At 37.3% G+C, this 60,948-nt stretch overlaps 1 long non-coding RNA gene across 4 annotated transcripts; it reads right to left on the bottom strand.

The window, feature by feature from the left end:
• Window positions 1–2,263: 2,263 nt before the first annotated feature.
• Window positions 2,264–50,563, bottom strand: LOC120753566 (uncharacterized). Of its 4 annotated transcripts, XR_005701153.2 has the most exons (8): window positions 50,456–50,554; window positions 28,518–28,621; window positions 11,473–11,559; window positions 9,077–9,196; window positions 8,281–8,628; window positions 5,032–5,386; window positions 3,434–3,503; window positions 2,264–2,797 (listed from the first exon to the last, which is right to left on the bottom strand). It is a non-coding gene; the product is annotated as an uncharacterized LOC120753566 (long non-coding RNA). The 4 variants fall into 4 exon arrangements; XR_005701151.2 differs by having other exon boundaries at window positions 8,281–9,196; XR_009207860.1 differs by having other exon boundaries at window positions 5,032–5,174; window positions 8,281–9,196.
• Window positions 50,564–60,948: the final 10,385 nt, after the last annotated feature.

Raw genomic sequence — 60,948 nt, 5'->3', positions numbered from 1 at the left:
ACTCATATTTTTACACTTCTCAGCTAGTCCACGACTGAAAAAAACGATGCCGGTGAAGAGTAGCAGCAAAGGTAAGACAGAAGGGAGGTTAAATCTGAGGGGGGAAAAAATGGGAAAAAAAAAAAAAAAGTAAAAGAAGCTTTAACTGAAAAACTTTGAGAAGGGTTGGCAGTCTGTATCTCACCTCTTAATAAAGCTAATAAAATTTAGAAGGCTGGATTCTAAGTACAGCATCTAGACCCTTCTTTGCTGCCCTGCCCCCACCCAAACTCCTCCTAGGCTATATGCCACTGTTCACATTCAGATAATTTCTGCAAACTATAGATTATCCCTTGTTCTTCTGGTCAGAGATTGAAGTTGAAAAAAGCCGCCTTAAAATATACTGCTCAAGCACAAGCAAATCTGAGGAACTGTTGCCTCTAAATTAATGCTTTGTTCCTACAAAAGGGCCAGGCTAGCTTCTGCTCTACAGAAATAACTGGGATTATTATTCTTCTATTCAATACTGACTCAACATATGATAAGAAAGCCAAGATAAATTTCCCAAGCACAGGACAGGATGGATGTAGGGTTTTCTTTCTCAGTATCTTAGAGCATAGAGCACTCTGAACTGTAGACTCCAGTACCCTTAGGCCCTGACATGATAGTGCACAGAGAGTGGGTCCCCCCCTCTCTAAAAGAGATTCTCTGGGAATGTAAAAAATGGAGAAATTTCCCAAATACAAAAAGGAACAGACAGACCCTTTATCCTGCTGCTCTTGTGACACAGCGTTTGAACCTGTCAGTCTGGAGTTCAGAGGCATAACTTGTTGAGAGCATGAGGAAGGAAGAGAGCAGTCCATGTCTCCAGCCCCCTGGAAGGGATTGCCAATTTCAGCTGACTGAAACCATGATCAGGCAACAAGGTGTTGCAGGAGAAAGCCACGAGTACCTTTGTACAAAGCACTAATCTTTGCAAGTTTTAAAGTAATCAACCTGTTAATGCTCTATTATTATTATAAAGTACTTTTTCTAATCAGCATAAGAGTATCCTGTTCTTCACCCCATAATGTGCATTACTGCTACCAATGGAATTCCATACTTCTCTTCATCCTTCTTTCAATCAGGTGAATTGACTAGTTCACATTTTACAGCTGAATTGCCTTTTTTTCTTTCATAAATTGTTCACAGCTTGTCAGTTCACCAAAGAGAAAGGAAACAAATTTTGATTGATCCATGCAATTTATATTTAGATTCCTTTGGGATTCATAGTCAAAAAAACCCCAAAACAACCCACAAGCAAAACAACCCACAAGCAAAACAACCACCACCAAACTATGATCTGTGAATAGTTGCTGCAATGACTGCTCTTTATATTTACATAGAAATAAATTTATTTACTGCAAAACCATTGCCTCTAAATAATTAATTTCACTTGAACAAATGAAAAACAGAGGTACTTTTTTTCTATTGGCTAAAAATAACCTTCTATATTACTCATCAAACAGTTACCTGCCATTGGAAATCAAGACTGATCTTTAGTGCCCTATTTCCCCTATGGAGACTTCATGTTTTAGAAGACTAATTTTCTTACTTCTTAGTCAAATTTATATTTCTAGACAGTAATGTTAAGTGGTTCAGACAAAGTACTTTAAATTTCCTTTTTTGACAGCATGACATCTAAAATATAAGTGAGATCAAGTACAGATTGTTTAGATACTGTCCAGTTTTTCATTGAATGTTTTCAATGAAAAAATAATTAAATAGCTGTACACATTTTAAACATTCCATTTAAAATCTTTCCTTACATCTGCTGTTTTCCTTTCTTTTCTCTCCCAAGTTCCTGAAGTGAGATAAGTACAGGTAGTTCTGACCCTGATACACTGGCTTGAACAGTCTTCCATTACTTAAATCATATCTTAATAGTGCAGTGCAGAGCAGAATTACTTCATTATTTGTGTCTCTTCTTCCAATACCATCTTTTCTAATTGACCAGGAGATTGCAGCACACTGCCTCAGTGTTCCGTTTAGTACCGAATGCACAACTGTACTCACAAATTTCTGAGAACTCCTCTTTGATCATTCAGTCTCCTCTGTTATGGGTTTCAGCCAAATCCTTCCACTGTCATCCTGTAATTTATCACACCTCTGCTTCTTGCCACAGCTCATATTCAGAAAGTTAGAAGTTAGCTAATACTTTCCCTGAAGGGAATAAGTGCTAGTCTGTAGCAGCCAAGCTCCATCCTCTGTTCTGGATTCAGGTATCCACATTTTCTTAGGGGAGAGAAATGTCTTTCATATAGCAGTTGAGCTACATGAACACCATTTTAGTACAAGTCATTATCTGTATTTTTATTAGAACACTACAGCTTTCTGAAAGTCTAAATGAACCAGTAGTTAAGTAGGTCCAGTTCTTCATGCACCAGAAATTATAGATATCAAGATTTTGGGGGGAGTCTAAATTTTGTTTTGGCATTTTGATGCTTTCCTAAAAAGGGATTTTACCTTTCTTAATAATTTCTTTATGTCTGTGTTCAATTTTACAGAGAATTACAATACTAGGAACATGAGTATATCAATAAAGAATACTTGCTAAAAAACCCTTATTATTTATTTAGAAAAAGCAAGACTCAGGTGACTAATGTGGGCGTGAAATGGAATTTAAGTGTTTGAATTCAAAACTGCAATTTTTACAACCTCTGTATTACTTGCTTTATCCAGGAAACTGAAATGCCTTAGTACTTAGCCCTCCTCTTCAAAGTTTGTGTCTGAGTTTTGATTTTTGAATGTTTCCAGATGCATTTAATTTTCCTCAAGGCTGAGTTTTCCAACGATGTGGGGGAAAAAAAAAAAAAAAAAAAAAAAGCAAATCAGATGGCAGCATATAAGCACTATAGTACAGGGCAGTAAAAACAGCAGAGAGGTAAGAACAGTAGCTCATATGTTTAAGTAACTATGAGTAAACACCCACTGTATTTATTTACTAGCAAAGCTAAAATGAAGACTAAAAATATTCTATAATTGAGCATAGCCAAAAGCATTGATACATAGACTGAGCTGAAAACTCTCTTGATTATAACATATATGAAGGGGCTAGGGATTCACAAAAAAGTTTTCACTGAATCTAAAATCCTGAAAGTTTGACTTTGGTCAGACTGTGGATATTGCTGTACGAAAATGAGGATGAGGGAGGACATTCTGCTTCTGCTGTTGAGACAGTGTGTCTGCAGCAGTGAGTGCTAGATGCATACAGCCTGAGGAACAGTCAGCAAAGGAAACGGTGATGAACTGCGGTCCAAGAAAGGAAGTGACAGAAGCACTGCTTCTCAGTTCCCACTCCCAATGCTAAATATATTATTTCTTTAATTACTATTTAATATTAAATATTAGTGTACTTGGGCTACTCTCAGTCTCATACAGATGACGAACAATAGGCTAAGAAGTTGTCACATACCTTCTGATGATCACCATCTGATTTTCCGGATGATCCATTTTTATCCCAACACTTCAGACTGGTGCCTCTTCTGGGAAAAAAAAAAAAAAAAAAAAAAAAAAAAAAAAAAAAAAAAAAAAAAAAAAAAAAAAGAGAGAAACTAAAAAGAAGGAAAAAAAACCCTAACAGGCTACAACAGTGTAGGTGAACAGTACTGAAGGTAAAGAAACATGGGATGCTGAGGTATACCTGACCAATCACTGAGGGGTAGATAGGGCACACAGGTGGAATGCATGTAAGATAAAGGGCATAAAAGATTGTTCTGGAAAGCAATAAAAGCTGATGTTTGAAGCCTTCTTCAGGGTTGGTCATACCTCCTCCGTCATATAAAGTCTTTAAGCCTCTCCCCATAAAAATATTTTTTAAAAAATCCAGAGTTCAGATCCTTGAAATTTCTAGAGCCAAACCTACCTTAAAATTTTTCTAAACAAACTCTATGATAAAGAAAGGGAGAAACACAGAAATCTATAATACACTATGAAATTAATACCTCATTTTTTCTAGTGCTACAAGATCTTTTTTGCAGTATGAACTTTCGATTTAATCACACAGCCATGTTATTATTCTAGAAAAGAGAAGCAGGTTTAATAAGAGCATTTCTAAAATAGCCAATTTAAATAAAAATAAATGAGCTTAGTTGTTATGACCAAAGGGAGAAGAGCACACATGCCATCATTACTGAAAATCCTGGCACAGAGTACCACAAGCACATCTTGGCAAAAGTACAAATAAAATATTTGCTATCTCACAGTTTTTTGCTTATTTTTTTTTGTTTGTTTACTGTCAGTAAATAAACCCAAATGAGCGCAAATGAGATGCCAGAACTGCATCGACTTGTCTGCCAACATGGAGTAGAAACCCTTGTACAATGCAAGTTCTTCCATGGGCACACATTACTCTTGTCTCACTCTCAAACGGGGAAAAAAATTAAAGGAAGAAATGAACACAGAGTTAAAGGCAGAGACCATGTCTAAAATAAGAGGAAAACCTACTCAAATACCATCATTCTTTCTGGCTCAAATAGTCAAGTTTTGCAATAGCAATCAGTTTCTTTAATCACAAATCAAAGTCTCTTTATAGCTAACACTCTGGACTTAACAAATTCCTCTCTTGACTCCTTCTGAGTGGGAAATTAAAACTTCTCTATCTCTATGCTGCATTTCTTGTGTGCTCAGCTGCAGGATCCCAGCCCCTCTTTCTCCATTGTCTGTATTCAATTGACGCTGCATTTTTGGGAAAAAGACAACCAGAAAGTGTGTGTATCAGCTTGATAATACATTGTAATTAACCTAACTTAACAAACATAAGAGAACTATTAAAAACATTAGGTATCTATCTAATGACAGGTAAATGGTTAAAAGCGCCTAGTTTATAAGTCATAATTACATTATCCTCTTTTTATAAATTATGTGCTAGTACTATAACTGGGTGTGTTTTTTCACCAGTATTTCCATTCTGTTGTGCTCGGACAGGGCAACCTGTGCACAGACTGCTCCGGTTTTGCTTGGTGATCAACAGCCACCTGCAACTGCATCCCATCAAATAAGATCATGACTTACTTGCAGGAATGGAGGTTCATAATTTCCACCAGAACTTTATAATCCAAACTCTTTGACTGGAGATAGAGTCCGTGCTGAAAGGCAGCAGCCAAAGTCTGTCAGTTATGGCTGTTGGCAGCCAAGTACATTGCACTGTACTGAAGCTTGGAAAACAAAGACAGACAACATGCCTAAGATGCTATTGCAGTGATAGCTGGCAGCCCTGTTATCTTCTAATGGAACGTGGTACGGTGTCCTTCACTATGGTGCACTTTGCCAGCTGCTCCCAGCACATGTGAAGACCCAGGCTCTGGTCTAGTGCAGTATTGCTCTGGACACCCACCAGCGTACACAGCGTAAGACACAGGCCGCAGAACTGAAGCAAACAAAACAAATCAAAACAACAACAACAAACAAACAAATAAAACTTAGACATAGTATTTTCCTCTGTATAATTTACTTTGGAATGGGGACCAGAGATTAAGATGCAAGGCTGGAAGCAAAAGCAAGTGCTTTTTGAGACCCAAAGGTTAATCTAAATCTGGATAAAGGAGTCACCCATTGGCAAGCCACTCATGAATGTTGCCAGGATGAGGATCAGAATAAATTTCCTGGAGTTTCTTGAAAGGAAAAAAACTCTTCAATGGTGCCACAAAACACTGCCATGGGACTCGTTTAGCCCTAGTCAGCAATCAGGCACCACCCAGCCATTCACTCACCCCTCAACCATCAGGACTGGGGACGGAATTTAAAGGGTAAAAGCCAGAGAACTAGTGGGTAAGATAAAGAGAGTAGGGAAAGAAAAAGCAGCACAGACAAGCAAAGCAAAACAAGGGAAAACAAGCCTGTGCTTCCCACAGGCTGGCAGGTGTTCAGCCATCTCCAGGAGAGCAGGGCCTCATCACATGTATTGGTTACTTGGGAAGACCAATGACATCGCTCCAAATGTCCTCTCTTCCTCCTTCTTCCCTTCACTTTACATACTGAGCATGATGTCATATGGTGTGTTTGGGGTCACCTGTCCTGACTGTATCCCATCCAAACCTCTTATGCTCCCCCCAATGTCTTTGCAGTCGTGGCAGTACAAAAAGCAGGAAAGTCCTTGACTTTGTATAAGCCCTGCTCAGCAATAAAAAAAACCTCTATGTTATCAACCCTGTGTTCAGCACAAATCCAAAACATAACACTGTACCAGACACTGTGAAGAAATTTAACTCTACCCCAGCCAAAACCAGCACGGTGGAAGGTTTGAGCTCAGAAAGTTGGAAAGCTTGCCATTTTCAGCTGAAAGGGTTTTTACCCTCTTCCATAGATACTTCTGCAAGACAGAATTCATCCTAAACTAGCACAGCCTTTTTCCTCCCGCCCTAAAGCATCATGCCAGTTGTGTAAGCTCAAAAATCCTTATTTCATGGAAAATAAAGTTGTTTCCATTTCCCTAAGTATGGTTATCACTAAAAGTTTTAATGTAATTTTCCATGTATTTAAATGACATGATTCAGCATACTTGTTAAGACAAAAAGGGACAGGGGGTGGGTAAGTGGCACAAGCAGGCACACACAATTGTCCCCTCACAGTTGCACAATTTGCATCTCGTATGTGTCTCTGCTGTTTTAACACAGAGATTAACTTCAGTGACCAAAACGTACAACTGTTTGCACAGCAACAATATACACAGATTATTTTTAGTTCAAACATGTGGCACTACTCATTGTGCAGCTGCTTTCATGCATTAATGCATTGGGATACAAAACCCTAATTGCAAGAGCCCAAATTAATTGCAAGCAATGAGACATTTTGGACTGAAAACCCCTTTTGGCTACACTGGAATAGAGTTGTTGACTTTTTAAGCTAAAAGAGATATGAATCATGGAAAATATTTCATTCTTAACCCCTCAAAGTACCCAATATTCCTAAACTAATGCAAAATACAGTTATGTGTTGGCTTAGAAATTACAATTTCTCTGCCAGAGGTTAATTCAGACTATTCATCCAAGATTAGTTGCAAGTTTTTAAAACTGTAAATAAATTCTTGTTCCTAAACAGCACAGGTTTTCAAAGCAGGGAGTCTAACCCACAGTCTATAAAAGGAAAAGATTTAAAGCAGAAATGGGACATTTGACTTCTGCATATTTGGAACATTTAATCACCCTTTCAGTTATATGGAATAAGTTAGACTTGTGGCTTTTTCCTCAGCTCCTTAGAAAAAGTGCATTTATTTAATAGAGCCTTAATGTTTTTGGGGATGATTTAGAATTGAGTCCTGCACCTTTTACAGGCAACTGCAGAACCCTGCTTCAGGAGGGAAAAGATCCAAAGGTTGTAAGCACTTGAAGGTAGAGAGTCTAATTTTTTGTCTTGTTTGAACAATGGTGGGCATCTTTCATATTTAGAATACAATATATTAACGAACACATAATTGGAATATTTTAGTCATTTTCTTAGATAGAGAGAGATCTGCAAAACCTGTTTTTAGCTGTAAACTCAGGGTAAAAAAAAATCTAAGATATAAAAGTACTATCTCAGGACTTAGAGAAAGTAGTATTTATGGGACCCAGATCTCAGACAGAAGTAGTTTTGGCAGATTTTGCTATAACGCTTCAAAACACTGGTGCTATTGAATCAATTCATACCATTCCTTTGCTGCAGATAACTACCCACATAAAAACAAGCTTCTGTCTTGCATAGTTCAGTCTTAGCACACATTTACATTCACTGCCAGTTTAAGTCTGTTATTTATATTGCCAATTACCATATTAAAATAAACATATGCAGTGTTGTCCTGAAGCGGAAAAAAAAAGATAATTCAAGTCACTAAATTCTCACAAAAAGCCGCACACACATCTAGCAGAGAACCTTGTGTAATTTCACATCTAATTTTCACATTTCCCTCCCAACTCTGAAATTTCTGTGGAGATCTCATGAGGGAGAATAAAATTTTAGTCCTTCTTATATTGCAAGCAAATGTGGTTTTGATAGGTTCACCTGTGACTCAAATAGTCAGAAGCCTATAATTTACAATTTGATGCAAGTTTAAAATTAGGGACCATATAATAGTTAATATACTTCTTGATGTCACTAGAGGAAAACTCTCAAAGCTGAGGAAGAGAGCATTGTGATGCACAGGTGAATCAAGTGCTGGTGAGTACACAGGCATTAAATAACCTATGCTGCCATTCAGTCTGTGAGCCAAGGCACTCCTGCTGCCAGGCACAGCCTTTGACTTCAATGATTTTCCAGTCAAAGAGTTTGGATAAACCCGTGTGTTACCTCAAAAAGCCAGGCTGCTTGCACTGTTACGCGTGGTTGGGATCTTGAAGAGTCTGGTGCTGCGCTGCAAGCCATCAGGAGCACATTTGCAGCTTCAGAAACCTCTCTGGCAGTAACTGTGCTTCCTGGTGACTCACTCGACCTCACTGCACAGGAACCGAGCACCTGCATTCAGTTCAAACAGACCACTTCTCTGGTCTCTCACTGCTGGACTTTAGTCAGTAACGCCTTGGTGAACGCAAGGTCTGAACACTGCCACTGATCATTTCATTGTATATGTACAGAGAGGACATAGCAGACCTCCAGCTTCTTCTGTCTTATCTTCTGTCCAGCTTCTAAAGAGTTCTCCTGCATGACAAATGAAATTCAAAACCTTAACAGACCTGGTGGAGAGCCTGATGCCAGACTACAGTTCTCTTGAAAGTGCCTGTCAGTAATGCCTTTATTTTTTTTTTTTCCTGGGTCCGTTTCTCAGTAGGCGTTCAGGATTACCCAAAGGAACAAGCAGCTTTCAGAAAAGGCATTCAGTTTATAGAGTCAACAGACACTCTTTTGTTGTTCCCTTTAGCAGCCTTAAGTTTTCATCTGACAGTCAAATTAAAAGCTGTCTGGAGAAGAATAATTTTCTGATCCAGTGCTTGTAAATCAGAAATTGGAGTGGATAGCATATGTATGTCTATAATCAAGAATTCTTAACTTGTCCATTTAGCTTTTTTAGACTATTTGGAGAGAATGAGTGACACTTGTGAATTTCAAAAATCCAGATGCTTCTTTGAGGGTCACAGCAATCATGTACCTCACTGTACTGGACAGCATGAACCAAGACTAGTTACAAGATGGACACTGAGTTATCCTATGGAAAGTATCAGTCTGTTGAGCTTCTTTTGGTACTCATATGAAGCAGTTCTGAAGTCCACTACAAATTAAACAGATAAGGATTTTCTGTGAGGCTGCAAAGAGCATAGCAATGTGCTTACCACATGCAATGCTTTTGTCAGATCAATGAAAGGAGAAGAGGAAAATACTTTATTTCCAGCACTGTCTCCTTACAAACCTTCTTATCCTAGGAAAATATTCCTTTTTCTAGTGTTGTTTCTATTTCTATATTCTATAAGCTCTTATTAACGTTAGTGAAATTAAGTTTTGAGCTGTCCTCAATGTGCACATATTCACATTTAATAGTACACACTAAAATTATATTCTATTAGGTTTTTGGTACTGACTGTATAAGCCTTTGGCATGAAACACAGCTAACAAGAGATCTAACAAGAGATATACTGGTACTCCAATCCATAAAAATGTTTTAAAATGGAAAACAATAAAAATCCTCTTTTCTCTTTGTATTACAGAAATGTTGGGACTAGTTTACTTGGATGGTATTCTCCTTTCTCCTCTTAACTGAAAGGGGCTGGAGCAGGGGAACGAGGAAAAAAAAATGCTGTTGGACTTTTTCAAATATTTCTTTACTTTAAAAGTTTTTGATGCACTTAATAACAGTTAAGTAGGCTATCCTCACAGTTACCTTGTGAGGCCTACCTTAACCCATGCCTACCAGCTACTTATATAGAAATAATTAGCAGTTGTTTGTGTGCCTTAGATCATGTTTTATCCCATGCTAGTTTTCCTTGGGCTATATAATTTAAGCAATATTTCTTACTCCCCTCTATAAAAAATGTGAGACCTTAAATTAGAGGTACTGTGATAACGTAAACCATAACAGAGAAGCAGGGATCACAGGGAGAACTTTACAGTTGGACGATCTGATTTGTCAGCATTTCTTTGGTACATCCAGGATGTCCTAAAGCACAAGGCATAGTAATATACAGAAACAGCTACACCAAGTGATATAAAAATCATTAGCAAAAGGAATTTGCATGACCAATTATTGTGTAAATGTTACCTAAATACGCAGAAAATAATCAATCTCACGGTTAAGTTTGTGTTTTATGAGTCAGCTAAGGCAGCTCAGGACAGGACACATACAGACCATGCTTATTCACAAATTTTGTAATAATTATTTTTTCCAAATTCTAACTAACTTAGATGAACTAACTTACATAACGCTAGGTTATTCTGTTATTTGTTTTCTGTCCATTTTTAAGTAGATAAAAGTAGTAAAATCTCTAACATTTCTGCCTAAAAATGTTATTTTAGCTGATCAGTTAATTTTATCTGATGATCACCCAAATATTAAGAATAGAATAAAATAGACCTGGTGTTTTGAGACCTAGGTTACCTACATTTTTCATTTTGCTAAACAGCCCTTCCTCTACAGACCTGCAATGTGTTTCATGACTTAGAAAGACCAAGTATTAAGTCTCCATAGTTGAAGAACATCAAGTAGAATTCAGGTGTGACTGAATTGCGCAGCGTAAGTGGAGACCTCTGGAGCATTTTTTGTACTCCACACAAAATTATTCTTATTTCTGTGAGTGGCTAAACATACAAAGCTTCTCAAATGAGCTCTGCTCCTACAGTTTCTCCTTAAGTGCTATGTTATGTGACTTGACATTTCTTATACATTTACAAGCTTCAACAATCACTTACCTTCCTGTATTCTTCATTAGCCATTTATTCCCTCCAATTAACAGATTTCAGACAAAATTACTTATAAATTCCTTATCTTTTGGCAACACATCCAGCAGCCAACTGCTATGGCTTTTCTGTTTCACTCCTAACCACAAATACACACTACAGAATGGAAAGCAGCAGGATTTGAGAAAGAAACCACTCCTCCCTGCTATGTCCAAATTCACTGGATGTGGCTAAAGTTGTAACTCCAGGAGAGAAACTTGTCCCAAGCAAGACTGGGACAGGTAGCTAGGCTCTGGGAAGGGGAGCAGGGGATGAGCAAACTGACTTTAAAGATTGCAGAGTTTAGATTTAACAAGCTGAGCAAGAACTTGTTACTGTTAATAAACATCTCTGATATATGCATCTCTTATGCAATTATAAATTTAAACGTAGGTTTAGACATTTTCTTCTACTACCGTCTTTACAGAAAAATATAATTGTGCATGTTGTTGGAGAATGGAGTGCCATATGCAATAATATGCAGAAGAAAGCCCACCTCTTAGGCCTCTACCTTGCCTGAGGATCCTCATCCTCCACTACACACATGGATGCTGGTACGTTACTGAAACGACAAAAACACACACTGGGACAGTATATGATGTAACATAAGGTACTCACCTTATGAGTAAGGCAGACTTTCCAAATGAAGATGTTGAATCAGACCTGGGAAAACTGAATTTGTCAGCTCCTGTTCTGATACAAAACCTAAAGGTATAAGATTAAAAAGAGTGGGTTTGCGTATCGGCTTGAGAAATTGCAGCATATGTCTAGAACTAACTATGCAGAAGTACTGCAACCCACCAGTTTTAATCTTGCTTTAAATCTTAACAGGAGGGACACCAAAGAAATGCTCTGCATTTGGTTTTTTGAAAAATGCATAACATGCTGTAGCATCCTGCAGAAATCTGCATCACTCACTACCATTTTCTTCTGTTTTCAAAATGCCTGGTAAATTAAATTTCCATTAGCTTTCCTTGTTCATGTTCACAATCTTTAGAACTATTAGGGTTATCTTTACTGATAAAAGAATGGAATCTTGCTGTACATTACAAAGATATGTAAAAAATATTAGTTTTCCTATAGCAACCATATCTCATTTAGAACTTGTCATGCTGCAAATCTGAAGATATGACACAGCACACTCAAATCCATCCATAACACCCTCTCCTAATGACAACCTGATCAGAAATGTCTACAGAACTACCCCTACAACCACTGTCCCACAAGACTGCAACAGCTGGCAGCGGCTGCTGCATCAAGGCTGCATTTCTCACCCTTACAGAACCTTAATGACCCTTTCTTTCATTTCCAGTACTGCATCTGCTACTTAATAACATGAAGCTTGGCAAGATGGGGTGATGACTTAGGTAGCCCACTGCATTCAGTAACACAGAATGCAGTCTGTGATCCGAAGTAAGAATTTTGTCAGTTCTCATTATTACTAACATCCTATGCTGTGCTTTACATTATTTTATGGGACCCAAAATATTTTAATTCTACTCTCCCCAAGGAATTTCCCCCGTGCTAGGCATATATTTTTTCTGATAAAAATAAAGATATTTAATTATTCTTTTATTATTATAATAAAGGAAGATATTTAAAAAATAATCATCTTCATTCATTGACAGTTGCCTTAGAAACATTAAAGCAAAAAAGATGATCCCTTCCTTTCTTATGCCTTCCAGGTTCAGCTTTAGCTGTTTGATACACAGGATTCTGGAGTACACTTCCCAGGGCTGAAAACAGAGGAAAGAAAATGAGCTCCTATTGCCAATCACTATTCAGATGAAAAGCTTTCTTTTTTTTTTTTTTTTTTCTTCAGTGAGACATCAGGTGAGAGGCAACACATTTTTTACCATAATTCCAGAAGTTTTCACACAAGAGACTCCAAGCTTGTTGGCTTTTTCCAGGTGCAATATTGATGTCAGTTTTTCTCCCATTACTGCTGAGATTTTTTTTTTACAAGAAGCTGATTTTCCTGCCCTATTCTTCCATAGCTCATCCTCTTTTTCGTAAACAGGCTTCCTATTACAGTGACTCCCAGAACCATGAAATATGGCTCATCCACTTGAGAGGTGGAATATTCCACCTTTTGCTCTTTTTCTCTCTCAGTTCCAGGGTGTATATAGCACTTCACAGTCAAGAAGTAAGAAATTCTGACAGCAGAGACTGTTTAAACAGGTATTTTTTTCTTATGCTTCTTTTTTGAAACAAAATATAACTGGTTTTCCATTTTGAAAAACATTCTAACAACTTCAAAACTGTTGTGAAATCTCCAATACGGTTTTCTGGTTAAAGACCCTCTAGTCACAGTAGCTCAAAACCTAATTTACAAAATCCCCAATCATAAATGCTAATTGAACTCTAGTGTCATGATACATAGCAATATCTTTACTAAAGATCCTTGAAGCACTTATTTTCACTCATGCAGCTTATTCCACTCATAGTTAGCAATGGAGAAGATGGCAGCAGTCCCACATCAGCTTCAACAGAAAGAGTTCTCAATTCAAGAGGTCAAGAACCAGATTTGAATTTTCCTGTTAATCACCTGCTAAAGAGTTCATGTTTATAGAGATCATGTCTTTCAATATTCATTCACCCCTACAGTTCACCTTTTGGGAATTACTTGCTTGCAAGGTAACATCAGTGGAAATCCAGTTTGCAGTAACATGAATAGCTCAAAATTTCAAAAGAGGAAGGGAATCTAACAGATACATGTCTTGGCGAGATTCATGAACATTTTCCAGTAGAATTGAAGCATGCAATGAATCCACCCTGATATGTCTGTCAGAAGCCTTCAATCAATTTTACCACTCTAATCCTTACCAGAACGCACATACAGCTTTCCCTGCCACAGTACTCTCTTCAACAGATGTCAAGGCTCAGGTCCTCAGCAGATCCTACCTACTCCTATTTCATGGGATCTGATTCTACCACGCAGGCACCACAGACCTTCAAGGAAGACCAGGTCACTTCCAAGATGCCACCTAAGCACAGAGGAGTTGACCAAATACTGTTAATGCCCCATAGTTCAGGATACCCTGAACAGCCTTCAGGCCACATCTGGGAAAGTGCTGATGGGACTCATGAGTGAGGTGTGCTCTGTTATGCTTTACTGGGATGTTCCTCATACCCAGACATATCAGAGCTGGAGTCTCATAAAAGAGAAAGATAACAAAGAATGCATACACCCAGTGCTTAAGGCTCTAGCTGGAGTTTGACAATGTGACCTCATTTCCCTATTTCATATAGATCTAGATTCTCACTGCAGAGAACACGTTTACAAAGTTAGAAAAATAAAATAAATGCTTTTTGACATGCAAACTGGCTAAATTGACACTATTATATTCAGAGGCACAGAAACAGGAAAGTCATGGGAATATGCGAAGGAAAATGATCCCTCTTTCACCAGTTGCACGGCCTTAAGGCTCCCTTTAGTACTATGTTCTTATGTAACAGTAAACAATGTCCTTTTATATAAAAAACACAGTTGTAAAACCTCTTTCCTTTCTCTGCCCACCCTTGGTTTTTGCACTGTTGAATACAGAGTGCCTGATGTCCAAAAGACCTGATATTAATATCCCTTTTCTGTAAATATATTTGGCCCTCTAGGGTCCTTTAAGCAGAAAAATCCCAGATCCTCATCAAACCTTCGACAGACTACGAAATATGCTCCAATACCCTTGAAATGGAGGATGAGCTGTCAACATTGTTCCTGTGGGATGTGGTCCTTTTTTAATGCTGCAGAAGTCTAGCTCTATGGATTTCAGTGCTGTACTTACCTATACTACAGCAGAGCTGACTCCCTTTTATCAGTTATCAGACTAAAGCAAGCGCAGACCATATGCTTGGATGTATCAAAGTATTTGCCAAATCCTGTTGACACTATTCTACACACATGAGATTGAACTGTGGACACTTACATCATCATTTTTTATATAAAACCATTTATATAGATAGAACATAATTGAAGCAAAATGGGAACGCTTTTACATAAACATAAGTTTGGAGTTCTACATGTCTACAAAATTTGAATTCAAAACTTACAAGAATAATAATTTTTCATCATAGAAATGATCATCCTTCCCTCCAAGAAATGAGGGGGTTTTTTTTAATTTGTGCTGTTTAGAAGAGCTTGTCTATATAGCTTTTTCCAGGTTTCCTAGAAACTTAACTATGCAGATGGTCACATCTCCTCTAGGTAAAAGATCTATCTTTACTAAAGATGAGTGAAGACAATTTTGGTTCAGAAACTCCCCTGAGAGTCCTAGATGTAAGGCAATTTAAAAAGTAAAATCATTTACTACAGCCACCACCTCTGCATTCTGGTTCTTTGCCAGCAACAGGTCAACGCAGCTACCTCATAACCTACCAGAAATGCAGTTTCTTTCTTCTCTCTCTTGCATTTAATAAAATAATGTTTAAACAAACCAAGAAACAAACAACCCACTGTCCCCCAAAACAGAGGTGGTTTTCTGCTTGTTTTGATAGCTTGAAGTCTATTTTCTGTGGTGGTGTAAAAACAAGGGAAGATGCAAAGCTAAGATGTTTGTGTATTTAGGTTTGTTTCAATACAAATATTTGTAAACATTTCTTTTCCCAGCGACCTCACGCTGTTTCAAAAAAGCCACAGTTCTAAAGTTTTCTTCCTAACCTGACAAAAGGTTTATGGTCACCCCAAAAAAATGGACATGCAATGTTTTTAACACTCATCTGTACCTCAAACTCTTTGCCGTGACTATTATCTTTTTTAACAGCTTCACTGCAGAATATAATTTTGAAAGCTATGCTCAGAATACAGAGTTCTTATCCTGAACTGTAACTGATGCCCAAAGCATGCCATGAAGAAGAGAACTGTAAGATAGGAAGAAACACCAGTCAAAATCTAATATAAATGCTAATTTACTTATGTACTAAAAATCTAGCAAAAGCTGAAAAGAAGGCATGCCTTCATTTCTAGACCAGAAGTCTGAATGGTTGCTTATTGCCTTTAGACATGAAATGGCCTTACAAAATTTTAAAAAAAGGCTTTTACTCCCTGTGCCCCATTTCTCTTCATCTGTATAATTAAACTGGGGTGATGCATGCAGAATTTTTAAAACTTAATATTTGCCAAAATATTAGTTGTACATAATTTAACTGTCAATTAGCCATCTAAGAGGTAAAAAAAAAAAAAAAAAAAAAAAAAAAAAAAAAAAAAAAAAAGCTGGTAACTACATGAGAGAGAGAGAGAGTGGAACCAATTACAACTATTTTTCCAATGTAAGAATTTCTAAATCAGCTCCATTCTTTAAAATAGTAATTTAAATATGCAATACTCAATCTAGAAGACAAAAAGTTCTCAAAAAGGAACACAAGTAGACAACTCTTTAGGAACATTCAGGAAATCTATTTTAGCTAAACCAAAGCAAATCTTTTAGTCTGCTTTCTCCATTAAACCCCATAATACCACCATTTTCTCTCCATTTTGTTTCCATTTAAATTATCTTTATTTGACTTTCCTTTAGCTCAAATAAAAGATTGCCAAGGAAAATTTATGATTTTCTGTAGGTTTTAGAGACTGAGAAAAAATTCTAAGGTATTTTCCTGAGGAGGAATCTTTTCAAAACTAAGCAGTAGATAATACTTTCCAGGTTCATATTTTCCTAAACGTTGATAAAACCAGATAAAATTAGTAATGGTAAGAAGAAAGAAGAAGAGAAATTTTACTTTCTTTTAATAAATAAAGATAAATAAAAAGATAGATATATAAAATCATATACTACACAAATGAATACAGTGAGAGCTCCTTTGATACAGCTGGATCTATAAAGTTCAAGAGTTCTGCATTCTTCTCTTTCAGGGCAGAGTGGATTTGGCAGCTGCAATAACCACTAGCCTGGATAATTTCTTGAGTGTAAAACTAAACAAAGCTAAAAAAGCCACCATGAATCAGAAAAAAAATTTTAAAAAATCACAGATAATGTACTGCATAGGCCCACAAAATAGTCACTAGGGAGTACTAACCTTATTGTGCAATTACTTTCCAAAGTATGTACACTGCTCTTGGGTTCATCATTTACCTTAAAACCAGAAAAATGTACAGTAAATTGTGGCAGATCTACAATTTGGCTAAAGAGAAGCCCAAATAGTGACTTTTCCTACTTGGATGCACCTGAAAGAAAGAACCAACAGTAGTCCCCACCTTAGAGTGTGTGCATTTAAGGTAATCATTATGCAGCTGCTTGAGCTTCCTGACTAGAGAGTAGAAACAAATTGCACTACTGGCAGAAATTCCTGTGTCAGGTGCAGGTTCTCTGCATCCAGAGCCAGGGCTCAGCTTTTTATTACCTTGACTTATACCTAGCACTGTTATGAGTACTTCTTTTTAACTATTATAGCAGCTCCTGCTGCTCTGCCCTCTCACAGAAACATACCTTCTTCCCTCTTATAGTGATATAAATCCCGGGGTCCCAAATCCTAGTGGATGCACAGACTCATATCCTTCCTTCATTACTGTGGGAATGTTCTTGTAATTCATCTAAATGGAGAAATTAATGCTTTGCTCATAGAGGAAACAGAAATTACTCTGGCAGTCAAGGGAAAATTGGAATATAAGGCACACATATAGCAAAGGCAGAGGATGGATGGTACATTCTAAGCTTGCAAATATAGAACTATTTTCAGCTATTTCCCCCAGAAAATATATGATGTTCACAGGCCACATGATGCAGCAAGGACTAGTGTAGGCAGTGAGAGTTCTGTGGAAACAGCAGAGACATGAGATGTAGGTCTGTGAGATACCTACCTGTAGCTCACTTTATTCTTTAATACCTATTTTGAAAACTCAGTCTGAATGTTTACCAGGGACTCAGACTGCATAGAAATATCAAAATAATGTCCTAGCACTACAAATACTTGATACTTACAAAAACCCCCTGTCAAACTAATAAACCTTTCTAGTCATGACTCATTCATCAGCTTTGCCAGAGCACTTGTTTGCATTTCTAGTATCACCAGAGATGATGACTATTCAACTTCGAAACAGGATTATTTAATCTGATACGACCTGATTGAAAACATGCCTGTTTAAAGTTTTTTCCTCTTCCTCTATCAGGTGGAGTAGAACAAGCTACCATTAAGCAGAGCAATCAGTGCTGTAACACTACAACTAGCATATTTATCATCTCACGTTGAACGATGGAGTATTCAATTGTAATGGTAGCCTATAAGGACAGAGTTGATACTGCAGTTGTAAAAATGACCTAGAGGAGGTGCTTGTTAAAGAAGTAGCTTGCAGATGAGTGTCTATCCTGTATGGACTAGAATAAATGCAGTCTTAGAAGTGATACAAACCTTAGATAAGTGATCAGCTGCAGTCTCTAGAAGGCTTGTGTGACAGTCCAATGTTTGAGCCAAGAGGAAATAAATTATAATTGTCCCTTTTGGAACTGAGGCTTGTCTGTAAGGCAAAAGTCTAGAAAAATAATAGTCTGGCTAAAGATGAGAGTTGAAAACAAATCAAAAAAAACCCTTCAAAATCCTTCTTTGTTCTTGCAATTCAGATGTGAAAAGAATATTATAAAATATTATTTAAATATTTTTAAAATAAAATTATAAAATATTCTTCCCATTTATATTTTTTATGCCAAATATATTTCTGGTCACCAGAAAGGTCTCAGACAGAGATTTGTTTATGAATGCCCATACCTGTATTTCCAGCTTCAACACAACAACAAGAATTTTCTTAGATTTCTATAAAAGTTATCCAACAATCCATTATTTCCCTTTTGTTTTCTTTGGTGTTGGTTGGTTGGTTTTTTATCATCTCCTTGAGTAAAATAGAATTGTGTGTGCTACTCTTACTCTAAAGAAACTTTACTTAAAGGGATTGGGAAAAGAATAAACTATTCATTAACAATCCTAAACATATACAAGGTGTTACAAAGGCAGGTAAACCAAGGGTATTTAAATAAACAAACAAACAAATAAATAAATAAATAAATCGAGCTAAATTTTTTGGATCATATCCCATAGTCTCTCACTTTGTGTACTGAACTGTAAAGCTCTCATGTTTTTCAGTCATATAACTCAATCCCATGCATCTCAAGATCTTTTTCTTCTGTTTTGCTATCAGCAAGCAGAAGCACAGTTTGTGCACAAACACTTCTCCCTCTCAACCTCCCCATTTCTTTTTTTTTTCCCCCCCCCCCTCCATTCAGAAAGCTCAAGTTCTTCCCAAGACTGCATTAAGAAAGAGGGATACTTACCTAAAACTGCCACCAGTTCTTAATTCACAGAAGAGCTTGAAGGTTTATATTCTTTTTTTGGAGTGTAAACTGATTCCACCTCTTTAGAAATGCTAACGTCCCATGGCTGGATGAGCCATGGTCATCTGCTGTCCTCAAACAGATGTTTCTCTAAGTTCTAAATAAATGATTAGCCCATAGAGAGATAAAATGTTCTTTCCGGCATCACACAGCGGTGTTCAAATTTCAGGGTGAAATCTTTCCACATAATTAATCATGTATTTCATGGGAGCATGCACACTGAATCATACTTTGTACAAGTTTATGAACTGGATCAATGCACACAGCTTACTTACTCTAGGATCTTGAGTGACCTTTTGAATGCAATCACTGAGGGTCAGATTGGTCTTTGAAAGAGAAGTCACAAGTGACTTTTGGAATAATGATCTAAGCGTTAAATCCCACAATAAAGACATATCTTAATATTTTCATTTTCCTGCCCATTGAAAAAAAAAAAAATCAGAAAATAGCTGAGCAAGATAAGGCTTATCCATATTTTTAAACAAGAGGGAAAATGAAATTAGCAGGAAATATTGGGAGTTAATTGGGAATAGAGTAGAAACTTGGTAGTCATAATTCTCCTTATCACATTAACTATAGTTATGTTCCTAGACTTTAATCTGTTCATTGAGAAAGCAGTAAATTATGAAATAGGCTTGGTTCTTAATAAATATTCATAACCTCAGGGCATGAACAGTACAGGCAGAATCCTGTGCTGATCATCCCTTCAGGTCCTGGGATATGAGTACTTCAGAATACAGAGTGAGCAGGAAGAGTTTATTTTATTTCCTATGCAGTATTAAATTTTGCTTTTGAAACAATATAAAGAGTTGCAAGAATGAAAAGTTACTACAGCTTTTATGTCAGAAACTGTAGAATCTGATTTTAAGCAGCAGAATGTATATGGTGTGGCCCTGTCTGGCAGTGCTGAATAAGGCAGCTTCTTGCCCTCTTCTGAAGAAACATCATGATAGGTCTGTGGTGACTATGCCATATTTCAGACATCAATAATAATTTTTAAGTTCATTTACTGGGTTTTTTTTCTATTCTGCCAGGCCATGAATAGCTTATGCCTTTTTCTGACCTGATTAGAAACAAGTAACATAAAAGAAATATTCTTTTTAATTTTCTCATACTCTTATCTCTCAAAAGGTTCAATGTTTACATTCTACTTACAAAATAAAGAGAGGCAAATAATTTGCTCCAACTTGGTGAACATTCAAGGTTTTCAGTTTCCGAATTTAGCTGTTTTCTACCAAAGAAAACACCACATTTCCCAGCATCTGAAAAGATATACGGCTTCTGGAATAAAAATACTATTAAAGAAAAGAATTCATGAATAAGATTATACTGAGAAATACTTTTAAGGCAAGTCAGAAAAAGAACAGGAGTTTCAACATGTTCTTGCAAATATTTTGGCCCATGTAAGTCATGAATATATTCTAATTGAAAATTAAATTGCTTAATGTTCACCTAACTCACAGCACTTTTGTGTCAGCTACCTGAGGATTCACCTTTTAAAGATCTTTCATGAGCTGAGGCATATTGGATTGAGATAATCCTCACATACTTGCCCGATCTCCTACACTACTAAAGAAAAAAATCAAAGTCTCTCACTTCATACCAATAATCACTTCCAGTTAATCTTGTCCGTGTAAAAGGACCCATTCCATCAAATTATGCAAATAAGGAATATAAATGAGAAAGGGTGATTAGTGTTCCAATACATTGCATCACTTCAGCTTTCCCATCTCTCATCACAAGAGAATTTAAGTGCTGGTTAGGAAGGCAATTGGAATACACATCTGTATGTTTATTGCATCCTCCAAACCTAATCCTGTGAAGGATTCTGTTCTCCCAAATATTTGGGGGAGGAAAAAAAAAAAAAAAAAAAGTTCCTAATGGGACCAGGTAGTAAAAGATAATAGGAAACAAAGTCATTAAGGAAAAATAAAAGCAGTAGTTTGGCAAGTATATCAGATGAATAATTAAGTGCAGTCTTTGTTCAACAGTGCAAAGAGAACTTAATTCCTGAAAGTTTTTGCTAGGAGGCATTGTGTGGTATCTCCAAACTATGTGGGATAAGGGTGGGGGCTGAGGAATGGAAGTGATCCAAAGAGAGTTAGGGATTAGATTCCTGAGAGATTGCAAGAGTCATCTAGGGTTAATAAAATGAACAAAGTGAGGGAAAACATTGCCTGTAATGAAGTCTATTGATTATGAAGCTGTCTCCAAAGGGAGCAGTGTTTGCCTTTTAAGAACACAACCAATGAAAGCACTAAAGAAAGCTTGTAAAAGGCCACAGCTGAACTAACAGAGAATGGTACTTGACCTGGGGAGAGTTGTAGCTTTTTAAATTTTTTATGCATAGAATGGTATTTGTGTAAGAGTACAAAGTGTAATCAGTGTTATTACCTGTCCCTACACAAGTGTCAACACTCTTCTCTGCAGGTGCCAGCTGGTACTGCGGTCTGCGGGAACGAGCTGCCCATCCCATCAATTAAATGTTTGCAATAACTATAGACAAATTCAGTGTTCCACATCTGGTTTAGTGCCTTGAAATTAGGATTACTGTAGAAAGCTGTATTTTAATTTGAAAGTCATAAGTCACAGAACTCCAGATTCACTATAACCAAAATTTTCGTATTGTAAGTTTCGTCAACCAGTCATACAAATTACGTGACTTGTAGAAAAGGATCAAGTCCCCACTGACTAGTAAGAATGCATGGTTCAATTAACTAAACCAAGGCAGCTTTTATTCCAGTATACCCACAGAAGTTTAACCTGCAGAATTATCTATTTAGTTCCTGGCAAAAAAACCAAAATAAGTTTGGGCCACATTGATATGATGCAAAAAGTAATTGTAAAAGACAACTGTGTGGGTTTCTATTCTACGTTACTAAAAAACAGACATAGGAATCCAAAGCATGCATCAAGCTGTTTGAAAATTTAATAGCTTTCTAGAGAGAAAGGGTAATAATTCTGTTCCCTCACTGCATCTACCCTCTCCCCCAATCAGAATCTTTATGTCGACCCACTCCTTGATCCTTGTTGTTCCAAAACATCGATTTGGGGATTTCCTCAACAAAGACTTCGAATTTTAGCAGCCCTATGATCTATACCAGAAAACATGCTATACACAGATGCAAAATACATGGAAAAAAGCAATACCTAGCTAATTGTTGTTTTAATAAAACAATCAGTGATGTTGAAGAACACTTTTTTTTTTCTCAGTCATAAGTGATTGCAGTAAGGACAATAAACAAACATAAAAAACCCCAAACAAAATGTAAACAAATCAGATGGGTATTGTTCCAACTCAAGTGTCATAGAACTTACCAAAATGGCAGTGGATATCCAAACCTACAGGCCCAGTTCTTTCCTAATAATCTCGTGGTGAGTTTAATTAAAAGAAAACCAAACAATTTCAAGAAACAAACCTTGATCAAGCCTATTTAATTGTGGATTTGGTTTGCTATTTCCAATGCCATAAACTGCAGCTGCCTTTCTACGTAAGATTTTGATCAAGTTCTCCTTCTCACGCCCACTCTGATATACATTACCTTACTGCTTTGTACCTAAAGTTTAAAAATCAGTGGTCTGCAAAAACAGTGTGGAGAAAAAATCTGGTTCTAGAATCAGATTTAAGTCCTCCACATCTCAGACACGCAAATTGTGATGATTTGTAACTACAGCCTCTAAAATCGTCTTCAAACATTTGATAAGAAGGCATTATATTTCTTTGTAGACTTCTACAACACAATTTAAAGAAATGTTCCGTGACTCATTTCCAAAGTATTATAGCTGACCTTGTGGATATGCCATAGCTGTTGCAAAAACTGTCAAAGCTGAGAGAATTTGTAGGATTTTTTAGATATATTTGAGAAAAGCCAGTCAATGAAACTAATATGAAATTCTATGCTTGTATGATGAACTAGGGTAATTGTTTCAATAGAAACAGAAAAAGATGGTGCTACAAAATGATTAGGAATCTGTAATCTTCAAAAAGAAAACATGAGTGCCACTCAGAATTTCTATGTTGTTAGACAATTAAACCTCTAAGGAGATCTATACTACCCTCAATAAAGCTCCACTTAATATCTCCAGAGAACTGAATCAATTCCAAAATGGAGCTACATGTAACTGAACTTGCTGCCTCCCAGTCACTCACTAACTCTCTACAAATATTGCACAGCACTTAGTGGGATTAGGGCAAAATCAACCATGAAAGGCATAAATTGCACAACCATGAAGCACACTGATCTCTTATTATTGCTATAATTGTATCAGACGAGCAGTAAATTTCTGTGTTGGAAATGCAGATCCAATGACATTAGAGTGCATATTGATTCTGGCTGTTTGCTGGAGATGGAAGTGAAAGCCTTGGAGAGAGCTGAAGCAAACTGGGACCATACAAAGTAATATTTAAACGAAAGGGATTTTCATATCTTAGTTAATTGTTGTGAATATTTACACAGTATTAATTATTACTAAATGCAGTTATTTTATATACTATCTGAATGGCACTTCATTGCACAGGTTTATTAGCTAACTTTTAGTTAATTTATACCTGAAGGGAGAGAAAGGCTTTCACCAAACATTTTTTTCCCAACAAGCACAAACCTCCATGCTTTAGTCTACAGTTACATGACCTGAGTATTGTCTTATGACCTAGAGGAAGGAGAAATAATTCTGTTTTAGCTTCTCTCAAGCACCAGTTGTTAGTATAAGAGTTATCAGTTTCTCATTTGTGCCTGACACTGAAAAAAAGGCAGAAGGACAGAGATAATTTTCTGGTGTTTATTATTCTTCCAAGAGAGACAGGTGGTCATCATTGGATTCAAGCATTTTCATGCTTCAAGTCACATGTGAATATACACTTTCATTTTCAAATATATTTGGGCAGAGTTAAAGATGATCAATACTCAAAGCACTGCACTGGATTACAAGGAACATCCAATCCCATGCAACAATTAACAACTACAAATAGAGTTTTCTCCTGTTGAGGAAACCCCACAAACTTCTGTCTTTTAAGAAGAGATCAGGCCACGCATGCACAGATGCAGGGTCTCACTTTAGAATCATATCACAAGAAAGAAACAAGGAAATGGGTTTTTTTCAGCTAGAAGGTAAAAAATCCAATGTTCCTGAGTTAAAAAATACAGTGCCTAAACATGGCAATGAATCTTAATAGGGCCTGCCTAAACTCCCTCCCTTATTCTGTGGTCCTTGTGGTCTGTAACAATTCAAGAAAAGGATTATATCACTGTGGAAGCAGCAGATGTTTCTCTCTGTGCCTCTATATAGGCAAACATTTGTGGAGAATACTCTCTTCCAGTAAAAGTAAGATTTCCCCCTGCCCCAATCTTCTAAAGATGTTCTACCCTGAAAAAGGTGGATAGAGGGATGGTGAAATTCAGCTTCAGCAGCACCTAGCCCAAGATAACACATTCAAACCCTGTAGTTCATAGATTTTCAACAATATTATTCCTTCAAAAAGAAGAAGAAGAAAAAAAACCAACTAAACAAACAAAATGAAGACTGAAAGTAAACTTCAAAAAAATCATGGTATTTTTTCCAATTTCTTTGTTCGACATCATAAGAAAGACAACTACTAGTTAAGTCAGACTTGGTGACTAGATGTATTGTGTATGAATATATACCCAACCTAACATTAGAAGAAAACTCTGCAGAAGCTACAATATTTTAAGCTGTTACCAGTGGATCTTTCTTCAAACATATCTTTTAAGTCTTCCAGTAATTACCACTTGTGTGCAACGTAACATTTTTCTGTCTTGTTAAGAACACAATAGTATAATTAGATTTGTTTAGCATACTGTTTAACATACCTTGTTATAAAAGATATAAAAATAAAAACAAACCCTTTTTCTCCAATACCTGATTAAGAAGATACACTGGGAACACATTTGAAAACAAGCCTAGATCTCATAGATTTATATAAGACAACAATATGTGGCTGCATCATTTTTCTGTGTCAATAAGACCTTACGTACTCACAAGACAAATTTGGTATTTGTTTAAAAACAACAGACTTCATAGAATATGTGTTATCTGTCTGGTGACATTTAATATAAATCAAAGTACTAAGTCAAAGTGAGCAGCTGCTGTGCAATCCCTTGAATTGCTAAAGCACGTGTAGCTCTTTAGTAACCATCCGGTCAAAAGTGTTTCACTTAAGGCCCAGTAAACTGCATATCAGTTGAGGTAGTTGAATTCACTGCAAAGCATCCAGCTTTTCTCTTTCTAGCTGTCTTTTTCTTTCATGGCAATTCATTTATTTTCTAAAATTTACCACTAAGCCAGAAAGAGGCACTGGAAGAAAATTCAGGAGCAACTGCAACCATTGGGAAAAAAGGTGTCACAGCAGACCGAATTCCTAGCACTGATGCTGGGGCAGAAAGATTAAGCGAGCTAGGCATCTATGAATCTGAGATATAAAACAAAATCCTAGTTTAAAAATGTTCACAAATATCTTTATATTCAATCTGTAACCTAAAATCCTGTTTGTAAACATTTGATACATAGACCTTTCTGTTTTATTGCTGAGCATGTCTAGAGGTAGGGCGGTGAGGAGGAGGAAGATGAGAGATGAATCAGAAGAAAACTGAAGTTCTTAATAGCATCCAGGGACTAGGAAGATTTTCCTGTCAAGGATCAGCCTGCAAAAAGTCCTGGTGGGAATTGCACTGCCCATGACAGCTTCTGGGAAGAAGCTCCCTCAGGCAGGTATAAGTCAATAAATACTCTGTTGCAAAGGAAGGGTGGTTGAGAGATGCACCAACAGTTCTGGGTGAAATGTGTGTTATTATAACATACAGCAATACCCCCGGCAAAACGAAGCTGACAAATGCTTTCACTCCTAAACAGCTGGCATGTGTCCAGCAGAACACACTAAAAAATGTTTAAAACCCTGGAAGGAACAGAAACACCAACATGCATTTTAAAATCTGAAATCCACCTCCAGTCTCTTATCTGTAGCCATTGAATAGACGTGGCTTGTATTTTCTTGATGGCATTACTCCAGTAAGCAACTTTATTGGCAATGAAAGTGACAACCTTTTAAGCAGTGATTAGAAATGACACAAAGTGATTTTTAATAGAGCGCTAAAAGTTGGAAAATAGCAGCGCTAAGATTATTCACAATTACTGATCATATTACTTTGGCCAAAAAATACCTAAATGACTTCAATACCTTAATTAAAATGAGCTAGTTGAAGCAGAGGAATAGGCTCTCTTGCACAGGAAAGCTTTTGAAGCATCTGGTAGCACAGTGCTGTGCCATTGAGTTTTAAACTGCTCAGCCACACCTGGCCGATTCACCCTCTTGTCCCTCAGGTGCCACTGACATTACACTCCAGCCCACTGGGATGTTTATCGGTTTTGAGATTTTCAGCTGCTGAGAGAGGACAGTTGTTTCAGCTGCCATCCAGCTGGCTTTGAGTCTCCTGATTTTTCCTTCAAACCATCAAAAGCCTGACACATAATATGTCTAAAATCCCCAGAAAGCAGATTCTGGCCTGAATTAAAATCAGCATTCCCTCACATCAGTAACTTTTGCAAGGAACGTCTCTTCTGAATTAAACTCACATGCCACTTTGGCTTTGCCATCTCTAACACCTGCACAGTAACGTGTATGTAAAACCATCCAAACATACATACAGAATATAATATACCCATTTTCTTCCTGAAAAGAAATTTGGAAGGCAAGAGGGAAGAGAAAAGAAAGCACCACATGATAGAGTAGTCATTTTGATTAACCCTGTATAAGCTTATGCTCAGATAGCGTAATGCAGACAAAAATGGTGCAAAGCACAAAGAATACGGTCACAAACCTTTTTTGAAATGTAGGTTTTAAAACCTACTAATTTTCTAATGTAAGAACAGCTCAAATGAAACAAAGTTCTTTGAGAGCCTTACTCTATATTCTTTGTGGAAGTACCTTCAGAGGAAAACTCACTGGCTGTAGATGTGACAGTCTTTAAAACAGCTATTGGTTCAAAAAGAGGCAAGATTTCAAGATCTGACACTACTAGAAAGGCAACCATAGTGAAATGACAAAAAATGTGATGCACCTTTGTCTGATCCAACCAAACCCCAAACTTCGTATTTCACTTAACTCACAAGTTGTTGGACAATCACAAGTTGTCCAAATGCTTCAGAAAAAAAATCTTTACATCAACCCAGCTGCATGTGGGAATTTTAAGTATGAGAACTATTTCAGGTCAAAGATGGCAGGAGGAACATCAGCCTCCACAGGGAAGACAAATGTGTCTCTCCTTCTCCGACTAACACCCCAAAACACTCTGCATCATATAAACTAATCATAAAACTTGCTCTCAACTTATCATGACCAAAAATATCTGCTCCCTGACAACCTCTGGGCATTCATAGAATCATAGTATGGCTCAGGTTGGACAAGACCTTTAAAGATCACCTAGTTCCAGACCAGGGGTGCCATTTACAGGGCCCCAGCCTGCCCTGAAACATTTCCAAGGATGGGACTGGCACAATTTCCCTGGGCAACCTGTTCCAGTGTCTCACAACCTTCACAGAAAAGATTTTCTTCCTAATAATTCATCTAAACCTGTTCTCTTTAAGTTTGAAACCATTGCCACATTGCAGCCTTCCAGTACCTAAAAGGGCTTTATGAACAGGAGAAGCAATTTTATATGGGCAGATAGTGACAGGACAAAGGGCAATGGTTTTAATTCTGTAGGGTCAAGGTGGAGTTGACAGGTCTCTGAGTGTTAACTAGGAAGAAAACCATTTAAATATGTGACTTTTTATATAATTATATACAAATATATTTAAAATTTAAATACCAGGTATCTTTGTTGAGGGATAAATACCAATCAGAATAAATAGGAATTAACATTTCATAAGGGGGGCAGGGAGGGTTTGGTGTTTTCTTTTAAGAATCATATGCAACATGGAGCAATAATTCCAATACTACCTTAGATTAGGGTACATGTTACTTGAAAACCCTCACTATGAGTCCATTCCCAGTTTTCCTGAAAATCTTCTCAGAAATTTAGCAGCATTCTACATGGGTCTCCAGATTTATTTATTAGGGTTTACACCAGTGCTTTGAACTTGATTTTATTTTATCCCTTAAAGAACCAAATATGCTAAGCTGAAGAGAAACAGGGACATACAGGACAAAACAATCCCTTTTCCCCCCCTCATTACAGTACATTGAAAGTGTTCTCTAATATCCTAACCCCTTCTCCTGTTTGCAACCCAACTTTCTTCCAGCATACCTCTGCTTTAAGTTAACATTTTCACTTTTAAAACACCATAACTCTCTGCCCTACCAAAATCTGTCCTTATTGCCTTATGTACTATGGACCTTACCCCACTTCATTAAACTTTTCTTCACATGTTCTGTTCATGCTACCATTTCTATTCGTGAAGGTATCCAGCGCACCCTTTTGTTAATTCTTCCAGATGAATCACTCCTAAAAATTATTCAAATCAAGCCCAAAAATATGTTAAACACTGATTTGAGCATGCTTTCCTCAGTGTAGCACCCACCTAAGCCCATATAGTCACCTTACATGGCGCAATGGACCTTTTCTAGGATTTCCCTGTCTATTAGAAATTACTCGAGAAAGAGACAGACAAACAAACAAACAAAAAAAGAACAAAAAAGAAACAAAAAACCAAAACAAGCCTGTAAAGAGAATACTTTTTTGTCTAAAAGTCATTCTGCCTCCTCATTCTTCCTGCACTTTAATTGTAAAATGTCAGTTATGTACAGATTCAAAAGAGCTGCCCACAAAATAGTCATTGAAAATACATAGTAACATCTTCATAAATGCCGTATTAAAGCTATGCAAATTTCATGGGTAGATGCAGAATTTTCCCTAGCTGCATGTGTAGCATTTACAGAACATCTTAACACAAATGCCTTTGATTCCCTCAGTATTTTTTGTTACATCCCAGCGTTTCTCATTCTGAATGCAGAGATGGAAGCTAACAACACTGTTTATTCTTTAGAATATATTTTTTTTAATAGATATGGAAGGTAAATAATCATTTAGAGAGTGATTTGGTGCAAAACAACCTACAATGTGAAGCCCCCAGCGCTGCTGCCACAGTAGTGCTCCGGGGCTGGCCAAAGCCTGCGCCTAGAATGACACCCGGTGGCCACCGGAGCGAACAGCACGGTGTGATCCCTGCCCTCCAGCCTCCCTGCGGGGCTCGGTGACACGGGCCATCGCTGTGCGACAGCCGGGCGTCAGCGGGAAATCCATCACAGGATCTGCAAAATGCAGGGAAACCCTGCCTGCACTCAAATTGAGATGCATACAAATTTTGAGTAACGCATCATGTTTTGGTTAATTATGCACCATATATATATATATATATATATATATATATATATATATATATATATATATATAGTTGCATGGGACTAGCGGCTAATGGTTTCAGAAATCTTAGAATGAAATTTCTTGTTTCTAGCGGTGGGTGAGTGGCATTTCCAAAGCATGACTTGTGCATGCTCAGGATTAAACAAAATACTGCTATTCCAAGGTAAGGAAGATTACTTTATCTATTCTTAAAAGTTAGAGGACTGAAATGCATTTATTTAGTGTTAAGTTATTGGAGAAGAAATCCAAATTAGAGGGAGACATTGTCAGGCTTAAAATAAATTTGAACAAAGTAAAACTGTAACGGCATTTCAAGAAGTCATCAAGTTTAAAGCAAGGAGTCATGCTCTAGAAAAACAATTGGCAACATCAGCAAGAGTTAAGAGCTTCTTGACACATCTCATTCTGATTAAGTACCATATGATTCAGAGCAGAGCTTTTTTTAAGTAGCAGCCTATTCAAAATTATTTAATAATATTCAGTGTAGTTTTAACAGTGTACATTCATAGGACTTATGGAAAGTGAAACAGAAACAGAATATTTATTACTAGTCAAATTATATATTTTATTTCTTATATCAGAGTCAAAATTCCTGGTGATGCCATTCCATCTCTTTGTAGCAGCTAGGGGTATCAAAGAAGATATTTTCCCTTTTTTCCTGCTTTTTCTCTAGTGAGTTCAAAGTCAAGTAAATAAAATTTCACAGACATCCTCACACAATGGAAATTTTTAAGGCAATGTCAACTCTGAGCTTCCTTAGGTGACTCTTGTACCACTATCCTCACTGGGCACAGGTTTGAGGGAGGTGGTGGGCACATACCCACACTCTACAACTCAAAGCCCTGAAAAGGGCTTTACTGCTTTCTCATCTCATCTGTGCCTTAACATCTCTACTTAGAAAGATAAGTGTTAGAAACAAAGATAATTGTTTATATAAGCATAATGAAATTATTCAGGTACTTTGTCTGAAGCAATAGCTTATTAAGACACGTTAGCATACAACAGCTGAAAGAGATTACCACTGAACACAAAACGACAGGCATGACAAACTACACCAGTCTGGAAACAATGACAAAAATGTGTCACTTATCAGTAAGTATACACGTGCTCTTGCTGGCCAACCAACCATGCAAGAATTTAAGGATTGTGGCAGATCCAGAGACTGCATGAAACCTAAACAAATAAGAAGCATAGCAATGGGAAGAATGACCTCCCACTGTATTAAGTTTAAAGCTAGATATTGCCAAATGACATGTAAAGCTGGTGGAGTATGCACACAGCTAATCCTTGAGATACCATGGAACCAGACCAAAAACAGCATTGGGAAGGCAGATGGAGGGTTAAAACACAGCCTTATAAACTGCTGCCAGCTGCCAGAACTGCGCAGGGGTTCAAAGCTCTGTGTTCCACAAGCCAGGCTGTGACTGAGCAGCCTTCAGAGAGAGACTGTTCAAGCATCTCCTTTGATCTTATCCTTCAGTGGATGCAGCCATGTTCTTCAACAGTTGAAAAGTTTTTAATTTTTGAGTTCACCTGCTCTCTGTTCACTGAAGAATGAAAACTCATTATTAACTGGGAAGTAGATATAGTAATTGTCAATGTGATACTGTATTTTATACTCCTTCCACCTTCTCCCACCTGCTAGATTTCTATGTAAAGCCAAATTGTAGTCTAAGTGTAGTAGAATCAGGTGTGGGAAAACAAATTTACAATATAAGTGTTAACCAGCTATAAGGTACCAAAAGGCACAGCACAGTATTCTAGACTGTTGTATTTACACCCAGACCAACTACCATTAGGCACACGGTGTCATCTTTATAAAATTTGTCATATATACTATATTAGGGTCAAAAGAGTTTTGATTGTGGACCAACAATTTGATTTGAGGAGGCTGAGCAATCCCCTAAAGAGTCAAGAACAATCTCAAAAATAGTATTATGCAATGGTGGTTTCTTTCATGTATTACACTGAATCCACTGTGGAGCAAAATATGTTCCACACAACAAAAATTCTACCTGCATGTCATTTCAAGTTCTAACTTTCCAACTCTCTAAATTTCAAAAGTCATGTCTTTCTTTAAGAGGAGAAAAATCAAACACAGCCATGCGCAACCATCCTGCCCTCCTGTCTAAATCCTAAGATAGTCTTCCAGGTTCCAGAAGTAAAAGTATAAGAGCAGAGAAGCAGAGGCAAGCACCATCCCCAAACCAACAAGAGACAGACAAATGCAAAACTCATATCAGTCACATCCTTGCTGTCTTCCTAGCTCAATATTAACTCCTAATTATCTGGGAAATCAACCATAAAAAGTCACTTTAGGTCAAATATTCAAGGTAACATCTTTACTGATGTTCTGTTGCTTGGTCATAAAATTGTCTTTAGTGAAAGAATTCTCTTCAGATGATCATTTTTTTCCCAACAGTTTGAAGAGTTACAAATCTCACATTTTCTATATTATCACCATGAATTACCCTGATGAGATTTTGCAAAGCATCTAAAAGAACTCCTGTGTAGTTCTGGCAACAGTGAAATTTCTTACTTCTTTGTGAAGGTTTCTTTCATTTTTGGCATGACATTTACATTCCCAAACTTGACAGACACAGCAATAGTTAGTCTTGGCACTCACTGTTGTGCAGCTCTGGCTCAAACGTTACTTAGTGTACTTTGTTTTAAAGAATTCCCTCTGGCTGTTTCCTTTCAGCACAATTTTGCTTTTAATTATTGTTCCATGACAAAATCCAAAATACCAAAATATTTTTTTTACAGAGGCACAAGATCAATGTATTTTGATACCTTACAGGATAATTCCGAATAATTTGCAGATGATAAAAACTGCGTGGGAGAGGCTGATAGGGCTGGAGATCAAGGCTGCGCTGCCATTCAGCAGGACCTTGGTAGGCTGGAGAGCTGCATGGCGAGAAACCTAACGACGTTCAACAAAGGCCAGCGTAGGGTCCCACACTGGGGAAGAATAACCCCAAGGGCCAGCACAGGCTGGTGTTGGTCCTGGGGGCTGACCTGCTAGAGAGCAGCTCTGCAGGGAAAGAGCTGGGAGTCTTGGTGGGCAACAAGCTGTCCATGAGGCAGCAGTGCCCTTGGGGCCAGGAGGGCCAATGGGATCACTGGGTACATCGGGAAGAATGCGGCAAGCAGGTGGAGAGGATTGATCCTGCCACTCCACCCAGCCCTAGTAAGGCCACATCTGGAGTGCTGTGTCCAGTTCTAGTCCCTGCCATTCAAGGAAGATGAAGAGGCCTGAAACATCTCTCTTATGAGGAGAGACTGCAGGAGCTGGGCCTGATCAGAAAGAACAAGACTGAGAGGAGACTCAAGGCACCTAAATATCTCAAAGGTGGGTGTCAAGAGAGTGGTGCCAGACTCTTTTCAGTGGTGCCCAGAGACCGGACAAGGAGTAATGAGCACAAGAAGTTCCACCTCAGCATGAGGAAGAACTTCCTTACTTTGAGGGTGGCAGAGCACCGAACAGGCTGCCCAGGAGGTTATGGAGTCTCCCTCTCTAGAGGTATTTAAAACTCAACAGGAAGAGTTCCTGTGTCACCTGCTTGAGGTGACACTGTCTTGGCAGAGGGGTTGGACTAGATGAGCTCCAGAGGTCCATTCTAATCCTAATTATTCTGTGATTAAGCATCATTCCTTCAGGCTTGGAAAAAAAAGAAATCTTTACTTAGTTTTCCTGTTCTCTCATATTTACTTCCATCTTTTCTTACAAGATCACCATTGGCTAAGAAACCCTTTTTTTTTTTTTTTTAAATTTGTACATTATCTCCTGCTCTTTAAAATACTTAACTATATTAAACAGATGCATAAATTAATTGGTAATTCCAAGCCACATATACACCCTCCCAATCACTCATAGTGTGCAATGGAGTTCTGCCTTTGTTTTGTCCACCAGGATATGCTTTTCTTTTTACCCTAAGCTGAGCTGATGACATTGCACTTATAATATTTAATTTAAATAAAGAAACAACTGCAGGGAGAAGAGAGAAGACAAATGAGTCAAGTAGGGATGACAAAATTCTCAAGGTCTGAGAAACAGTTGCATTAAATCCACAGCGGAGACCCCACCCTTACTGCACATGAATGTGGCTGCCATACAAAATTTCTGTAAACATTGAGTGAAGCTATTTATACACATATATGTGAAGAGTCCAAGGACAAAAGACATCTAAGCTGTGCAATGCAGAAACTCAAGTAAATAGATATCAGGAATTAAAATCCCTCCAGCATGGCACCTTATACAATTTGAAAACCTCATATTCATTTGTGGAGATGACAAGAATAATAATACTGCATTCTACATTCTTGTTCTACATCTTTTCCCAGCACCACATTTACCTAAAAATAAACTAGAAATGAATACCATACCTTTTGTTTGATGAAAAAAACTCTAATTTTTAAATAAACTTTGCAATTAAAGTAATTAATAGCTAAAAATTTTACTACTGAATTGGCATGTGGTTGTCACTGAACTGCAAGCAAGTTCTTTAAAGTTATACACACTTAAAAATGCATATATAAAAGGTGAAAGAGGCACAGTCTTTTCTGTGACAGAAACAGAACACTTCTTACAGTCACTTAAACTGCTGGTGCTCTGGAAACAAGGATGCACAAGTTAAAAAAATCAGGATTTTAAACAATTAGTAGGAAAAATCAAATGAAAAATTACAAAAGTCAAGGAATGTTAGTTAAATAGGAAATTGGGTTTTATTGAACATTTAGTTTGTGCAAATAAGAATTTAATTTATTTACGGAAGGCACTTGTTTCTCCTCTACTAGCAGGTCAATGACTGTATAAATAGCTACTATTAGTAAATGCAACTATCACTTAAAAAGACAAATGTTACCATGGTGACTCTACAGGGAAAAATAATAGTAAATAATAGTAAAGTCTTGATTTAAAAGGTCAGGAAAGCAAGCCCCACATTATGCTCATTTTTCCATAGTGTAAGTGCTACAGCTGCCTGTAAAATTGATGTAGAACACTTGAGAGACAGATATAGATTAAATATAGATACCACACACACACACACACACACAAAAAAAAAAAAAAAAAATCTCCAAAAAAAGGACCACAGAACCCCCCCCCCCCCACAAACAAACAAAACCCACAAAAAAACAGCAACAACAAAAAACCCTACCAACCAAAAAAAAAAAACCCAAAATGAAACAACACAAAAAAAATAAAAAACCAAAACCCTGGACGAGATGCACTTGGAACCCTAGAGACTGATCATCTGCTTGGCACCAAGGCAGCAGTACCGATACACAAAAATTAAAACATGCTTATATTTATACTTTTCTATAGCCTGCCCCTAGAGTAGACAACACCCTTATTTTTAGAAAGCTCCTGAGTTGGGACATTTACATCCTAAAACACTGGCAAATATTCCAACCAGGTCTTCTGCAGGAGGTCAAACACCCTCTTTCTCTCTTAATCCATCCAAAGGGTTGGTTGTCCTGCCCACCATAATCTTCACCTTCCCTGAAGTATGAGGCAGGAGCTCACTGTGAAGTGTCCCTTCCCAAAGCTAGGAGGCAAAGGTGTCACTCAAACTTTGTCCCTTGGCCATTAGCAGGCCACTGTTCTCTGCGACAGTTTGGAGGCAGCTGGTGATATTTACATGGTGGCTGTTGTCATCCAAGTTCCCTTGACAACCTCATGAGTGATCAAATTGACCCTTAATTTATACATTTATGCATTTATACATAACTTCAGGATACACGACAGTTTGGAGTAAATGTGATCCATGCCTGTGCTGTTTCTCCAGACAGAAATCACGGAGATTTGTTCCAAGTGACTGATGCTAGACGTCAATGAAATTTTGGAAAGTCACAGTATTCTCATTCCCAAAAAGAAATAACACATTGAATACAGAGAAATGGAAGGAATTCATACCTTAGATGTATCAGTACAGAAAAAAATCAAATAAGCCAAACGAAACCACCACACACAAAACAAGAATAAAACAAAGAAAACAAAAAAGCAAGCAAACAAAAAAACCTACACATCAATGAAAAATTACTCTTCCAGAATAAGTATCCAAGGCAGAATCATCACAATTCTCAGGCAAAACCCTCTCTTTCTCTTCTTCAACAAGGACAACACTATTACAGGTACCACACTGATCTTTTCAGTCTTCATTTACCTTAATATATTAGAGAGAAGAATTCAGCATAATGTCTAGAAGGGATCACTCTGGGGTGGAAAGTAAAAAGAAATTAGAACAACCGGATTTTTTTTTTTTCCCCACAGGTAGTTTTGGTGACAAAGGTCTAAGGCACATGTGACAAGTCTACAAGCTTTGCTGCAACAGTGTCATTATATGTCATGGCATTCTACATCTGACATTTATTGAAGTTGTCTTTCTGGAAACAGAGCAAAAAAGACTGCAGCAGTTCACAAGAAATTGCAACCCTTTAATGGAAAATAAAATTAACTTCATTTTTACTTTTAAAATTAGGTAAGATGACCTTTCAAATAAATTAAAAGAAAATAAACTGCTCAGTAACTTGAAATACATATAGCTTACTGATTAAAAGAGACTATGGGCTTAAAGAGCCTACAGCTTAGGTGAATTTGTAATGTAAGCTACCAAAAAAATCCACTAACATCTCAAGCATGATTTAAAAATATATTATACTAAGCAAATATGTAGGTAGAGGCAAGGAGAATGAATTTCATGCATTCTCAGAGCATGACGGAATTGACAGATTAACAGTATTTCTCCTTAAATAAATGACCTACTGGCCACAGCTTCACTTTGAGGAAGTGAGTCATGAAGAAATGATAATGATTATAATGATAATGGCTGCCTATCATTCAGGTTATTTAGGATACAGAATGCTGCAACACATATGGAAACATTACACTTAAGTACTTTGTAATACAATAAAATTAGGGAACATTCCAGAGGACAGTCTTTTGTAGCCCTTTAATCCCTCGATTGCAATCCAGACAATCCTATACAACTACAGGTTAAAATATGGTGATGATCAAGTTAATGAGGTTTACACAAGGAAACACAGAGGAAAAGAGGTAAAATTTATTAAGAATATTGCATCCCCTCGCTAAAATCAGTGTCTGACACAATCTACTTCCTGGATTTTAAATCATCAAATAAGCATTTTGCTACTAATTATAAAGTTGACATTCAATCAAAATCTTTAGAGGAGGAAAAATGAATCTGCTTTGAATTCATTTTTGGATGAAACATTTAGCTATAATAGCACAATAAATTATTCAAAGCTACTGTTATAGATACACGCTAAATGTATCTCTCTATATTTAGCATTAAAAGTACTGCACTGTAAACTCGCGGACAAGAGAAGAATTACCACTTCTTTGGCTATGGCCACACAAGACTTTTATAGCATGAGTTCAGCCAAATTGTTTTTCAAAAGAATTTGTTCAGCCTTGTAATTTTTTTTCAAGATATCAATTCATTCTGCTTTCCAGGACTTCATTAGTCTTCCATATTCCTTTCTATACCCAGTGCCACTGTCCTCAGTTCAATTATTCTCTGTTCACTGCTGAACATCAAGCCTCAAGTCACTGTAAGTCAGATCAATGACTCAAGCATGCAAATCATTCCAAGTTACACTACAGATCATGTAAGAGATTTCTTTCACACTTCAGTGGAGCTATGAAAACTGTCTGAAGGAGAGGAGGACAGTTACAACAGGACTCCAACCAAAACCAATCCCAACACTGACTCTGCTGGGAGATGCTACACAGCATGATGCAAACTGGGATGTTCTGATGCCTTAGCTAGGGCAAACTCACTCAGCTTCATTGGCTCCCAGACAAGAGTTTGGTAAGTTCTAGTTCACACCTGAAGCAAAGGTTTGGTATGAAGGGATTTGATTACCATGTAAGACCTTTTAACCAAGGAGTTAATTTAGCATTTCATTTTCTGCACCAACATTAGATTCAGCCAGATATGAAACCTCTGAAAACTGCATTCAGGGGAATTAGTCAAACAGTATTGATATCTGTACAATTTTTATCAAAACAGATATGTACTAGAAATAGTTCCCAATAGCCACTGTCATTCATATAAGTACACAAAAATCACATAGACACCCATGCCCTTCCAACTGTTTAGCCCACAGCTTAGGAAAGACTCACAGAAAAATCTTCACCAATAAATATTAGAGAAATATTATGTTCCTGCTTGCTTTTATCCTGGAAAATAAACCTTAAAAGTTCAGCTTTCTTGCCTATTAAGCTCTTGACCTCTTTTTCAAGTTGACAAAAGATACTGCAGTACCCAGGCAGACACAAAAGGGCAGATCATTTCTTAGTCTTTGAAACAAAAATGCACTCATGAGTAATACATGGGCTCAAGATTCCCTCTATATCCAGATCCATTTTTTCATGGCCACATAAACATAGCCTCAACAACAATCACATGGGGGATCTATGCAGTAACAGTCATCCCTTACAGATAAGTGCAGGATCCCACCTAAAATTTCTGAATGGTGTTGTAGAAGATCAAAGATTATGAATAAATAAAATAACAATGGACCACAGAATGGTCCACAGGTAGCAGCAGCCTTTCATATTGTGACTGTAGAAGATTGTTCACATTATGTTCACATTTCTTATCACATATCTGTAAACCTTCTATTTGTTCCATTCATTTTACAGTTGTGGAAATGACTACTGCTGTAATATTGTTCATGTATAGATACTTGTATATTACCTGGTCCTGAGACACCAAAAACATCTCTTCAGTTTCTATAAGGAAGTGATATCAGAAAGGCATCTGTGGTAAGTCTTTCAGATGTGCTGGAAATAAATGATTTTCCACAGAGAGTATGGAAAATTCCACCACCTACCTCTGAATACTGGGAATATTGCTTAATAGGAAGCACTGAGTCACTTAAATTTATTTCATATCCAGGAATGAATCTGGTAAACAGGTAGGTCATCTGTTTATGTAGCAAGGCACTTTGGGGAGGAAAAATCCTTTAGAACTTGTGTGATGAGGGCAAGGAGGTCAGTGTGTTCCCAGAATCTAACCTGCTTTTTTCCAAAATGCATTATGAAAGAGATAAATAGAACACTGCACTTCTGAGTGGCCTCACAAAAAAAAAAAAAAAAATACAAAAAAAAAAAGAGAGCCAAAGTTCAGGCTAGTTCTTTTTTGCTGAAAAAACTGTATTCACAACTCTACAATGGCCCTTAGACTTACTAAAAGTGAACGGAATAAAACTGATGCAGCCTAAACTGAAAATTAAAGAGAACGAGATGTGAATATTTCCCTCTTACATATAGCCTCTTTTGATAGTAAAGCAACATAAAGGACATTCAAACCCAAGAATGCTAACTGATCTATTCAGGATAGATGTAAAATTCTGAAAACCAATTAGAAATTAAAGGATAAATACAATCATAAAGAATTTTACTTATCTGTTTGTCCTGACAAACAGATAAATAAAATGCAGGACATATATCCTAACTGCGTAATCAACCACATACGTGTGTGTGCACAAGAATCCAATAGGTACAATCAAGACTGATAGAGCAGCACGCTTCACTCACAAAAAAAAGGACTATTTTAGCTTTGCTGCACAGTTACCTTCAGGTAAGCGTAATAGCTGCAAAACATTCTGACTAGCATTTATAGGTCACTAAAGATATTGCTGTACAGCATCTCACACTGCTTCATCTCGAGCGGCCACCCAGTTCCACATGGTAATTTGCCGGAAGGGGAATGTTTTGTACCTATTGAGAAAAGAACCAGTGAGATGGGTGCACAACATGAATAGGTGCTTTGCATAAATGTGTTAGCCCATAAAGTGGTTTTTTGGTAGATTTTGCTGTAGTTTAGATGGGAAGGGACACACTAATCCCACTCCTGTCTCCTTCGGCTCATTTTATTCTACATGCCAGATCTGTCACATTTACCAATGACACGGGAGGATGCCCTGGGGACAGCTTTAGGAGCTTTGACGAATGTGGACAGGCCTCCACTTCCACACAGAAATGGTAAATGTCTGAATCATACGCAGAGGAGTAAAGAGAAATTTAATACAGGGAAAGGTACAATCAAATCATTCCTCACATCTGTCAGAAAACATTACCACAGATACATCAAAGTTTCTTGACACTGCTCAGGAAGAGGGTCCTGATTAATGTTCAAACAAACGAGGAATTTAAAAAAAAAAAAAAAAAAAAAAGGGGCCACTTTAGCAAGGTAAGACCCAAATATTTTATTTTCTATTTTCACTTGTTGACAATGGCAGGAGGATAACTAACTCTTTGAAGAAGAAAAACAGAACAAACCCTTTCATCTTTGAAAAAATATCCATTTTTCTTCTCCTAGTTACCTAACAACAGAAAATTCTAGAGAATTGCATCCCGCATTTCTTTCTTTTTTGGATCTAAAATTCAAGCTCTACTTTGAATTAAGTCTTCTGACATAAAAGTACAGAACAACAACAAAGAAATTAAAAAAAAAAAAAAATAGAAAAAGAAGAAAAGAAAAGAACAACAACAAAATCCCAAGCAGAAACCAAACCACCCTCCAAACTTTCCTGTGTTTTTCTACCCCTCTGTGAACAGAGGAGCTCCTTCAACTTTGGTTCTAAGTTTTTTATGATATTTAACCAAAATTCAGATTTAGCCACCTGAAAAATAAGATGTCATTTATATCCTCAAATACTTTCCTGAGGTCTGCAATAGTTGCTAAGTGAGTTTGACTAACATAATGAGTTCAGGCCAAATATACCTGGCCATAACATGACTATTTATTAACATCCACAGTATTACAGAAAACATGAGCTGGATCTCATTTAGTCAGGATAAGTCAGATGAATAAGTCAGAATCTCTGATGAATAAGTCAGATTAATTCTACTGAACAAACCTGGACAACAAAGAAATTCATTTAACCCAGTGAGAATTTTCCTTGCAACAAAGACCACTCCTATTTATCTGTGAACATCCCTGCTAAACAAATACTAAAGACTAAATACACAGCCAGATCCTTCTCACCTTCCCACACATTTTCTTTCTATTTAGACTATAAATAGGATTTTAGATATCTATCTCACAAGGATTAATACATTTCCAAGATAAATCTAGCTTCTGTACTCCTGTGTGAGTTACTCGAGGGCTCCATAATCAAAACAGGAGTATAAATTGCAACTGATTAATTCAAGGTGCAGAACTGGAGAACTGACTGCAAAATCTTTCCATGGATGTCCAAAGTTATAGCTTTTCAGATACACCCTGCTGTACAGTCAGTCACATTGCAGAGTTCAGATCCAGATTTATTACATGCTTATGTGCACTGAAAAGACTTAATCATCAGCTTCTCCTCATAAAAGCCTTACAGTCCCAACCTCATTTAGATGCAGAGAAGACACATTTTTCAGCAAGACATTTGCCTTTTTCCTGGCCCATCTCTCCAAGGTTCTGTCTGTTCAGGAAAGGCTCCCGATTCCAAAAACCACTTAAACCATCACATAGTTTCCTCAGTTATCATATCAACATGTCAGATGGTGAAAGCCATACTAAAGCACAGACAGAAAGATTTTATGGTCATCACCTTTATCCAGAATTTCTCTCTTCTATGCCAGGGATTAGACTCTTCCCCTTCTCCTAAATTACAGAGCAATTTATTAAAACTTTGTAGAACTTACCAAAAAGAGATCATTCACAGGCATGAAATTAACTCTGCTGTTCTAATTTTTTTTTTTTTTTTTTTTTTTTTTTTTTTTTTTTAGTAACAAGAATGCTGGTTTCTAAATCTTTGTCTTCCAAAGTCATTGAGAATTCCAACAGCACTGGTAATTTCATATTTTTTTTCTTAGCAGAAAGTCCGCAGGTTTTAACCAGCATAGGGTCAAGCACAGAAGTTGTGGCTACTGAGTTGCCTCTTTGCAGAAGCAGCGAATTGCAAGATTCTGCCCAAAATCTGTCTGCCTAGATCTTATCCTTCATCAAAGTTTACCTCTGGCCTTTGCAGGAAACTGTTCCTTAAGACAGAAGCAGCAGTCCTGATGCACCAGCACCAGCCTGATCCATTAGTCCATGATATCATACCTTGGCAGTGAGCCCTTGCTGAGGGGGAACACACCAGACGCCAGCAGCTCATCCGTCTGCTCTGCGGCTCAACTACACTGCAGGCAATCATTTCTGCAAACTTTTCTCCTTCCCAGAAACATTACCAAGTCATCAGTGTCCCTTCTGGAATACCACTGAAGATAGGCTTGTTGTCACAAGGATGTATCCTCTGCATGCTGCACAACCTGCCCCTTGCAAGGAAACCACAGCAGCCGTGGCAAGAACACCTACACCACAACACTAGATGATGTGAATATTAAATAGTGTCCCATAATAACTGAAAATGGAAGACTTTGCATTGAATTTGGCAAGACTGAAAAGACATTTTCAGAAAGGAATAAAGGTAAAAAACTAGAAAATGGTTTTTTTCTTTCATGATGGTAATTTTTACACAAAGATGGTCAATTTTGCAAACATGAAAGTTTATAACCATTAGCAAAATGGCAACATAAACCCCAAAACAACCCTTCCCACACACCCTCCCCAGCATGAAAATCCGGGCAGTTTGTAGTGCCACACACCAAATCAACGGTAAGTTTAATAAAATAGCTCAGTAAAGTGCTGGCTTTGGGTGATCATCATTCAGCCTCCCCTCTACAAGCTGAATATCATGCTATTCTACATTGACACAACACAGATATTAGTTTCCTTTTAACTCTCAATCCTGGTTTCTTTTACAAAAGATAAATCTTGGAGGAGACAGTATTTCTTATATCCATCAATGTATTTGTTTTGACATGTGCTTTTAGTTCTCCCTTCCCTGCCACTGTCCACAAAAGCACAGACTTGGATTGTCTTGCAGAGTCTCTTTTTCCCCTCCTTAGACGTTGCACAGATTTATTTTTAACTTGTTTTTACATCATCCTGTATGCACTGAAGCCCTTTTACCATTGGGTATTTTTCTGGAGAATGCAGCAGCATGAACACTGAAACTGTGACCACATGCAGACACTGTAGCATAAGCAGCATGTGGCAGCCTCAGCTACTGTACACAAGATATTTCAGAAAGTCTTTCTAGCATAGTGCATGCATTTTGTCTGCAGCTTCCAGACAACCTATCATATAGCACTCAAGGCAGCCAGGGCTTTTATGGGAAACACATGGTAAGCAAAAGTCATGACCTACTTAGTAACCAGAATTAAAAGAAACTCTGAAAACATGAGTCCAGCTACTATTTCTGTTCCCCTGAGAAGCAGAAGTTACGCTGTTGAAGCCAATGGAACTACAGTAGTGAAATCCTAACAGTACCCCTAAATTAAGACTGCTGAATACCCTTGATAATGATTACTGAATAAGGAAAACCTGTATTTTAATTGATTGTTCTTTGAACAGATACATCAAAACCACCCCATCTACAAGACAGACCATATTTGTTCCTCCTTTAATTGATTCAAGCCAATTTTTGGGTGATTCAGGGAGGTGTTACAGAACTGTATCTGCCCTCATGTTGGATTCTCTAGCCTTCTATGCTATCACACCTCCAAGCAGCACTGCCCTACCCCATTATTCCAGTTCAAGGACCCAATAGTGGCACTGGTAGCAGAAACAGAGAGTACTAGAGGTTGATTTATTCAAAGGAACTCCCTGGACAGCCAGTCCAGGTTGAGGGAACACAGAAGCAACTCTTGAAGTACTCTTTCCCTCCAACTGCAGCAGTAATCTTGACCTAGCTGTTAAGAGTTTTTCCTAAAGCATATTAATTTTAAGCCTTTCAGGGAGAAGGCAGCTTTCAAATCATCAAGGAGACATCTTTTTGCAAGGAGCACTCATCTTTTAGTTTCAACTTTTGATTAAACTGAAAATAGCTTAGTTCCCAAAATTATAGGCCCCTGCATGTCCTTGCAGGAAAGGTGTTGAACGCTTTGCAGGCTTTTGAGGAAATAAATACTTTGGGAATGTTGGAGGAATGTACTTTGTAATTAGTAGCTTAGCACTGATGACAAGTTGCAGAACAAAGTATTTCTGCAACTCAAAAAAGGGAACCTAAAACTAATTCTCTGCAATCCAGTATTAGACAATGATGAAACCTTAAGGTGAGAGCTGTCTCAGGCAGAGGAAAAGAAGGGAACAAGGATGATGTTAACTCCCTGAGCCAAGTTAGAAGAGAGCTACAGATTAACACTGGCAGAATTCCTCCCTTCTTGCCACATCCTGTGCTTCTGTTTACTTGTGGGGAAAAAAACCCAAAACCCTATATAAAAAACAACCAACCAACAAGCAGAAAAGCGCCACAATGTGCATTACTAGAAAAGGTCGAAAATTGCACATGATCATTCTGGGGGAGCAGGAAGATTTCTACTTCCCCATCGTCATGGAGAGAAGAATGTAGACTCCCACCAAAACCACCAACTTCCTACACACAGAGAAGAAAAATCACTTCCAAATATCAGACTGATTTTAGCATAGCAGAACTTACACAAGGGAATGCTCTGCAGAAATTAAAAAAAGAGGTTAAAAAAGGGCACCAGTAGCACAAGCAATTTGAAAATGTCTAAAGCTTAATACAGATTTATTCTCCTTCCTATCTTTTTTTCCCTCTGCTAAGGCTGCACACAGAATATTTGCATTTGAAAAGGACTTGCTCATCCTCTCCAGGGAATCAAAGCAAAAGGAAATCTTACTGCTGACTTTAGAACTCCATTAGTTCCCACAGCAACAGGCCCATCACAGATACACACCCTGGGCAGCCCCAGGAACAACCTTGCAAGAAATCCAGACCTTGTTTGGAGAAACATCACATGTCAGAGACCAGTGCACTTCACACAGGGCAGCAGCACAAGAACCGTGCCTCTGCACAGTGCAGGGCTTCACCAAACCTCTCACCAGCTGACACAGTCTACTTCACCTCACTCGGGTGGGGTTTTTTTGGAAAACATCAGCAGTGCTTTGCAAGTAACAGAGTTCCGTGTCTGACAGAATGAGTCTCCCAAATACCAAACAAACAAATCAGGACAAAAACAGAGGCTTTGGAAAATTCCCTCTAAAAACTGCTTCTCGGTGAATACCATGATCCCATTTTCTCCAGTCTCTGGAACTGTTGGCTTTCATTTTTCCACCCAGTGTCCCAGGGACTCTCAATGTCTTGGCTGGTGTGTAGGAATATGGTGAGACTGATGATGACACATGTGAATGTGAATTTATAGCATTTGTCTTTGGGCAAATATGTCTTATTTCTGCTTATACCACCTTGACTTTTAGATCACTTCTGGCATCTGATGCCCTTTTACGTTTTAATCTAATTATTTTTCTGGAAGAAAAAATTAAGATATATACAAAAGTAAGGTTTTGTGATAATTAATTTAAATGGCCTCAAGTGGGAAGTAGTTTTGTCCCAGATGATCTGCAAAACTTACATTTTAAATGCGAAAAATGTGAACACAAAGGAAAACAAATTTTGTTTGGCCTTGAATGTATCATTTCTACTGATTAATAACAGCCTTTGGAGTTTAACATCTTGGGCAATCATATTTACCAAAGACAGCATAAAAATATCTTAAAATTTTCATAATACTGCCCTGGGAGGCAGTTTGAAAACACAGGAGAAGAAAGAAGGCATATGTACTACAGTATAACTTCTCAAAGACAGACACATTTGCTAATTTTTTTCCCTAGGAAGTCACTGAATACTTGTTCTACTCAGCAAAATGGTCTCCAGGGATGTTGCATCTGAAGCATTTCTAGGAAATGGTGATCAAAAAACATTCAATGCCATTTCCTCTCTCACCTCACACATGGAAAGAGTGCCTTTTCCAGCTGCAAACAGACTTCATCATCTGGTACTTATGGGTCACATAAATTTTTCTGAAGTCACATCAAGAGATACTTACACTGCCAATTTAACCTTATTTGTTCTTTTAAAACCGTTTCAGTTGCTGGGTGGTGGTGTTATTGTGGAGGCTAGATTAGATCTATTCTAGATTAGATCTAGTCTCAGACAAAGGAACTTGGATAAAAATAAAAAAAGCATATTAGATTTACTATGAATTACAAAACAAAACAAAAAATACTTGGTCCTACTTTCTGATTTGTGTTGAGCTGGCTACTACAGAGAAAAAAAAATGACAGGTATTATTTTACTAAAGGCTCAGCCTGTGACACCAGCCTTGCCCAAAAGTCCTGTATGGAATGATATCATAATTCAGGTCACCTGAAGACAAGCGAATTCAGAAAGAAGTGAGGAGGTAGAAGTGAGGAGGCAGGCAATGTACAGGGAGATGGAACATGTTCCAATTTTAATCTTAATGCCATAATATTTATTGAAGTATTTTCAGTTCATTTCTTTCACACATCCTTCAAATAGATCTTCACGTGTGTCCTGACCAAAAAAATAGGAGGAAAAATGTCATGTTTTCCAGCAACTTAAAAAAACCAACCAACCAAACAAAAAAGATATTTAGCTTTCTGTGTTCTTAGCATGAGATTAATGTTTGTGACCATAGCCACAGTGCACAACATTGAGGTGTGCTACTCTTACTACCAGGCTAGTTTGTTATCCACACCAGCTACTTCTGTATCACATTCTAAAATGCTGACACACAGAAAACAGGGATGTACAGATTTTTACAGAGAGACTACTGGGATAACTTTTATTAACAATGGAAGAAACAAACTTGTCAAATAAGATAAATCTATATTTCTCTATCTCTTCAATTTCTCCAAGTTCCTGGATGTGGTACAATTGTCCAAAGCAGCTAATCTGGAAAAAAACCCCCACGTTAATGGGATTTCATTCTGTATCAGATAAAGGGTCAGATTTTATAGATTTGTGTCTTCCAACTGATATTTAACCCAGATATCACGCCCGTAAATACACTACACTTGAGGCTATGCCTTGAGTTATTCAAGACACACATTGTCCTACATGGAACATTCCAGACTCAGAAAAAGCCGTTTTCAAATTGTGATGTGATGTGTGCAAATGCATCAAATAATTTTAAGGCCACCAGTTGCCTTTTTTTTTGGTGTTATTCTACACAGACTTTTGAGGTCTCTGCATTGCCCATTCACACCCAGGAAGCCACTTGGATTAAATTGCAAATCACTTCTTTCCCACCGCCCCTTGGCTATCTGAAACACAGACTTTCTTTGTAGCACTTAATCATGGCTTTGCAGAGAGTGGGAGGAGTAGAAGAACAACAACTTACAGTGAGTCAGAGCAAATGCAGCTACCGGCTCCAATACTGGTAGCTCTACAAAAGGATCTGCCACTATTTCCCATTTTCCTTTCAGAACAACTTGGCTCTGCTTACTTCATAAAAGTTGATCTAAGTGTACTGGGTGATGGAGTTCATGTTCTTTACTGACAAGCTCACAACTGAAAGGGATGTTTCTTCAGCATGACAGTAAGCAGAGCACTTCCCAAGGCAAGGACTTTTTGCCTTAAATCAGATTAGGTCCCCTAAGCTAGAAAGGATCTTGATGGCTAATGATGGTACTTCGTACTTCCTTCTCCTTTAACAGTAATGTAATAATAGTTCCAGTCTTTTATTCTACTAGGTCACTTAAAATTGTCTACACACAGTAGCAATGCTTCTCTCCAAAACTTAGAATAAACTAGCAAACACAACAGCAGCAGCCGAAGTAATTTAACCACTTTTCTCCAAAAGACTTTAGAGGTCCCAGATCAACTTACGTGAAATACAGCATTAGACTACATTAGACTCTGTGAGGAGAATGGGGTGACAGCAATCAGAGCTCTGTGAGAAACATGCAAAATATTTTTTGCCAGACTTTCTCAGGCAAATAGATTCAGATGTAATGAGAACCCTACTTCTCTACTGTTATTTAATATCCACAAGGAAATTCAGTTGCATTTCAAATGTTCTCTACTTCCTTTTTGTTTTTTTTCTTTTTGTTGCCTTTTTTTTTTTTTTTTTGCCATACTCATTCCCTTATAAATTTAATTGTCAGTCACTTTTGCTGGAGAACCCAAGGTATACTCACCACAAGGGGAACCTTCATCCCTTAATACCAGTAATGAAAGTGTCTTAGGTTCTGCCAAAATATTCAGTCTGACCTTTCTTCTCATGGAATCATTTTAATTATTTTCTCCCTGTCGCAGACCCAAACTTCTGAACAGTCTGATTTGTAGCTCAGATGTTTATAGGGCTACATAATTTTACTGAACTTTCAAGAAAGAATTTATAGGCTCTGTGGAAACTAAAGCATTTCAAATAAGACAGGCCAATGACTAAAGCAGTGTAACAAATTTCTTGGTCTTCTTTCAGAAGCTTTTGCTTACCCTTCTGATATCCTCCCAAGACTGTGGGCATATCTCATCTAAAAGTAAAAGGCTTAAAGGCTTCTCTTTATAAATGTCTAGAAAATGGAATTTTTCCAGGCCTATATTGGCATCTTTGCTCTTATATAGACTGAAGATGGCCCACAAGAAAACGAATGCTTATATGATTGTTCTGTTGGTTTTGTTTATGTCTATCTTTTAAAATTGTATATGACAAATAGTTTTCATTAAGTTCCTTTAATTGAAAGTTATGTCACTGTCTCTACCATATTAAATCTTCAGATAACTTTTTATGGCAACTGCAATCGTGTTTGTTGATTGGTTTGCAATCATGAAATTCAAAGTCACCTTTTAAGAACCCTGCCTGAAAACTATATCCATTTGCAAGTGATTTGCAAGATTTTGACAACGCAGATTCAAAGCTGACAAACAGAATAAAAGGACTGTCAAAAGCCTTACTGGGCAAGATTAATAAGCTTCTTTGAATATTCAGCTGAAGGTTATTATTTTGCCTTAAAGGCAGTCGGTTCTTTTACCCTGTTTACCTCTGCATTTTGAAAATTTAAAGGCATCTCACAACATCTCCAGGGACAACAGGAATTTTTCTTGCTCTTGGAGTGGGCTACCAGTGAATCTGTTTGGAAGTCTAACTTTGTCCTAAAAACCCAATTTGGAAGGCCTGCAACATTAAATCTGTGCTCAATTCTGCACAGAAATTATTAGGACTCAGAATAATTAAGCTTGTACTCGGAGACATGCTTAATTTTTTCTCATTTTTTTTCCTAATTGATTAGACCATGTAACTCCTAACACTTAGACCAGTTAAGATTAGCTCAGTTTGAAAGCCCTCTGAATTGTTTTGATGGAAATCTCAGTTATCACTGCCATAATAACTAGTAGTTCTGAAATGAAGTGATCTGGTTCTCCAAACTCCCCTTCTCTCTCTCTGCTCAGGTCATTTGTCATAACGGCTTTTTTGAACCAAGATACAATTCCATTTAGCAATCACCAAAGTTGTTGCCATGTTCAGTGTTACACAGAAGAGTTTTATGATGTAGAGTGCTGCAAGAGTTAATATTATTTCTGTGTCCTGATTTGACAGCTCCAGAATTTAGTTTTGATGATGTTCCACTTTCACTCACTGAGACTGCTGAAGTTCACAATGTCCAATGTTGCAATAGTACAAAGGGAATATTATTGCAAAGTTCAATTCTATAAGAACATCTACCACTGTTGTGACAGTTTAATTCATGTTGTTGAAATTCTTTTAGAAGCTTGAAGGGAAAACGCGTGACTGGTTGGCCCTTACATGCTGCTGCAATTATTTAAACAACAGGACAATTCTTAAGACTGTACCATACCAAAGCCTACATATGCAGCATTCAACCAAAAATTGTCATTTGAGGAAGTTCTTAAAAGTTTCTAAATAAGCCTTATGGTGCACTTATATTTCAGGCGCTACTTCTGCCACTTATCGGAAGGACCAAGAACAGTACCACCAACCCTTGACAACCGGGTAAAATTCATTATGATCTGTGTATATTCATGTAAGCGCGTAGATACGGATTTGCAGACACACACACCGCTGTACTTCTCTAGAAGTTCCATATGCTTTAATGAGACAAAGAAAATCAAAAGAATTCACTGGTTTTCGTTTTTTCTCTCTGTTGAGAGGCCAGTTTCCCATTAAAAGGGTTTTTTTTTAATTCTCTAAATTAAAACAACTCAAAGAAGCCTCGGTGAGCTAATTTGAGTATAACATGCCTCCCCCATCACTATTAAAAAAGCACAGTAATTAAGTCCAACACAATCTCTAAACACGTTCCCTACTGTCCAAAACTTCATCATTGTTTTTCACAACCAGATATTGATTAATTTTTTCCGTCTGTAACCTAAAGCGCCAACACTAATTAATATTTAATGACGCATAAGGTAATAACAAATCCCAATTGTCCTGTCTTTTAATATGTGCCCACATCAACTAGTCAGGCAGAAAAACAAACAAATGAACAAACTGAAAGAAATAGGCACCAAAAGTAAAACCCACCAAACCTTGGTTATTGTCACGCACAAATGACACAGCATCTCCAAGAGCAGTGTATACTCATCACAGAACCCTCAGACTACTTTCCACAACCGAAAATCACCAAATTACAAAGGATATCTGAAACTACTTTCAAATGCCATCCCAAATTCTTGGGCTACGAAATGTTCTCCCCTCAGCCAGCACTAATGACTGGGGCCTCACTGTTTTCAGTGAGCAGTCTGAAGCCACATCACCTCAACACAGAAAATGCATGAAATAAACATGTCTGGTCTCAACTGAATGAAAACAGACTGACTGAGAAAGCTCCCTGGCAGAGAATCAAAGAGCAGCTTTGCGGGGGGAAAAAAATTACATTACAGAGTGAATTTGTAGCAGGTGCCTTCACTTTCCAGCTGCTCAGACCCTGCCAGGTCACCATGTCCCACAGAAACAAAGAAGCTACAAGACACCATTCCCTGTGCTTTTTAACTTCACTAGGAATTACACAAGCTGCCACCACCACCACCAAATACAAGTAAATAAATCAAACTTACAACTTTTCAACAGCAAACGTTTTGATGCTGCAAGTCTTCACTCCTGCTAATCCAAAAAACAACATAGAAGAGGAGACTGAGAAGAGAAGTCTTCCCCAGATTTAGGCTGGAAAAAAACTACCCCAGCTTGCAGCCTTAATCAGCAGAAATCACCAGCAACCTCTGGCACCTGAGCTTAGACCAAATGAGAAATGAAAAATAATGTAACCCTTCACATCCTTTTAAATTGTGGTATTTTTTCTGGTTCCTAACCATTCCTAAAAATGAAGTTAGGCAGTTTCAGAGAGAGAAAGACAATTCTCACATACCCATTGAAACTTTACACCAAAAAAAAAAAAAAAAAAAAATCAATTTTACTTTTGTGAGGAATATATAAGAAAATGAAAGAGATTGTAGTGAGTGTTTTGTTAGTTTAAAAATAAACATGGAATATGAAAGAGAAGATGTTTGATCAAAGGAAACAGCTAAGGTAATGTTTAACTTACTGTGAGTTTCAAGTAAGGCTAAGGCTAAGGCTATGGTCAGGTTGTGGTGATTACCAAATTATCATAAAAATATATCACTAGCATTCAGGATTTCTTTTTCATATAAATTCAGTATCATACATTCTAAGACAAAATTTGATTCATTACTGCTTACTTAGGAGTAAATTACATTACTAGTATTTTATCAATACATTGCCTTACATTATAATCATATTTTTTTCTCTTTATTTTAGAATACATCAAAAATCCCAGATAATAGTCATATCTACTAAACATGAAAAGGAAGTAAATTTTAATTAAAAGCAACAGCAACAAGAGAAGGAACATACAGCAGACATTTAATCATGTTATTTAGAGACAAAACTATTCCCTGCAAATTTTTACTACTATGGATTAACAAGGAATAAATATAGGCAGATGACAGAAGTAGTTACAACATACTCACTTCAAAATAAAAGTTACTTTACAGAGAACCAAGTTGGAATATTTATTATTTGGAAATCTCAGAACAAGGCACAGCAACATCAGTTCCTAGAAGAATTTTAAGAAGTTTAATCTGGTAAACTAATCATAAATTGTCATCTGTATAGACATAAAAAGGAGGGTCAGCATGCAAGCAAGGAACCCTCCTTTCTTTCTGCCTTTCAGGGAGAGAAACTGGTGGAGCTGAACTCCTTCAGCTACTATGGATACAGATAAAACAACCCCTGAACATCCAATCGTAGAGAGTTCAACTCAGCAGCTTTAGCATATGCAAGATTCCCTTACAGCAAAGAATAACTACATTATCTGTTTAAACGTTAACAAAATATGATTTCCTATGATAATTTATGAACTCTGTTATTCCTCACTGTTACAGCCAAAATACAATCACCTCCTTTATTTAGTTTGTGGTTATGGAGACTCTTGTGTATCCAGGGGCCTTTGTGAACACCAGCTTGAATAGTGGCTGGGACACCTAAAAAAATACAAACAAAAGCCATCATTTATTGATTAAACTCATTTTTATAAACCGTGAGCTCCTCTTTGCATGCTATTAATAAGTATTAGAAGCTCTTTAGCCCACGCTACCTGATTGTGATACATTTTAATCTGTTCCCTAAGCAAGGTCTCTCCTTATCACATCATTCGACCTGTAAGATTCTATAGACGATGTCTGCACTGTGCCTGAGGAGTAGAGTTCTCCAAAGCCTTTATTGCAGCCCCGCCTCAGAATGGCCTGTAAGATATAGGACTGCTGCTGAGCCAAGCCAAAGTGCAAGAGAAACAAAGCAATATATTCAGGAATACATTTGGAAGTATTCGGTAGTACAGCAAATCTGGTTTGTGTTTCGAATTCTAGATAGAGTCCTACCTGTGGAATTTACTTTTTCTTCTCTGATGTTTTGACTGGTGAAATACTGAGCAATCCTTTTAATTATCTCTTTAGGAAAAGAAAAGAAAAGAAAAGAAAAGAAAAGAAAAGAAAAGAAAAGAAAAGAAAAGAAACAAACAAACAAAAAAGACAAAAAAATCTCCCAAAACCAAACCAAAGGGAAAACCAAACAAAACAAACAAACAAACAAAACAGCCCCCAAAACACCAAAAACCACCTCTGTGCTTGCAACACATATAGAATACAATAAAGACTACATTTTAATGTATTTCTAAAATAATAGTGGTTTATACTGTTTTAGGAAACATATAAAATTAAGGACAGAAAAAAGTATTTTTTGCCAAAAATGCTTCTCCCAGTTTTCACAGCTTTTCAATTTCATATAAATTTGGCTCCTAGTACTGTTTATACCCTGATACTGGCTCTCTTCTCTTAAGAAAATAACTGAATTTCACACCTTGTACACTATCGTATCACAGTGAACCAAACTAGAATTTAAAAATAATATGGAATTACTGCCCTATTAAGTGTTTAGGACTCTCTGTCTTTCCAATTTTCTTTAATGAAGTGACATTGATCAGATCAGACATAAACCCATTATTTAAGTCACAGAACAACAACCTGCCCCCAACCTTCCACTTTAGCAGAAGCTCAGCTGTGTTTTTGTGGTATGATAAACATACCTGAAATATGAAAGCTGAAGTGTGATTGTGTCATGTAAAGAGTGAACATGAAGACAAATGTAGCTCTCAGTTATAGAACTACTCAAGGAGGGAAAATAAATTTTGTCTTTTCTACAGGACTCCTTTGTTTTATGCAACCTGTTGAGTGACTCTGCTGAGGGAAGTCCCATCTTTGGGCCATTGCTGCTGGCTCCTATTCCGTGCTCATAGTACCACTGGGAGAGAGCACCTCAGTAGGCCTGATGGGAGGAATTAACATTAGTGCATTTTTATTCAGTTGGGAAGGTCAGAATTAGAAAAACAGGCTCACAACCATTAAAATGTCACTCATGTTGCTGCTTGGCAGCTGCACTCATTTATTTGATCTCATTGCTTTTTGGCAATAGACTCCTTATGCTACAACTTTTCTTTTTCCTTTTGGGACTTTCATGACAGGCCAGTATTTTCCCCTGGCATCAACATTTTACTACCAATCCATTATCCATTACCTTCCTGGCACGTGCAGACTTCAGAAAAATCTTGTCTGGGATTTGGCACTCTACCCAGTGCCTGATAAATGCTATAAACTTTATTTCTTCTCTTGTGGTGCAAATTGGAAAAATATGGCATGCAGTTATGCAAGCATGACACTGTCCTCAGCAAAGGCTGCTTTTCAACACAAAATCCTCCAGAAGGAACTGAAATAATTTAGTGTCTCTAAAAGCACCACTAAAAGGAAGGGGAAAAAAGAAAAAGCTGCAGTTTTCCTGGAGATGTTTGATTCTCTGAACACACTAGAAAAGCTTATATTTTGAAAATAGAACTTCTCATTAAAAAATCTTTGAAACTGCCTTTAAATCAGTAAAGGCATCCAATGGAAAGTCATCCATTTCTGAGTGGACTGAACTTCAAAACCAAAGGGGTTCCTTTGAAGATACAAACCTTGTTGCAACTTTGTCACGAGTACAGAAATATAAAAGTAACAAAGGTTAAAAGATAAAAGCACAGAAAACCTGGATCACAGATAAAGTGTTGCTATCATCATCTGACTAGATGTGTATGCTCATTGTTGAACACATTTTACTCCCATTTGTTTGCACATTAGGTTGTTCTGGATATCAACTAATACAACCATACTTATGCACGAGTAACAGCAGAGAAAAACTGAAATTAATTGCAATAATAAGACCTCTACTTAAAGAAAAATAATCCTAATGAATAAGCTGAAAAATCTCACTGATGTTAATAAAAAGTGTGAAAATGTTACTGTTTAAATATTTTGAAAACTACAACTTGCATTTTAAGTGCTCTTTCCTGTAATACATGTGCCACGTTCTCTTTCCTTACCAGTTACCATATTCTATTACTTTATGCAGTTATACTGGAGAAAATAACACAAAATTAAATAGTCCAATGTTAGCCACCCACTGTGATTAAACCAGTTACCAGTAAACTGACAGCAGTGAAGAAGGCAGTGAAAAAGCTATCCCCTCTGACTTAAAAATTGCATTCATGTTACAAGGTTTGAAGCATAGGTACTCTGGAGAGTAAATACTTTGGTTCCCTGTGATCCAAAATGGCTGTACTTGTTTAACATAGTACTTGTTCCCTGTGTCATCACATATTTGAAATTCTCAAATTTTGATGCTGCTGGTGTGAATCACCCCAACAGACTTTGTAATCATCTGTTCTTTGGAGGCCTTACAATGCTCTGAAAGCATATTCACTACTGTTACCTTCATAAAAAGTTTTGGGATGAAACCAGATTTAGGAGAGGTTTTGCTTCTTATTTTATGCAAAAATTCTGTGGTTTAGTGGTCATCCAACACTTTCTGTCGCTCCCCTGCCCAGACTAAAACAGTCATTGAATGGTGGCAGGAGACAGACATGTACAGACACCCACACCATCAAATATGAGAAAGTGGTTCTTTTGTTTTATAACCATGACATTAATAACATCAAAGAAAAGAGAGGTTTAAGTGACTCCTTAAATTAGCATTTATTTCTAAAAAATCTAACAATTCCAATCTGAGAGACTGGGAAATAATGCTCCCACACTGCCCACTTTATCTGACATTTCTTGAAACATGACAGAAATAACTTCAAGCTCTTCTAAGCCATTCTAAGTCAAACAGAAGATAATTGAAGCAACATCACTTTCATTCAAGTAAATATCTCCACTGCTGAACTTTTGCAAAAAAACCAAACCAAACCAAACCAACAACAACAACAAAAATCTGTTCACTTAAGTGTATAGCTCCAGAGTGCTGTGAGAGATTCACAATTCCTTCAAAGTCAACAGCTACATGCCAAGCAGTCAGGGTACAGAAATCTCTTCTTACCTCCAGTTTAGCTACTAACTACATCCATTCAACTTACTGGTTACTACAAATATCATTTTGAGGCTCTTTACTTTACTTAATCCGGGATGCTAGTTTTTTTGAAAATAACAAGTACATACACAAAGGAATGTTTTTATTAAAAAAATCTTGTACACTTAGAAAAATGTTACACAGGCAAGACCTTGGCAAAATACTTAGCGAGATAATACTCCAATTTGAAGTATTCTGCTTCACCCTTGAACAATGATGCACTCACTTTGTATCTCCAACATTCTGACCAGGGAAATTTTCCCTACTCTAAGCCTGGGTATGCATCCCTGATCATCAGCAGAGCTCTAGCTGCTCTAGAATGCTGTAGCATGGCGCATGCCCTGTGATTGGGGGCATGGTACCTCTCCTCCTAAAATGTGGGCTTATGCCTATTTGATTAAATACTAACTCACTAGATGTTTAACTTTCTGCTACAAAATGTGAGTTCTTCGGTCACTCTGTGGGTATCTCCTACTCTGTGACAATTATAGTGGCAGAGTATGACTGGGTTTGCATATTATCTGAACAAAGCTATTTGATGACAAAGCTAAAAAAATACATTACATTAGCAGACTTAAGGAAAAAAAGTTCACCATAACACACAAACCAGTGTACCAATATTATTTCTGGGATTTATTAGAGGAAATAACAGGGAAATGAATATCAGACAGGTGGATCATTTCACTGGGATTAAAAGCAAGATAGTAAATTCACAGCTAAGTAAATCATTCCAGTAGCTGCCAAACATTCTGGCATAAGGGATAGGAATTTTGAAGTAAATCTAAAAAGAGGCACTCCATTAAAAAGCAAGAAGAAATCAGGAAAGCGTTATCTTAATGCAGCAAGCTTAGACTCTCTGGCACCACAGATTCAAATGCTCTCACTGATTCAGCCAATTCAAATGCTCATCAGGGGAATAAATTCAACATTGTGAATGCAATTGTGGCTAAATCTTGCAGAATAACAACATCATTAAATAATAATTTTAAAAAGTAACAAAAATAAATATATTTTGTAATTTTTTTGCATTAATATTAACAGTCCAGGGACAATTTTTTACAATAATGGAGTATGTCATTCTGGGAGCTGTTATTCACTGCCTGCAGCTAACACTGCTTAGGTAAATGACAGTCAACTTCCTCAGGACTCTGGAATGCATCTTATTGATTTAGGTACATTCAGCTTTCTCAGGTGGTCATGAACCTGATTTTTTCTTACAGTGGGAGGGGCATTGCTCCCCCATCCTGCCATCCATCCACTTCAAAGGTGTGGGAAGAGAAGCTGTCATTGAAGACTGAGTCAAAAAAAGTCAAAAAAGTCAACCTTCTCCATTTTTACCAGTTTGCCAGTAGCATTTATCAGGAGGGCACACCTTCTCTGACCTTCTTCTTCTTCTGATTTACATATCTGTAACGCCCTTCCTGCTATTCTTTTTGCCAAGTACAGACACCCATATGTCAGCTCTATTCCCTAATCCCAGGTCACCTGTCCACTGCTTGTGCATCTTCTTCTTTCCCTTCAGTCTGACCAGCGGTTCCCCACTCAGCCATTCCAGTCTCTTGTCCTCCTTGCCCAATTTCTTGGTCCTGGGAGTTGCGAGTTCTTGCACTTTATGGAAGACTACCTTAAATATCTGCCAGCTCCATTTCACTCCCTTCTCCCTGAAGGCAGTCTCTCAGGGGATCCAAGTGACGATCTCCTTAAAAATCTTGAAGTTTACTTTCCTAAAGTTCAGGCTCCAAACCTTAATCCTTACTTGAACCATTCTCTTTAGGACTGAAAACTCCACCAACTCCACCAGTCTGCCTCCAATCTTGAAGTCCCTGATCTGCTCCCTTATGTTGGTGACCATCAGATTCAGCATAGCTTCCCCTCTGGCAGAAGTCTCGCTCTGGATAATTCCTGGACTTCTGGTAGAAGTCTCATGAAATTATTTTTCAACTATTTTTCTTCTGCCTTAGAGAACTGTAAAAAATTAAATAAACATGAGAATTCAAGAAAGAACATATAAAAGCCCAGATACAAGGTCTGAAGCTTTGGGAAATATATTTCGCTCTGCAGCATGAATATTAATGTAATATAATATAAAAATACATGCCAAATTTTGCTTTAATTCAATTCAATATAAATCAGTATTTAATATAAAAAGTATCAGTATGCTTCTTAATTTATACGCATTCAGTCATAAAGAAAATACATCCCATATATTTAACATATGTTTTCATATCATTATGGAAGAAATATTCAAATGTCTCTTTGCCAGATAAGCACTTTATTAAGAATATGCTTTACAATTAGACAGAGGCATTGTATTTTAAGTATTTTAAGAAGAAGAAGAAACTACAAGAAAAAACTACACTCATCAGTCACAATAGATATATAGAATATTACTGGCAAAAGTGGCACGTCATAAGAGTCCTTGCTAAAGAATGAAATTTACACATTCTGATGGGCCACACTCGATAATATGTCACTTAACTGTGAAAACCAGCTAGCAAGACATAACTGAAAGCAATTATTTCACTTAATTAGCAAGCCTGGTGAGAGAAACCTTACATCTATTCTCCTTAACAGGATTATTTTTAAAAGGTGAACATGGGCTGACAAAGACTTACAGCAGTAAAATAGCAGAGTATATTCTAGAATAACAGTCAAGATGAACAAGAGAAATGGCAATTCATTTCTATTCTAAGAGACCTTAAGGTCACACACGCATGCTTCCATTGATCCTTAAAACAACACATCTAATCCCAGGCCAGCAATAGTGAATCATTCAAATAATGAACTGATCTATCAGAAGATTCAATGGACCATGTCATCTGAAAACTTGATTTAGGTGATGAAATTAACAAGGGGGAAAGAGGAGATAAACATATCAGTGGCATGCAACAGTCTAGGGAAAGAACAGCTTTTCTGAATCACAGAAAATGTGCATATAATTCTGTATCTTCAAACCCCAGCTAAGGCATAAGGGAGGTGTGAGTATGTAGAAACACTTTATTGGCACATCCATCCAGTTTTCAAGAATTTCTCTAAGCCAGAAGACTACTTCATTACAGAATAATCCTATAGAAATATTTTTAGGCTTCAGTCTAAATTGTCAGTCATATCGCTGATGCACACATTTTGGTTTACTTTCAGTTAGCTTTGTAATATTTGCTTTCAAATTATTTACACAATTATAAAAACCACCACATTAATTGGAAATCTGATTAAGCAGAGGATACCAGCACATCATGATCTTGTTGAAGGATCTGGGATTACTAAAATAGCAGCATTAAAACATGAATACAGGTGTTGGTATTATGAGTGTATACAAAGTGGAGCCCGGATGTCCCTGCTAATTTTAGGTTCAGTAAACTTGCAAAAGTTCACGTATTTACCTGAATATTGCTTTAGTGTTTGAGCTTACTCTTAATTTCATTCCCATCACTTTAATGGAAATTCATTTTTATTTCCCTAAACTGATTAATAAATCCCCTGCAGTTTTACATTAGAAGGAGAAAATAATGTAGTATATGCTATTAGTCATGTTATTGTTATTTTTCCAGGGCAGAACCAAGAGGTGGCAAAGTTTAATGCTCTATTATGCTGGGCACAGTGAAAAAACATGCACAGTCCCTGAGCTTACAGGCTTCACTATTGTAATGGGATACAATTCAAGCCACAGAAAAAAGGCAGAAAGTACTTACAAGAACGTGAGTCACACCAAATGTCTGCCTAGTTCATATTTTGCTCTTGACAGTGATCTAACATGGAGGTCCAAGAAGATCAGAAAAAAGTACACACAATACTTCCTTTGAATTTTCTTCCAGCCCTTAACCATGGATATCACAGTTCCTGTGTTTCTAAATACTCTGATTACTGTAAAAAGAGAACAAAAATAAAATCAAAATCCCAATGTTTGCAAATCACCAAGCTAAAATTTAGTCTTATGAACATTTATATTGATCCTCAAAAGCATTTCCATAAAGTTCATCAAAGCTTTTGGAAAACATTGATTAAAAGTACCAACTCAGTTTTTTTCAAGTGGAAGCATATTGCGATCATTGTTGACTCAGGAATGTAATATCACATGTTATTCAGACAAAATTTTGGGTGTTGATTAATGAAATTATTCATACAGTCATAAAATGTTTTGGGTTTTTCACAGACCTTGTAAAGCTCATCTAGCTCATCCCCCCAGCAGGGAGCAGGGACTTCTTCATCTAGGTCAGAGCCCAGAGCCATGGACAACCTGACTTTGAACGGTTCCAGGGACCCTCTTTCATTTTGGCATAAGGTCATTTCTTCAGGTCCTCTCACTACATGCCCTTGTAAAAAGTCAATCTCTAGCTCACTTGTAGGCCCCTTTAGGTACTCAAAAGTGCCCTAAGGTCACCCTGGAGCCTTCCCTTCTCCAGGCTGAACAATCCCAGCAGGTCTCCATGGGAGAGGTGCTCCAACCCCCGATCATCTTTTTGTTTTGTTTTGTTTCTACAGGTCTTTCTCATATACACTCTTAGGAAACTGAATTTATTTAGGTAACTTTTTCAAAACTACTTAAAGCGCTCAACAATCTAAGTAATTGAGACACTCTTGCACATCTTATTACTCAGAAAAAAAACCAAAACATGCAAATTGAGAGGGTTTTTAGATAAGAGTAGCAGGACCTCTAGGTAGCACAGAAAATGTATTATACTTTTGACAACTCTAAAGGAAATCAGAAAAAAGTCACCACTGTACAACTTCAGTGCTCAGATATATTTTATAATTTTTTAATCTAAATATGATTAAAGAACTTCAAAGGGTTCTTTTGTACCTTGACATAGACTAACAAAGCACTTTATCTGTGATTATCAGTCTAGCATCATTCATTTAAATTATTCCAGTAAGATCTGAAAATTGCAAGAGAAAAAAAAAAGTTACTTATAGAGCTTGTGGATGCATCTGAGACTGCAGAGGCTTGTGCATCTTTCCAGGAGTACTCTATGGCATAGGAAATTGATTTCCACATGTTCCTCAGTATCCTCTACTGTTCTTCAAGGCCACAAGATAATACTGTCCATAGCTGGAAGTTAGAACAGATGTAGTATACTAATCTAGAAATCACTAGTTTCTGATTATGAGTTTTAACAGGTTTCTTTTGCACTCCTGAATTTTAATAGTTATTAGATTGTAAGGCTTGGAATATAGCTCGGTTGAATGTTGAGATCAAATCAGAAGGGTGAGGATGTCAGAAATTAAAACAGATATATGTGTGCTGCGAAAGAAAAAAAATCTCAAACATAAATAACATTTCTTTCTTCTTAAAAATATCAATTTTTTCTACTGCTGCTGGTAACCGGACTACATAGCCCCTTGCTCCCTTCAGAAACTCCCACTTCTCTCTGTTCTATACCTCAGCAGCATTGTAAATGGGTTGCAAATATCTCAGTATTAAGTTCAGCAAAAAAAAAAGGCATTTAATTCACAAATGCAGAGTTTGTGAATTAAATGTCAAGGTACATTGTCACAAATGTCAAGGCACTCAGTTTGAAATATGATATTTTTGCTTCTAGGATGTAGATTCAAAGCTACTGTCCCTCTGTGTATGTGCATGTGTAAGTAAGTACACATG

This window comes from Hirundo rustica, chromosome 5 (assembly GCF_015227805.2).
Source record: "Hirundo rustica isolate bHirRus1 chromosome 5, bHirRus1.pri.v3, whole genome shotgun sequence".
Lineage (NCBI taxonomy): Eukaryota > Metazoa > Chordata > Aves > Passeriformes > Hirundinidae > Hirundo > Hirundo rustica.
Note: the sequence above shows the minus strand (reverse complement) of the source record. Positions and strands in the feature narration are given on the sequence as shown.